This window comes from Chiroxiphia lanceolata, chromosome 10 (genome assembly GCF_009829145.1).
Source record: "Chiroxiphia lanceolata isolate bChiLan1 chromosome 10, bChiLan1.pri, whole genome shotgun sequence".
NCBI lineage: Eukaryota > Metazoa > Chordata > Aves > Passeriformes > Pipridae > Chiroxiphia > Chiroxiphia lanceolata.
In genome coordinates, this window is record NC_045646.1 from 21080191 (window position 1) to 21152098 (window position 71908).

At 47.8% G+C, this 71908-nt stretch overlaps 1 protein-coding gene across 1 annotated transcript; it reads right to left on the minus strand.

Annotated features, from left to right (window-relative positions):
* Nucleotides 1–5298: 5298 nt before the first annotated feature.
* RYK (receptor like tyrosine kinase) lies at nt 5299–53785 on the minus strand. The gene is made up of 15 exons (XM_032698046.1): nt 53512–53785; nt 37413–37534; nt 35779–35878; nt 35335–35469; nt 33428–33484; nt 32644–32788; nt 29178–29278; nt 27750–27875; nt 26856–26942; nt 15586–15655; nt 13826–13958; nt 12462–12571; nt 10316–10475; nt 6742–6878; nt 5299–5773 (listed from the first exon to the last, which is right to left on the minus strand). The coding sequence occupies exons 1-15, from the start codon at nt 53783–53785 to the stop codon at nt 5662–5664; spliced, it is 1869 nt and encodes a 622-aa protein (XP_032553937.1). The 3' UTR covers nt 5299–5661.
* Between the last annotated feature and the right edge of the window lie 18123 nt (nt 53786–71908).

The window sequence follows — 71908 nt, forward strand, 5'->3', positions numbered from 1 at the left end:
GCATCTCGGGCACACTCAGAGGAGATTCCTGCTTGCTTTCATCCAAGCTTTACAGCAGAAACACACTCAACTTCCAGCCTTCTCCAAGTCTATTCCAGATGCTGAAGCATCACAAACATACTGGAGCCACCTCTCCTAACCTCCACCCTTAGAGCAATTGGCTTTTGTAGGGCGAGCAAGCCTGGGACCTGCACAGACCTGGGTCTTAAATACCATTGAAATAGTGAAAATGCTTGTTTTGAGGGTGTTGGACAGCTCCAAGAGCTGAGGGCTCTGCTCCAAGTCTCTTCCATATCAGGACAGAGGTCCCAGGTGTCTTCAATGTCATCTCCAGGGTGACATGAGCAGAACCACACAGATCCTTCTCTTACCAACTGATCTCAGCAAGGTGACTTCACCTCCCCAGACCAAGTTCTCAGCTGGGGGATCACTTGCAGCCAGGGGGTTTTGTTGCTTGCTCCGTGGTTTGGCTCCACACGGATACAAGGTAAGGAAAGGGTTCTTGGATCCTGGAGGGTTTCTCCCAGAGAGAATCCAGCTCGTCAGGTCCAAAGCTATGGGACTGGAACACAACAGAAGGGGCTGAGCTAAAACTTCCTAAGTAAAAAGAAAAGCTGGAATAAACTAAACTAAGTCATCTTCTTTGAGAAACCAAGGTGGAAGCTGAGAGTATGGATGAGCCTGAGCTGCAGAAGGGGCTGGGGGACAGGAGGGATGGAGAGGAGGAGATGGGGTTGGTGCCTCCAGCCTCTCCCACTCTAGGAAAGCACAGAAGCCGGCAGATGGAGCAGAAACACACTTGGGGGAGTTATTTTGTTTAACTCTGCCTAGTTCTTGGGTTTCTTAGTGGAAAAACCTTCTCATTGGAAGCTTTTGCAAAGCCACCACGTCTGGCTACAGGACATCAAGTTAAGTCGTGTGAGAACATGCCAAGGTCTGCTGAGTCCTAAGCCAACACACAGCCCCAATCAGGTCAATAAATGACCCAAAACCCCCACCAAATCTTACAGTCAAACCTTGCCTCCTGCTACAGAGCTGCTGCACAGCAGCACAAGCCTCTTCTCAGCAGCACTTAGATGTTGCTCCAAGGCTCAAGGTCAGGACACACCCAGGAATTCCCTACAGGAATGAGATGAGCCACCAGAAAAAAAACATGTTTCCCCCACCCCCAAAATCCTCCCTCCCTGCAATACCATTGCCATCTGAAGTCTGCAAGGTGCACCCCAGAGCAATGACATGTTCTCCTCACCCGGGAGAGAGCAGCAATTACCAGGAGCATCACCGTGTGGGGCACATGGATGGCTGCAGGAATGTCCTTATCTGGTTGGAAGGACCCGGATGTGCCAGGGTGTGAGCTCCTCACTCCCCCAGCGGCAGCTCCGCAGATTCCAGCTGCCAGGCTGGCTCATCACCGGGCACTCGATGGCCCTGGTGGAGCCATTTGGATCCCCCACACCAGCTCTCAGAGCTGATTTTATTTTAAACAGGTTTCTTTAATTTCTTCCAGTGGCTTCTCATTAAAATTCCTGTGCCGAGACCAAAGGCAATGGCTGGACTCACCTGGCATCCTGGGATAACAATCTGCCAGCACCAACAGGAGTTCACCTGACAGACAGGGATTTCTTGAACACTCAAAATCTGTGGGTCAGAGATCATCTGCACTACAAGCCACGTGTTGTGCTGAAAAAATACACCTGGTGTGAGGTACAAACACACCAAGGGCTGTTTCCCAAGGGCTGTGTGAACACCCTTCGTGTGCCAGGTGAGGGCTTTAACACTGGCACTTGGATTGGTGTGTGGAGTGTGTATCTGATGTTTTCCAAGGGAAATACTTGGGAGCTGGCACTGTGGAGTTTTGGGACTGGCCTACAGAAGGTGGACAAATCCCCCTGGCCCAAGTGCACAGATCTACCTGTAAGGAACGTACTCCCCCAACACGAGCTTGGTGCACACTCCTACCACTCCTGTCACAAGGACTACTTCTCCTCATTTTTTTTAATCTTCCTTTTCTTCAAAATGATTGATATCCATCAGCTACCACAAAAATGTTACTCCTCAATGCCCTCACAGGAATTCCACTGTTTTGGCAGTACTTCCACTCATTTCTGAAAAGCACCCACTGACCTTGCCATGCAGGTAGTTTAGAGCACACCACACACGTGTCTTTCCAGGCAAAATAACTGAAAGACTTCTCAGATCCCAGTGCAAAGGTTGTTGAACCCTCTGGGGTGGGGTGATGATTCCCAGTACCAAATAAAATAACTCAAGAAAACAAGGTCACCTCCAGAGGAAACGAACGGAACCATCTTCATTCACACCTTCTTCTGCCATGTCAGCCTCGCCCTTCGCTGAAAATCTGGAGACAGTTACAGTGGGAAACAAAGGACAACCTGAGCCTGAGGCTGGCCAAGACAAGCACTTTGATCCTCCAAGGTGTGTCCCTTGAGTTCCACAGAAATATCCTGGAGCAGCTGTCCTCCGAGTGCTGCTTTCCAGCTGCCCTGCATATCCCTGATTTAGCACCTCCACAGCTCTCAACCCATCACGGATGAACCACTGTTGGCTCTCAGTTTTCTCTTCTCTCCATGATCTGATCCTACTCTTCACTTCAGAGCCCTTCTCCATCTGAAGTCCTCCCAACAACTCTGACCTCTGCCCTCAAAGGGAATCCCATCCCACCCTACCCTTCAGGGGTCTTCCCAGCTAAGCCACCCAACTGAACACTCAACACCTCTTGCTTTTTACCTCTTCTTTGCCTAGTTTTTACCTCTGGCATCACCCTCCAGAGAAAAAAATCCTGCAAACCACAGTCTTCCCCATTTCTTCTTTCCTGTAACCACAGCTTTCTGTTCTTTCATCTCCTTGGACTCACCTACCAGCCATGCTCCATCCAGCTCTCCCCAGGGTCACACTGAGACTTTTCTGTGTGCTTCAAGACTAGAAGTTACTGATGATGTTCTCCTTCCAGGAAGTCTGCCTTGCCTATCTTCTACACCCAAGCGACCTGCTCCTCAAGAGCTCCCCTAGAAGGCCGTAGAGCTAAGATACAACACACGCAGCACTGCAGACAAACACCAGCAGGAAAGCTATTTGCAATCTCAGGTACAATAAATTCCTGCAAGGAATCTACTCAGGGTAGCTCTCCTATCAGAATGCCTACCACAGAATCACGGAATCATTAAATGTTGGAAGAGACCTCCAAGATCATCAAGTCCGACCTGTGAACAAACACCACTAAAAGAGAGCACTAAAGGCCACGTTTACTTGTTTATCCACCACTTCTGGGGATGGTGACTCCCCACTGCCCTGGGCAGCCTAAGCCCTGCAGGTGAAGCCAGTTTGAAGGACGGTAAAATTTCCAAAATGAATAGTTGTATCTGTACCTCAACCCACACTAAAGCACCTGCCAGTCTCTGCTGAGGGGAGTAGATGAGGAGCAGCCTAGGGAAGGGAAAGCTGATGCAGTTTCCCATTCCCACAGCTCCTGCTGACTGAGCGGAGCAGGTTCGTTGCAGCACATCCCTAAACCTCCTCCAGGCCACAGTGGTCAGGTGTCACTTCTGACACCTGTGGGATGTGAGTAGATCTTGCCAGATACACACCTTGGATGCACGTGACTCCACCCCACAGAGCACATACAATGGGTGTATCATTTTCACCCCGGGCTGTTTTCCAATCCCAGAGCAGCAGATCCCACCTGGATGTCAGTAACTCTCAGAGCAGCAGATCCCACCTGGATGTCAGTAACTCTCCCACTGGCAGCTTCAACAACCACGTCACTGTCAACAAAGTCCTGCCACTGGGCAGTTCCCCAGCTCAGAAAGGGAAGAGACCACAGGCACCCACCCAGGCAAAGCCCTGCTGCTTCCTCACATGACTCTAGACTAAACAAAACCAGTTTTAGATCAGTCAGGCAAGCACAGCCCAACACAACATGCCCGAACCTGAGCCAGCAGGAAAATTTCCTTTCAGGATAAAGCAAGACTTGGTTCACTGGCCACAGGTAACCGACCCTGAAGTGCAGACGGGAAAGCTGCGGCATCTGGAGGGACAAAGAGCACTCAAAGCTCTGCCCCATGTGACACTAATGAGGGAGGATTCATTTTCTTCAGCAAGGTTCAGAACTCTGGAAAGAAGAAAAGCTGCACATCTGCGTGACACGGCCAAATCCAGCTGCTCCCACTGGCACACCAGCCTCCTGGAACGCTCCGATGGCTCCGGAGCCTGTCAGGGCAGTGCTCCCACCGCTGCAGTTGCACAAACCACTTGAGGCTGTGGATGCTCAACTCTGCACATGGGGAGAGACAAAAGGCAATTCTCCATGTCCCACGGTGTGCTGAAGCACAACCTGCCCTGTGGTGCCACCAGGCAGAGGATGGAACCTACAGCTCACCTGGAGAGCTGGGAGCTGTTCTGCAACTAACTCTGTTATGTGCAGGATATGAAAGCTACTGAGGCTGAACATAGCACATATTTTCCTGAAAAACCATGTTCAGTCGTCTTAAGCAGTGTTCAACTGCAAACAAGCTGGGGTGGAACCCTTCCTTGGGTTAAGGAAGGCAGCAGGACAATACCTGAAGTCCCAGGGACCAGTTCCACAGGGAGGGAGGCAGGTAATCCACCTTCCCTTCCTGCCAACTCCAGCCCAACCACTGCCAACCTGCACGTTCCACACACAGGACGAGGTGAGGGACCAAGCTTTCACGTTAGGTGTAATAGAAAAACGTTCTTTACTCTGCAACTTGTCTTTACAAATATATATTTATATATTTAAGCCCATTTCAGGCCATAAAAGCCCATAAAAAAAACAACCAGTACCTTTTTGAATGAGAGAAACTGTGAGGCAGAAGTCTGAGGGGACAGACTCCCACCCAAGGGCTGCTCTGGCGCTTCTCTGAAGGCCCTTAGTTAGCACATAAAACCACCTCCAAAATCCTCTGATCTGAAAAGGAGGGCACCATTCTTACCCCCCCTTCACCACTCTCTGTATGAGGTAAACTGGAATCACTTTTACATCATCGCTTTAAAAAGGAGATGTTGTATCCTGAAGACCAGCTTTTCCAAGGAACATTTGTGAATGGGTTAAAAAGGGTTCAGATGCTGCGTGTGGATCCAACCACAATGTGCTGTTGTCTCAAAATAGAAGAAGTTGATACTAAAAAGCTATTCCAGATACATACAAGTACAAACACTAGAGCTGGTCAGAAAGATTCAGTTTCAACGTTTGGTTTTTTTTTTTAAAAAAACAGGGAAAATTTTCTGCAGTGTGGCTTTTCATTTCCCCTCTCCTCACTTTTCTACCAGTCCCATAAACTTTCCGAAAAAAAAAATCATGTGTCTGCTGTCAGAGTGCAAAGTCCATCCAAATCTCGTGTTTCAGTTCACTATCACTACACTTAACAAATCCTGATGGCAAACCAAAAGGTCTCGATTTAACTTAGCAAAAGTGATACCTAGAAAATATTCAACACCAAGAGGTCTTACAAAAAAAAAAAACTTGAGACTACTAAGGCAATCTAAGGCACAGTGTTTTGGAAGAAGTGCTTTCTCCCTTTGGTGTTGCTTTATACACATCATGTGTGCGAGTCCGAGGGATGCATGGAGCTGCAGATGGATGCCATGCCTTGTCCCAAGCAGGGAATCCCATCTTCTGCTGCAGTTTCAGACGTAGGCTCCCAATGCTGCGTGAAATTCAGTTAGACATTGCACCAGCTGCTGAAACTTGGGTCTTTCTTCGGGATCTAGGGCCCAACAGCAGGCCATCACTGCAAACCTGCAAGACAGAGGCACATGGAGACAGGAGGAGAACGTCAGCCAGGTGACCACAGCCCCAGCCAGAAGGGGAAAAACAGCCTTTGCCACTGGGAAACCTGCTGATCAAGCAGAGAGAGACCAGGAACACTGGATCTTATAGTACATGATGCTGAACAGCTCGTTCAGAGGACAGACACCTGGAATGATCAGCATATGGGCTGGGACTAGAGGTGCTGGCTTGATTTGGGATATGAGCCTTTGGCAATCTAGGAGGGAGCAATACATGGTCATTAGAAATTGCTCAACTGCTTAAAAGCATGGAATTATGGAACGGTTTGGGTTGGAAGGGACATTAAATCTCATCCAGTTCCACGCCCTGCCATGGGCAGAGACACCTTCCACTAGCCCAGGTTGCTCCAAGCCCCGTCCAACCTGCCCTTGGACACTTCCAGGGATCCAGGGGCAGCCACAGCTGCTCTGGGCAACCTGTGCCAGGGCCTCTCCACCCTCACAGGGAAGGATTTCTTCCCAATATCCCATCTATCCCTGCCCTCTGGCAGTGGGAAGCCATTCCCCTTGTCCTGTCTCTCCAGGCTGTTTTCCAAAGTCCCTCTCCAGCTCTCCTGGAGCCACTTTAGGCACTGGAAGGGGCTCTCAGGTCTCCCTGGATCCTTCTCTCCTCCAGGTGAAGACCCCCAGCTTTCCCAGCCTGGCTCGAGAGCAGAGAGGCTCCAGCCCTCGGAGCATCTCCATGGCCTCCTCTGGACTCACTGCAGCCTTCTGGTTCACTTCCATGGCCTGCTTCTGTCGGAGGCCCCAGAGCTGGAAGCAGCAGCGCACACAAGGAGCACCCACCCCAAGGTTTGTCTGACAGGCAGAACAAAAGGGCAGGGGAAGAAGGCAAACCCGGCTCTTTCTCTGACAAGCCTGGCTTAAGGTGGTGATCAGAAAGCAGGCCCTTCATGCTCTCCCCCAGCCCGCACTCACAGCTCGTCGGGGCAGTTGATGGGCTGCGCGATGCGATAGCCGTCCTTGAGGTACGCGCCCATCTCGAAGGGGTCGATGTCCACGTACGGCGTCTGGCCCAGGGTCATCAGCTCCCACAGCGTCACTCCGAAGGCCCACTGCGGAGGAACAGTGCAGGGGTTAACAAACCAGGCTGAACCCTGGCAGCTCCTCCAGGCACTGCACAGAATCAGTCAGAAATAAGAGCAGGCACAGAAAGAAAGCTTTACGTAAATTCCATATATAACCACGTGGCAACACGTTGTCTTGAACGGGGCTAATTAAGAATCCTAGAACTGGTGTTAAGTTGCCCAGAGAAGCTGTGGCTGGCCCTTCCCTGGAAGAGTTCAAGGCCAGGTTGAACAGGGTTTGGAGCAACGTGGGCTAGTGGAAGGTGTCCCTGCCTATGGGTGGTGGAAGTGGATGAGCTTTAAGGACCCTTCCAGCCCAAACCATTCCATGATTCTATGAAGTTGAACTAAAGTCAAAATCTTAGTTCACTAAGATATCAGTGCTAAAAATCATGTGTTTACTGCATTTTTTAACATGACACTTCAGAACATTTAAATCTAAAGGATACTGAACACTGAATCGCTGTTTAACATAAAATTGGTATTTTTTTCTACATTTTAGTTCTTCAAAATGCCTCGAAAATCATCAAAAAAGGTCTGTGAAATTCAAGGGGTCAGAAGGGCAGACTGAATGAGACCATCGTTCTTTTGAATCCAAGTCATCTGTATATTTGGAGGGTATGCTCACAATTAGGACCCAGGAGAAAAAAATAAGGATTCCATCCCAGTAAACCTGACAGCTGGATCAGCATTCAACACATCCAGCTGACACTCTTTGCCAGGAGGAGCTTAAAAGGATGAAAAGTCCATCAATCAATCCACACACAAGCAGAGTACAAGGAAAATGATTTATGAGCTGGTATCCAGAGACCCAGGAGACCAGAGATGGAGCTGATACTGCACACTGGTGACTCACTGCTCAGGTTACACGTGCTGCAAGCATCATGATTTATTAAAAAAGGGCGGAATTCTGCAAGGCTCACAAGATTCTTGTTTTAATCAAGAGAAATCCCACCACTCCCCTTGATCAAAGCCTTAAGGAAGGGATGTTTTCGGATGGGAAGGTCTGGGAATGGCAGAGGCACAGACACAGCTCTGAAAAGCCACCAAAGGAAATAAAATCCCTTTTTTAAAGTTAAGGAATGAGGGACAAGTGGTGGCCATGGACGTGAGATGAAGGGTGAGTCAAGCAAAACCACTCTGAGAATGTCCCTCCTGTAATTCCGTAAGGAACTGCCTAAAAATGGCACAAAGAGATGCAAGAGCTCCGTGTCCAAGAGTGGGAAAACCACAAAATCACAATTCAGCAGGAATAGTGGCTTGTTTTCCTACGCTCTGGCTGCCTGATAGAGCTGCTGGCTGGGGAGGAACACATTACTGGGAAGGTTTCAAGCCAGCAAAACCATTTGGAAGAAAGTCATCCAAAAAGCAAGGCTGGAACATCTCGGCAGACACCACCCACACTGTTTGTACCACATGTCATCACCCATTACCTCTTAAATGCAGGGGGATCACTGGATTTGTTCCTTGCAAGCAGACAAAAACATATGACATCAGACTTCTGTGAAGAGCATCCAGGTAGATGCGAAGCTGATATTTAGGGCAGATGGTATTTTCTAAACACACACAAAAACTGCCCGTTTTTGAACTCTACAACTCTCAGCTGGCCACATCTCTGCAGTTAAAACTGTGTATTAGAAGGGGAGTGGCATTTATCCCTACGTAAGGGAAAAAGGAGTTGTGTTAAAAAGGGGAGAAACAGATGCTGAATTGCACTGTTTATGATACTGAGGTTCCTTCATCCGAATAGAATTCCACATCTCACTGCCACCGTTACATAAGCTTTCATTTCCAAGTCCAGCCTTCAAAAACAGGGCTTTTGTGTTCCAGAGTTAAAATAATAATAATAAAAAAGTAAATCAACATTTGCTCCAGCCCATTTAGCACTCTAAAAACATGCTCTTACAGGCAAGCTCTGATTTCCTCTTCTGTCTTCAAGTTTGGTACAACACAAACCCCGTACGCATTTTCCAATGAATACAGAAGTACTTGTGGAGCAGAGCTGGCACCTTCCCTTCCTTCCTCGTTTTTCTTGTTGTTTATGTGCTTTGAGCACTAACACAGAGACCACGAGGGGAAAAAAAACAACCAGAACTTCTCAGATGTTTTCCAAACCAGACCAGAGCGCTGCACCAGACAGGATGCACCCAAGGGTGCTGAGGGAGCAGGCTGAGCTCAGTGCAGTGCTGCTCCTACCATCTTTGAAAGGTCACCTCAACCAGGGTAGGTTCTTGACAAGTGGAATAAAGACACCCTCGGGAAGAGATGGGAGCCAGGGAACTACAGGCCAGACAGTCTAACATCAGCTCCTGTGTATGTTTGGAGCACGTTATCCTGAAGTCACTTCTATGCATATGAACCATAAAGGAGTGTGGGAAGAGTCAGCACGGATTTATGAGGGCTGTGGATTTATTTTAAGCTGTGCCTGACTAGTTCTCTGCTGAGCAGACAGTGTGTCAGTGGACACAGGGTGAGCCAAGGATGTCCACTTTGACTTCCAGAGGGTGGTGGGGCACTGACCAGGCTCCCCAGGGCAGTGGGCACGGCCCCAAGGCTGCCAGAACTCAAGGATGGTTTGGACAACGCTCTGAAGGACAGGGTGGGATTGCTGGGGTGTCCTGTGCGGGGCCAGGAGCTGGACTGGATGATCCTTGTGAATTTAGCTGTCTTTCCTGCCCACACTTCCAAGGGAACAGGATGCAATGGGCAATTTTTCTGTGCACAAGGGCCTGACTGCTCTCAGAACCATCTGCCACAAGCAGCAGATGCAGGAAGCAGGAGCAGACACTGCTCTAAACAAGCCACAGTTATCTATTTGGTGCCATGGATCCACTGCCATGGAGCCACAGCTCAGGGGTCCCCAGCATAACAAAGATGTGGAGTTGCTGGAGCGAGTCCAGAGGAAGCCACAGAGATGCTCTGAGGGCTGGAGCCCCTCTGCTCTCAAGCCAGACTGGGAGAGCTGGGGGGGTTCACCTGGAGGAGAGAAGGATCCAGAGAGACCTGAGAGCCCCTTCCAGTGCCTAAAGGGGCTCCAGGAGAGCTGGAGAGGGACTCTGGACAAGGGCCTGCAGGGACAGGACAAGGGGAAATGGCTTCCCACTGCCAGAGGGCAGGGATAGATGGGATATTGGGAAGAAATCCTTCCCTGTGAGGGTGTTGAGGCCCTGGTACAGGTTGCCCAGAGCAGCTGTGGCTGCCCCTGGATCCCTGGAAGTGTCCAAGGCCAGGTTGGATGGGGCTTGGAGCAACCTGGGCTAGTGGAAGGTGTCTCTGCCCATGGCAGGGGGTGGAACTGGATGAACTTTAACGTCCCCTCCAACCCAAACCATCCTGTGATTCTGTGATTCTCCAACGGCTGAAAAAAAAGGGAAAAATGTCAATAAACTACATTTACAAAATGGAAGAGGAGGGAAAAAACTCACCACATCACTAGCACTGGAAAATTCATTGTTCACCAGGCTTTCCAGAGCCATCCACCGAACTGGTCTGTTCTCATTATCCCCCAGGCAATGGTAATCCATGGGAAACAGGTCCCGGGACAGCGCATTGTCCGTGATCTTCACCTGAAGTGCATCGTCAATGCTAATTCAGAGAGAACAGGAGCACTCAGCAAACCTGCAGTCACAGCTTTACAGCACATATTTCTGCTCAGCCTTAAGTTTCAGACTCAGGATTTAACTGGGGAATGCTAACCCACATTTCAAGGCAGTCATTCTCCTGCACCAGGACACGCTTATTCCGTGATTAGTAAATATTATCACAGAACCTATTTGTTCTGTGCCAACAGATAAGCACCAGAGAAATCAGCAGGGTTGATTAAATAAAATCAAACATTTACTAGTGAAAAAAAATACACTTAAAGCCAACAAGTAACTCCCCTAAACTATTCCTGCTCCCTTGGAGATCCCTTACCAGAGCAACTAAACACCTTTCAGCACTTCTGTGGTAATAATGGGGCAAAGATTAAAGCAAAGAAAGATCCTGTAATATCTTCTAGCAACCAATATTTTTTGTGGCCTAAAAGTGTGTCTCCAATCAAGCAATTTGGTAAGATATTATTTATTCCACTCAACAAGAGAGATTGATGCTTGTCAGAAATAGGACACCAAGGGAAACTTACTTTTAATCAAGAAAAGATGACTCAAAATAACACAGAGAAATTGCCCCCTCTGGGATGTAATTCAGGCTGTCTGAATTTACAGAAGTGTGTAATACAGTTCAGTGTTCTCATAAACAGCTGATCTCAGAATATGGGAAAGATGTTGGCTTCAATATCTCATGAGAAAAATACAGAAGTAACATTGGGTTGAGGGAGACAGTAACAAATCGGTGTTTGTTGTCTGCTCATCTTGTCAATTATTTACTTTAATGAGAAAAAATAAACAAAAATGCTCAATTTGTGTGTTTCCCCCTTCACAGTCTCTGATACCTTCTTATTTATCCCATTTCTATGCATTTTCAGGCCAGTTCATTATCCTAAAAATTTACAGCCCAGGGAATTTCCATATCTAATTATTGTTAAGAGTTCAGAGAAATTCCTAGAAGACTTATCTATAAACAAATTTAATCTAAAGGGCAATTTCACAGTGATTAGAGAGCTCCGACTTGTGCAATCCTCCTGTCCACTGGAATTGGACCTGGCTGTGCCATGGACACATGAGACCAAAAGTATTTAGTCCCTTAAACTTGCCAACAGCACTGCAACCCTGGCTCCCTTCCCAAAGTTAGGACATGGATCTGACACACTTGGTACCAACTTCTCCCAGCCTTTCACCACACAGGAGCAGACCTGGGGATTGAAGGGGGGGCAGGGGGAACAAAGCCCTTCCAGGGATCCCAGCCACTGGCATCTCCTTCTCTTTCCAACCCTAAAGCTCCAGGGGATTCCCTGATGTTTGTGACCTTTGCTCCCCGTGGTAGCACTTCTTCCTCAACGTGTTCACCGGTAAGGAAAAGCAATAGGAATTAGGAACAGAATCTCCCAAGAAGTCCATCCCACTGAGCATCCTCAGGGAGCACAAGAGCAGGTAGAGGGTGAGCAGAGATCATGTGAGGGATTTGGTTCATAGAAAGCCACCAAGCACCTCCATCTCTACATTTTGAGGGTGTATTCCAGCCAGAAGATGGTCTCAAACCCTACTCTGGTATTTCTACCATTCCAAAGCTCATTCATATTCATCCATCACTTGCGAACTAAAAAAATCTGCCAATGACCAAAGCCATGAGGCCATTACCTAAGGGGAAAAAAACCCAAGAAAAACAACTTCGTACCAAAATCCATCACTGATAAATTGTCAGAGATATTCCAAGTTCTTATTAAAGCTGAAGGGAAGCTTTAATTCTTTTCAAGACTTTAAAAAAAAAAGAAGTGATAGACAAACCCAGCAGAAGTATTTATAGTGGGGATGTTCTGCTTCCTTTAAAACCTGGTCCACCCTGGGTTTGGGAGGAAAACAGCTTCACTGACAAAACCAGTCACCTAAAACTCAGGAAGAAGCTCAGCACTATACCTGGGAACTCCATCAGGGTGACTGGAAGAGCTCCAGCCCCAGAGGTGACAGTACTTACACACAGTTTCTAGCAGCCAGGTCTTTGTGGATGACCTCCCGTCTGGCCAAGTAGCTCATGCCACAGGCAATCTGGATGGCCATATGGACGAGGTCCTGCTGGGAGATGGCCTGCAAAGAGCCCACAACAGCAATCACTGCCAGCCCAGTGCCTGCAGGGTCACTGAGTGTGCTGCAGTGCCCCTCCCCTCCTCTTCAGTGCCTGATGCCTTCTAGTCTCTACAGACCCGAGGGACACTCAGGAAAACCCCTTATTCTAAGTTTTCCCTCCTTTTTTTGACATTCCAAGGGCAAATGTTTCCAAGTTGCACCTGCTTTTCCTTTGATTAGAGGTGAACACAGGTAAAAGTGGTCGATTTTACCCTTCTTACCACACTTTTTTCACTTCATCTCCCTGAAAACCAGCTCATTTCCAGGCAGGAGTACAAACAGTCCCAGTCCTTGTTGCTCTCTACTGCTGAAAACCAGTAGCCAATGCTGTTGCTCCAGCTCCCTTTGCAACTTCACAGTCCTACCTAAATTAAAATCTTACACATATTTATAGCTTGCCTTCCCTCTTCCACTTCTATAGTGTTTCAGGAACCTGAGGATGTGGGGAACACACTGAAGTTGCAAGACCAGGGTTAAAATAAACCAAATATTACACTAAAATGATAATAAAGTGGCTAGTTTGAAATTTGGTATGTAACAGGAAGAAATTCTCACCTTGGGATTTCATTTTGTGCCTGATTTAGTCTAAAGAATCCAAACCAAGGTGAAGTTGAAAACAAGGTAATTCTAACAAGAGGGATAGTTTTACTGTATATACACATCCAGCACTAAAAGATAATTCAAATTATTAAAAACAAGCATATTTTCTTTCAGGAAATATATGCCACAGGTCCCATGGAAACACAGCAAAGTTATTAATGCTAAAGAGCACCCACAGCAATTTAAAAAAAAAAATAAAAATCAGAGATTGCTTCCCTTATCTAAAGTTCAATAAATCCAGTTATTTGACTAACAAAGAACTACAGTAATTAAAGGGACTGTTAATTACACCAAAACTAAAATCAGGAAATCTGAAATTCCTCCAGACAGGATTTCCCCTAATTTAAATCTCCACAATCAGACACTGTTTTCTCTATTTTTTAGGATAATTTGAAGATGCACTGATATACCACTGATATACTGATATACTAGTCAGCCTCATGCTGATAAACACAGCCAGGAACGTTTTCCTAGTATGGATCAAGCCCAACACTTGCTGGGGAACCTCCTCTGCAGGTCACACCAATGCCACAACTATTCCTTTGAAGGCACAAAGACAGGTGACAGAGCAAATCCAGGGTTAATGGGCACGAATTCCCAGATTCCTGGGTGTACCTGAGGGTTGTTGGCCTCCACCAACTTGCACTGTCGCAGGAAGAGTTTAAGGTTCCCCCAGTTCATGTATGGCAGCAGCACCATTGGTTTCTCTCCCTCTTCTATACAGACATGGGTGATAGGCAGCAGATTCCTGCAAGACAGAGAAATTCCTCATTTTACGGAACTGAAATCTGGTAAAAAAATATTTCTGATCCCTAAATACAGTAACTGAAATTAATTCAATGTTGAAGAACAGTATTTAATCTTGTATTATGAACTCTTGAGCACAACATGTCCAAATAATTGAAGCCCTAGACATTACTCTTCTTAATAAATGCAATATTTGAATACTTTCCCATTAGGAAGAACCCTCCAAATTTTTTCCATTTGGTCCAAGAGGGCTGAAATAAATTGCTGTGAATGCAGGTTATCATTTGGACTCTGAAGTGATATATCCTCAGCTAGGAAGTGTATCATTCTAAAGGCAACTATTGACACAGAATATACAGTTCCCTTAGAGTATTTTAACAACAAAAAAAGTCAAAATATCATGTTTGATCCACTGCAAAGTGACAGAACAGAAAAATGTAGTTTTGAATCAGCTAAGCATCAAATTGTATTCTAACTACACAGTTTTAGAACCAGGGAATCATTTAAGTTGGAAAAGACCTTTAACCCAGTTCTGCCAAGGCCACCACTAAACCACTTTAAATGTCCCTTCCAACCCTCTTATGGCCCAGGTAACCCCCATGCTGTGGTGTTTCTAAACATCCTCCTGTAGTGTCATTCTATAAATATAAATAGATCAATATATAAATATATATAATAATATATAAATATCAATATATACATTCATAGGAACTTGAACCAAACTGGACACAGTTTCAAATTTCCATCAATCACTTTTTTAAATACCTGTATTTCCTACTTAAAACTTGTTAGTAAAAGTCTCCAAAGAGATACGATGATTTTTAAAAGGGAATTTTGAAGTTTCTTGCTCTTACCTGAAGGCATCTGACAGTCAGGTGTCACACCCATGAGCTCTACAGACCCGTGAAGGTCCCAGCTTTATGGGCAGTGTAGAGAAGAAAAGCTTTTTGGACTTTTTAAAAATAGTTTGACTTACAAAAGGGAGGACAACAACTCACTCTGAATGATGAGAGAGGGGGGCTGGGTCATTTTGGTTCAATTTTAAGCATGATTCCCCAAGAACCTGCTACTGCTTTTAATACAATCCTGTATTTTAGGCAAGGCTGGGAGAGCTGGGGGTGTTCAGACTGGAGAGGAGAAGGATCCAGGGAGACCTGAGAGCCCCTTCCAGTGCCTAAAGGGGCTCCAAGAGAGCTGGAGAGGGACTTTGGACAAGGGCCTGCAGGGACAGGAATAGGATGAGAGGGAATGGCTTCCCACTGCCAGAGGGCAGGATTTGATGGGATATTGGGAAGAAATTCTTCCCCGTGAGGGTGCTGAGGCCCTGGCACAGGTTGCCCAGAGAAGCTGTGGCTGCCCCTGGATCCCTAGAAGTGTCCAAGGCCAGGTTGGATGGGGCTTGGAGCAACCTGGGCTAGTGGAAGGTGTCCCTGCCCATGGCAGGGAGTGGCACTGGATGGGCTTTAAGGTCTCTTCCAATCCAAACCAGTCTGGGATTCCACGATCCTATAAAAGTCTCACTGAATTCTAAACAAACAGTTCCCTTTCCCCCCTCAGGGAGCTTTAGCTTTAGCACAGGGATTTCCAGCTCCCAGGGACAGTTCTGTCACACCCCTTGCCTGCCTTACCTGTGGTGAAGTCCTCGGAGTTTGCAGCTCTCAGTCAGCATCATTGTCACCTGCACCTCCGAGGCCTGATCTAGGGGGAAAAGGGAACCACAGACACAGCCTTGGAATCAAACCAACACATCCATTACAATTCAGTCCACGTTTTCAAGTCACTTGAGGTCACTGGAGCACAAACAGAACTTGTTTGCCTCCCTTTTTAAAATGGAATTTAAAAAGCCCCATGTGAGTAAGCCAAGTTCTGAGGGTTATTTCTGCTTGAACGAGTGGGGTGACGCCGAGAAGGGAAACAAGCCACACTCCAGGTGCTGACAGGCTGTATTTTTGCCACTTCCTGACAGCTTCTGCGCAGGCACAGCTGCCTGCACTGGGCACTGTGGGGCACATCCTGCCCAGGCGCCAGGGCTGGTGGAAGCAGGGTCCGTGCCACGTGTTTCCCAAACGTGGATGTGCTCTGAGGACGCTGCTTTGCTGCTCAGTTACCAGTACAGGTGTCTGCAGTTCACAGCCACACTGCTGGAGACCATTGATTTCTAGGTTTACTTATTTCCTTGCTCTCTGCTCGGCCCACTTGACTCTTGGTAACCTTAGAGCTTTCGTGTTTCCTTCTCCACCTTTAAAACTAAATAAATAAACAAATCAAATCCCTGCTGCCAGCTAAAATTCAGGCATCTGTGGTAACTCCAGCGACCCATGGCAATGGGCAGAACACCCCCATCCAGTGGGCAGAAGCACAAGTGGTGCCTGCAACCCCTTCCCCACCAATATTTGTGTATTTGGGGCTTTTCCCTCTCTCAGGTGGCAAGAACCTACAGGGAAGCTTAAGGTGACGTAAATAAGAGCTCTTCCAATCCCACCCTCCTCATTCCTGGGTGCATTTTTCATCCCTCCCTCGTGCTGGGACTAGTCCTGGTGTGCCTTGGCAGGAAGCTGGCACAGGAGAGCCCAGCTCAGCCCCATCAGCTTTCCCTGCTGCTTTAAGGGGGGGATTTACATACTGTACATGATTCAAGCCAAGATTTTACTGCCCTGGGAGGAAGAAGAGGCAAGAACTCATCTGCTCTTTTCCCTTCTCCATGGTCTGAGCCTGCTCCCTGTGCAGCCCTGACACCCCTTCCTAACTGAGCCTGAACCCTGCAAGGGAAAACGTGACTTGGGCTGAGTTTTGAGTGATGTGGGAGCTCTAGAAAAGCCCAGAAAGAGGTGCCATTAAATTAGTGACAATTATGGCTGCAGTATATTATGGGATGCATCAACCAGTGCATTTGGACTCCTCACAACAAAAAAGACATTGAGGGACTGGAGCGTGTGCAGGGAAGGGAACAGAGCTGGGAAGGGGCTGGAGCAGCAGGAGGGGCTGAGGGAGCTGGGGGGGCTCAGCCTGGAGAAAAGGAGGCTCAGGGGGGACCTTCTGGCTCTGCAACCCCCTGACAGGAGGGAGGAGCTGGGGGGGAGGTTGGGCTCTGCTCCCAGGGAACAAGGGACAGGAGGAGAGGGAACAGCCTCAGGCTGTGCCAGGGGAGGGTCAGATAGGATACTGGGGAATATTTCTTGATGGAAAGGGCTGTCCAGCTCTGGCACAGACACCCAGGGCAGTGGTGGAGTCCCCATCCCTGGAGGGATTTAAAAGCCATGTGGATGTGGCACCTGGGGACATGGGATAGTGGTGGCCTTGGCAGTGCTGGGGGAGCAGTTGGACTCGATGGTCTTAGAGGGCTTTTCCAAACTAAACCACTCCACGATTCCCTTGTATTTGATAACAATTCCATATGGGGGGGATGGTATGTACAAGCTCTTGCAGTGCAGGAGACATTTAAGCCACCGCCAGCTGAAGCCTCTGGTTTGCACTCCAACACAGAGGTATGACAGGTTTGCTGTGTGATTAATTTGAGAAGCAGGAGAGAGACTGCAAAGGGCTTGGAAACAAGTCAGAAAAACCGAGATAGTGCATTAAATGATACAGGCCTGAATGCTGAATCAGCCAACTGTTCTAAAGGGCAAGCAGCATTAAAAATGGAGAGGTAAAAGCAGATTGTGAGAGGTCAGAGGAGCAGGTTACCAGCACAGAGCTCCAGGTGTAAATGCATTAATTACAGGACTGAAAGACCTCAACCTCTTCAACCCAGCACATGACAAGGGAGGAAAGCGATTCCTGGGTGTGAGTTTAAGCTGATTAACCCACTCATGCACTCTCTGGCCCTGTGCTTGCTGAACTGGTTTGCTTTTAATTATAAGAGCCACCAAGTAATAATTTGAAGCTTTAAATCAGAGATTATTTAAGAGTGGATTTAACATCTACAGAACGAGTTGAGCTGCTTTGCACAATGAACCTACTCATCTCTTCGCGGTAACTCTGTCAGGGATGACACTCTCCTGTCACTGCCTTTCCCTTTCCAGCACTCAGGGAGGTTTCCAGTAGGTCACTGTGATGTTCTGGTGCTTTCTTTCCACCTTATAGTGGTTGAGCACCCAAAGGGACAATTGACTCCCAGTCAAGTATATACGGAAATCGAAATCTTATCTCGTGAAACAGTCTCAGCATCTGTATTGTGTTTGCTTATCAATATTATTTCCTTGTTTTCTGCATGGAAAAAAGACTTACCCAACACCAACAAATTCAACAGACCCAGAATAAACAATAGCAGTACAAGGCTGAGACCAATGCCAATTAAGTACCACCACACAATTCAGCTGTTGTTGGTTTGTACTCAATATAATTCAAAACAGAATGTAAATCACCTCTTTGAGTGATTCTAGTCAAAAGGGGGAAAAATACCACCCAAATACTACTGCAACAGTCCCCATAGCAGTCAGACTTCCTTTTAAGGCCACTGTCATCAGTTACACAAGAAAAAGTTCATTTAACTTTTCATTTAACTCTGCCTCATTTAATAGGCTATAACCACAGCTGAGCATCCAACACTCAGGTCTTCACAGATCAGGGTGAAGGTGATTTTGGTAGTCATACATTTTGTTGTGAGGACCTGGTGAATCTGACCATCATGTATGAAAATCCTTCAGATCAATCCAGGAAACCCACAGCATTTCTGGCTGATATGAGAAATAGGAGTCCCAGAGCAATTCCAGCTTGGTGAGATGTTTTTACGAGGCCATTCTGGGATGAATCTTCCAGATTTCATCCTCCTGCCTGGGCCAAAGTATCACCCTGTACTGAAACCAGGCATCAGATCTCTGAGCAATCCATGTAAGCACACACACACACACACGTGGGCACTGTCTGTGCCCTCACACAGGTGAGAGCTGGGGAAGGATCCTGTCAAACCCACGGAATGCCCACGGGCTCCGGCGGCTCCTTTGTCTGCACCGGATCCATGAAGTCATTTGATATGAGCACAGCCACACACGCAGCTGGAGAGGGGGAACAGGGGGAGAGCCTCCCACAGAGCCAGGAACCTCTGAAGTTAGAACAGCTACTTGAAGACACAACTGAGGTCAGAGGCTCCCATGCATTAAAAATTTGGGCACCAGGAAACAGCCCTGAATTTAAGCTGAACCCTCCAGGACAAGGCAACAAGGGCTTGCTGCACAACTTCCTCAAAGCCCTGAAAAGAGCTGAAGTCTGACAGATTACCATTATTTGTGATTAAGAATGTGTCAGAGCTCAACAATCCATGCAGTTGCAGCTGGATGATGATGAGGTGCAGCCTGGTTTTCACAAGGTGATCACACATCAGTAGCTGAGTAAATGAAGAGCAGAGACTTCAGGTGAGTTAACAGGAAGATTTAACACCCAGTGGCAATTATAGATGTTCAATTAGGACCAAAAAGGTCCAACTTTCAGAAGGTGCTTAAAACCAAGACTATTTGAGATAGATATAAACACATTCCAGAGAGGAAGATGCTCTCAAAGCCCTGGTTTCACCCTTTCTGGGCCTGGTTTTACCTTTTGCCAAGGCCCAGAGCAAGAACAAGGCAGGATTTCAAGCAGCTTTCATAGAGCTGCAGGTTTATCTCATGATATCACAGTATTTGTATGCAGCCAGGCACAATGGGACTCTTGGCACTGCTATTTTTGGAGAAGAGGCTAATCTCTCTGTGCTGGGATGTGCTGGGGCCCTGCCTGGCTCACGGGGAGAAAGAACCTACTTGATTTTTACCAACTTCTCGACATCCAGCTGCAAAACTCCATTTTTAAATCTCTGTTCATCACCATTCATCAGTGACATGAATCATGAGGTGAAAAGATCTCGGGCAAGTTTTGTGATGACACTAAGACTGAGGGAATTTGCTTGCTCTGAGACCAGGAACTCATCAGCTGCAGGGCATTACATGGGAGAACAGACACCCCCTTCCTACAACCCCCTTTCAGGCAGCATCACCACTTAAAGACTTCAGATTGGAGCACAGTCACTGAAATCTGTTTCTTCAGACAGAAGGCAAAGCAGAATCTTAAAATCCACGACACCAAAACTGAACTAAGTCAACCCAGAGCCCTTTCACAGCCTGCTAAAGGCAGGAACAGCAGATTCCCTCAGCACTCCTATCAGCAGCAGCTCTGCAAACACAACAGCCAGGAACTCCAAGGCTTCTAACAAACACATCTCCCAACAGCAAGATTTAAAAAGATGTTTTACCTGCAGCTTTTCCCACCTTTGGACCATTTGTAACTGCTTGTTCCCATGGGAACTTCCTTCTGTCTCATACTGAAAGCTCATACTCTCCCTCATCACAGCACTTGTACAGCCCATTTTCCACACAACTGCCTGTTCTCACGAGCTTCTATAACCCTTATTCTCTTCCAGCCTTAGGGGCTTTGCCCAATATCCTGTGACAAAGCCCAGGAGCTTTGGTTCTTGAAGGGTGACAGGCACAGAGGTCACAGAGTGTGTCCAGAGTGCAGGACTAGAACAGCTCCAGGTGGTAAATGCTCCCTGTATCAACACATCCTTCTTAATTACTGATGCTTCTGCACAGCAATTAATTAGGTAAAACTGCTCCCAGGCAGAATTGAGCCCCAGTTCAAAGGGAACACGTGCCTGGGTACTGCTTTAACCCTTCTACTAGAGTCTTTGGACGAAGTTCAACCCTCCAAGACTATCCCGTGCTCACATCTGTTGCACAGGACATTTTTAGTGCTGCTACCAGGTATTTTCACAGCTTCACTACAAGGATGTACTGCTAAAGGAATGCAAGCAGTCAGGATCCAACCTGCTTTTGCACAGGCAGAAGGGAAAGGATGTGCAGAAAAATATTTCTGCTTTAAAATTTCCAGAGGCCCCAGGAGTCAGACAGGGACAAGGGACCATGGAAGCCAGTGGCACATCCCTGGCTTCCTGCCTGCCTCTGGAGTGAAAGAAAAAAATTCCCTGCTAAAATAGGGAATGTTGTTCTGTTTTCCCTACATTACAAATGCCCACACAGTTCTAAAAGGGCAGAGAAAAGCAGGATTTGGGGATGGTCTTATTTCCCTGCACAACAGTAACACCAGAATTCGAGGAGCAGCAGCAAAGAGAAACAAGGAAAAGAGTCTTTGCTCAATAATCCATTAAATGAACCCGTAAACAATCCATTGAAATGAAGTCGAAAGTGTAAGTAAATGCAAAGTGAAACTGGGGAAGAGAGACATGACTAATGTCATGGTCCAAAGGGCAGCAGCAAATAAAACTGAAATTCAAGTAGTGATTTTAACTACATGTAAATCAAAGTGTACTGCAGGTGATTTTTTAGCATATGGAATAACAAATCTTTAAATTAATCAGTACAATATTTCAGACATCAACCCTAAGAGCTGCTACTCAGTATTTTTTTTTTATTTTGTATTATTTTAGGTCTCAGGATATTCTTAAAGAACTAGAATTGAATGACATATGTAGTGTATTTTTAGGCTGATATTCAGAAATTTGCTGCTTACTCCCTGTTCTTTAAATTCAGGTATCTTCCCTTTTGAAGACACTGAAGAAGATGAGCACTAGCTCTTTTCTTGATTTTTTGTTTTGTTTTGTTTTACATAAACTATATTCTACAGAAACAGGATCCTACACCCTGATTTTGGGAGGTTAAACACTTTCAACAATTAATTTAAATGCTGTGCATTTAAGGCATGAACCTAAAACTTCGAAATATTTTCACAAAGCTGTGCTTTAAGAATGAACTGCCCAGAACAGCAAATTCAATCCATTTAAAAATGATCCCTTGGGAACAACTGTGGATGCTCCAGGTTGTGGTATTTGTTTAGTATGAACAAGAAACCCTCCAGCTGGGTTAACACAAAGCTGCTTGTACACACTTAAGTCCCCTAAATGGTCCTATTGCTTTCCCTGCTCTGCACAGCCTGAGTTCTCAGGATCTCTATCCCTACACCTCCTCACTGCAGGAGGATGTTCTAAAGGGTCACCAGAATCACAGAATCCCAAAGTGGTTTGGTTTGGAAGGGACCTTAAAGCTCATCTTGTTCCACCCCCTGCCATGGGCAGGGACACCTTCCACTAGACCAGGTTGCTCCAACCTGGCCTGAAACACTCCCAGGGATGGGGCATCTCCTCTTAACTAGATTAGCAATGGATAAAAAAAATCTAAAGTATAATGTCAGAGGTAGCCAAGAACGCTGAAAGAGTCCTAAAGCACTTTTCATGACCTCAGATAGCCAACCCCAGAGCTTTGTTAATGTTGGTAAAATGAAGTTTTAAGAGCTGACCTTTGTCACACATTGACTTTGTTTCCAGTGCTTTCTATGGGTGGTTTGTTTTCAAACACTCCTTCCTCGTACATCAGAAAAATGTTAAGTGGTTAGAACATGAAATGGGAGCAGCCAGGTTATCCTGAACAGCACGAGGGGTTGTTTTTACCAAAAGTGTACCTTGGCCAGAAGGTCCTGAGTGAGTCAGGGCTCTGCACAGCTCACCCTCACTGTGTATGTTCCTGGAATAACACAATTCCATTTGTTCTGCTAAGAATTTTCTCCTTCACAGGAAAAGCACCATTAAACAACGTGTTCTTTAAATCCAAGGTGTGTTTTTTTTCCCCCCTCTGACTTCCAGAGACTCCCAAGAAAGGCAGAGGAGATCTGTTAATCACTGGCAAGAGATGCAATGCCAGCTTGGAGAAACGTGCCAACCGAGACGCTTCCCAAAGCTGAGAGGGATTGGAAACCTCCTGCTGGAAAGGGAAACATTCCAGGCTCATAACACAATTCTTCTGTAGAACAAGAAACACAACGAGGGAAGCAAATTCCCTGCTAAAATAGGGAATGTTAAATCTCTCATCTTCTAACAAAGAACTTATTCAGGTTGTGTTGATCCATGGATTCCAAAACCCCAAAAATAGTAGATAACGTATCCGTGTTCTTACTGGCAATATCATCCTTAATCCTCATGGATGTCTATTTAAAGAAAGGAATAAGGCAAATTTTCCACAGAAAAGTCTAAAGATGAAAGTCATTAAAACTTTTACAGTGAGGACTAGCAAATGAACATAGTGAAGCTGTAAACTGTAAAGAGAACAGAACAACTGGGTGGTCAACATGAAGGATCCAGAGGAAGCAGGAACACGTGACACCTTTTCCCCAGATCTTGGGACCTCTGTATTTCCAAAGTTATTAGAGCTTCCAGAAAGCCACCTCTAATTTTGCCAAATTATATCCATTTTCCTTTTAAGCTCTCCTTGGCTCAGAGCCCTGCACATAATGGAAGGCTCAGGTATCCAGACACACTCAGAAGTGTTAAGATGATACAGTATTAAAAAAACATTATAACCTAATGTATTTCATGAACGTGCAGGTAGAAACTTTGTCACTACCAGGGCATGTTACAACTTTCTCCCTGGAGTGAACCAGAGTTAGAGGTGGAAGAAAAAACTCTTCTAAGGGATCTGGAGTGAAACTCAGGGATGAATCCTGTGTCTTTATAAAAGATGTGTCTTTATAAAAGATGTGGTGTTGAGGCTGCAAGAGAAGTGTCTCCAACTTCTCAGTCCTATCAACTTATGAGCTTGGATCCTTTGGGGAAAAGAATCAACCACCGGGAGAGATAAAAGATAGGGAAGAGGCAAACTGGCAAGGCTGCAAACCCTCCCCTCAGAGCAGGAAATACTCACAAATGTACCTACAGCCTGAGGAGCACAAGGGCCACAACAGTCCCCTTCCCTGGGATAGGGAATAAGAAAACTGACAGCACATTCCCTCTGTCCACGTTATGGGAAACAATCCTGCTTGGAAGTTAGGGATGCTGTGAGACACTGGCAGCTGAAGGAGGGACACAGGAAGAGTTTCCAGAATTCATTCACGGGTCTTCCTAACAAGCAGCAATCAGAAACCATTCCTTGAACGGCACAACAACCCTTCCCTGGCACCTTTCCTAGAGAGTAGAGCTCTTTCTCCCAAAAGCCAACAGACCCAAGCTCATGGCCCAGGGAAGCCTCCCAGTCCCATCTGTAGTTCTTGTTGGGTTGAGGTGGTTCAGCCTGGGGAAGAAAATGCTCCAGGGAGACCTTTCTGTGGCCTTTCAATACTAAAAGATGGATTATAAGACAGATAGAGAGAGACTTGTGATCATGGCCTGTAGTGACAGGACAAGGACAACAGCTTTAGCTTGGAAAAGGAAGAAAATTTTATTTATTTATTCTTTACTGCGAGGTCAGACCCTGGCACAGGTTGCCCAGAGAAGCTGTGGCTGCCCCTGGATCCCTGGAAGTGTCCAAGGCCAGGCTGGACAGGACTTGGAGCAACTTGGGCTAGTGGAAGGTGTCCCTGCCCATGGCAAGGTGTGGAATGGGATGATCTTTAAGGTCCCTTCCAACCCAAACTGATCTACAATTCTATGATTTCACTGGCAATTCCAGGTTTAAAGCCATAACAACTCCCTTAATGTCAGAACAGCCAAAACAATGGCTTCAGTTTCTCAAGCTCTGATCCTGGTGAGAAGAAAGATGTTTTTCCTCTCTAGAAGGTTATTTTTCCTCTCAGCACCTCCTGAAAGAACTTCAGCTCACAGTTCACTTTCCAAAGATCTAAAACACCCCACAGCCCCCCTCCATTGCTTTCTGGCATTCGGGGCAGCAAATGGGCTTCATTTGATCCCTCTCAGAGTGAAACAAGACAGTTTTGGAGCAGCTTGTACTTTTGGGAAGGGATAATTTAACTCCACAGACAAAGCCTTTTTTCCTTGTCTCTTTTCCATGACTCTCAGGCTCCTTTCTTGCCTTTAGCAAAGAGATACTTAAGTCACTTTAATAGTTCTCATATCCATCACAATTTTATGGTCCTGCCCTGCTCTGCCTGTGCCAGAACAGCAGCGTGTGTGTGGCCACAGGATGAATGAGATCAAGGAAAAACTCCTGTTACAAGAGAGTAGGGTTTTTTTCCCAAACAGATCAAATTCCTAACTTATTACATGTCCCAGCTGCACACACACACATCACAGCCAGGGTAGGAAAACGAAGCTGCCCAATATCAGCACTGCAACTGAGCTGCTGGTTACAGTTATTTTCCCTGCTGCCCAAACCAGACAAGTGTCACCAAAATCTACTCTGAACTTTTTCCACACAGATCCTTTCCAAAGCTGGGAAATTCTCTGCAGACCTATCCTGTGAATGCCATCACTCTCCTAAAACCATGCTCCAGTTCACCACAGCCAGCAAATCCTTCCCTGCAAAGGGATGGGCAAGAGGAATCAGGATTAACTGTGCTACAGATCCAAGGGAGAAAGAAGTATGGATTTAGGAGTGGATTGGAAGCTGCATTTTGGGATAGCAATTCCATAAGTGGTGATGGGAGGCAGCTAAATTAAGATCTCTTCTGACAAATCTTGTTGTGCCATTTAATCCAATGCTATAAAAAGCAACTCACGTGCCATGGGCCAAACATTTTGGAAACTATATTAAATAAAAGCAAAATGACAGTCAGAAGGGTTTGTCAGGAGGGGGAACAGAAGGCAGCAGAAGAGAAGGCTCCAGGGAGGCCTTAGAGCCCCTTCCAGCCTCTAAAGTGGCTCCAGAAGAGCTGGAGAGGAACTTTGGACAAGGGCTGGAGTGACAGGACAAGGGGAATGGCTTCCCACTGCCAGAGGGCAGGGATAGATGGGATATTGGGAAGGAATTGTTGGCTGGGAGGGTGATGAGGCCCTGGAACAGGTTGTCCAGGGAGACTGTGGCTGCCCCAGCCCTGGAAGTGTCCAAGGCCAGGTTGGAGCAACGTGGGCTAGTGGAAGGTGTCCCTGCCCATGGTAGGGGGTGGAATGAGATGAAATTTAAGGTCCCTTCCAACCCAAACCATTCTGAGATTCCCTGATTCATTCTGTGATTCTATGACATGCCAGAGAAAAGATCATCACAAGATTATGCAAGAAACAGACCAAGAAAATTGCTTTCTTTAAGCAACATACTAAAGATGGCAGAGAATAAATGGGTAACAGAAAGATTCAACAGCAACAAAATTAAGCAGCTTCACCATTTCCCACCTTCTTCTTTAAAATCAGGATCTTTAAAAATTAACAGCAAGGCAAAAAAATGTAAAAAGTTGTGATTCTTACAGAATACTAATTTTTTTTTTCTTAAGAATTAAAGAAGTTGTAAAATGAGAAACCAAAAGACAATAATGCACCCAACTGAAATGACAAAAATAAGTGGTGAAACAACCACTGCACTGGGAATTCAGCTACCAGAAGACTCCTACAATGATGAATGCAGAGGAAGGGATGTATGTAGATACATGTAATGTAGGGATATATGTAATATATACACAGGATATATATAATATGGTTTTCATCTCTACTTACCTTGTTTCTTAAGTCTACCTGTCACCATTTCAATCCCTCCAACAAAATATTTCTTGGACACAGATGCTCTATTTGTATCAGTTCAGTTCTAAATGCTAATTCTCACACTTCACCAGCAAAGCTTAAGGAAGGTAGAGCCCATGCCCTGCCTTGTGCACAATCACACATTTATAGAAGATTTTTAAGATGTATTTTAGGTGGTTTTCAGCAACTTGCAGGGAACAAGGCTGTGGATGGAAAGAGCAATGACATGCTAGGGAAAAAAAACAATCTGACTTTTACTTAGAACAATAATAAGTGAAAGTATTCCAGGGAAAATAACTGAAGGCAGTGGTGGAGGATATATGCATTTTTCTTCCATATAAGATTGCTGAAGGCAATCTCTCTGGCTGAAGGCAGCATCCAAACTGCTTTTGTTTTTTAAGCAGTAATCATCTGCATATTTTGGGGAGGGAGGGTTGTTCTGAGAGCCAGGTTTGGTACCCTCAGCCTGCACCACAACTCAAACACCCACACACAAACCCAGTCCTTTTGCAAACATACCTTTAACAGTCTTGACAAAAACTTGCTTCTCTTTACTGGGGTCTTTCTCTTCTATTAGAATTCCATGGAAAATGCGCCCAAAGGTGCCTGGAAAGAGAACATACAATTAGTATTAAGTGGGTAAAACACAGTGATAACATTAAGAGAGTATCTATTAAGAAAACACTACTTCAGCTCTGGGAAGTTTGATGGCTCAGGGAACACAGACTCAGAGATTAATGGTAAAAAACCCTAAATAAGCTTATTTCCCAAATTTGGTATCAACAAGAATCAATCAACGTTGTGCACGAACAGTTCCAAAGTGAACAATCAGGGGTTGGACTCCAGAATCCTTGTGGGTCCCTTCCAACTCAGGATATTCTATGAAAAGAACCAGGTAATTTCTGAATTTTTGATATCAGGGCTGTAAATGTTGCATCTGCTGATCAGATTTCCAGATCAAAGGTTATCAAGTTGAGACGCTGAGTTCGGACAACTGAAGTTTTTCTGGTCTTTGGGTTGTTTTCACTTTGATTTTTTTTTTTGTTGTTAAGAGCAGGAATTCTCAAAAATTAGTTACCTGGCCACTTACAGTCCCAACTGATTCCCTCACTCCTCAGCCATCCAACCCCTTCCTTTATTTAAGGGACCAGATTGGTAAGACAGACAAGCCCAGTGATTTCCTTTTAGTTGCTCCCCCATTCTAATAAATTCCAGAAACTGCTTTCCCCACACCCCAAGTGAAAACATCACTCATCGTTCCTCTCTTCCACCAAAGTTATAAAGATCAGAAATGTCACCCATGAATAATCTCAGAAAAATCCAGCAATAAAAATCTATGTATATTTATATATCAATATCTGTGTATTTATATATCAGTGGTGCAGGAATAAAGTGTCTGAGTGCTGTAAATACCTTCCTGGAGCACATCTTTGAGGGTTATCCTCTCCCTGGAGATGGCTATGTCCTTCACTTTAGCTTTGGCCTCCATGAGAGTGACACTTTTGAGATCATTCTTCTCTATCCGTAACGTAGGATAACCTGAGGAGCCAGCAGAGCCAAACAATCCAACATAAATACCCTTGGAATGAAAATACAAGCACATGGCTTCACCTCAGCACCACCTACAGGTACAGACCAGCATGGCCCTAAAAACATGATGTATTCGTCTTAAAAAGAGGATTGAGCAATAAAAAACACAAGATGCCATGTGAAGAATCAGCAGCAGGGAAAGAAATCACACAAAGATTCTCTGCAGTGTCACGAGATAACAATAATGTATAATAATAAAGTGCCTCTTTATTAACCCCAAGGAAAGGTGACTAACACCTCCCTGCAGTGCCCTGACAAGGAGGAAATGAAGAGGGAAGACGCCTGACCCCAGCAGGACATAACCAAACTACCAGTGCCCTCTGCTGGCACTTCCATACATCTGGAGACACCAGCAGAGTCAGAAAGGACAGAGAGTACTTTTGCACAAGTTTATGAATCATTAGAGAAATCTTGAGAATTACTCTGGCAATATTTTCTTAAAAATTTAAATGTTACTGAAAACCCAATTAACACAACTGTGCAACGATCAGCTGGGTTGTGTGTTAATTCTGTATTTATTTATTATTATCTGTGTTATATATTTATTATCTGTGGAAGTTTTGCTCCTCAAATTATTGTTTAGTGGAGGGCTATCCCACGCAGCATTGCTCCAGGGAAGGGACTGTTCCCACTGGAGGGAAGTTGGACAGTGCAGAGACACACCAGGAGTGCAGCTCCTTGGCTGTTCAGCCTCACTGGAGTGACCAGGAGCCTTTCCCTTGTGCTGCACGTGGGATCTCTGCCCTCTGTGACCAGTGACAAGACTCCAGGGAACAGCTGGAGCTGTGCCAGGGCAGGGTCCGGTTGGATCTCAGGAAAAGGTTCTTCCCCCAGAGGTTGGTTGGGCGCTGCCCAGGCTCCCCAGGGCAGTGGGCACAGCCCCAAGGCTGCCAGAGCTCCAGGAGGGTTTGGACAACGCTCTCAGGAACAGGGTGAGATTGTTGGGGTGCCTGTGCAGGGCCAGGAGCTGGACTGGATGATCCTTGTGGGTCCCTTCCAGCTCAGGAGATTCCATGATATCAGTTACCAGACCAGTCAACCACAGAGAACACAAACCACTGCCACCCTTCCTTTGCATTCACTGCTCTTTTTAGCTACTTCATACCATTTCAAGCAAAGCTGGAAGCAAAAAGACATGAAAAGAATAACACAACCATCAGAAACACATGGAGATGGGATCACTCTTGAGCCCCAGAGCTCCCTCCTGACTGTGGCATGGCTGGATAAGTCTGTCCTTAGATTAACACTTACTGGTTACTGGCGTGGCGTTGTTGGGGGTGTCAGCTCGCAGGTACTGCGTCGTCTGTGTGGAGGGCTGGGACAGGCCTTGGGAGCTGCTGCTGTCACTGATGCTGGTTTAAAACAAAGATGGACTGTTAAAACATCACTACTTGCCACTGGAACACATTCAAAGTTAACTTAGTGGCGATAAACCAGGAGATTTCTCCAGGCAAGGCTTGGAAAGAGCGGAGTTTTTGAAGTCGCTCACACATTAAATTGTGTTTCAAGGAACTCAAAAATCTCAGCACTTCTGTTCTTGCAGCGTGAACAGCTTCCTCTTGCTTCTTTTGCAGAATTTGCTCTGTTTTCCAGTACTTTCCCCTCACTTTTGAATAATCAAAGTGACAAAACATTTACAGCAAGAACCACCCTGCCATACCAAACCCAACCATTATACTCCAGAGAAGGCCCACAGAAAACTTGCACACATTTCTTTCACGGTACCAATGTCCCACTGAGACTCTTTTACAGCCCAAACTGCTCTACCCTACTTTGTCATTCCCCTCACTAAGGGTTGTCTCTTCCAGGACCACCTACAATGTGGTTTTGAGATGCTTTCTGTGGGCAGAAGGACCAGAGCTGCACGAGTGTTCATGAGACAGGTAAACCACAGCAGAACGTCTTCTGTCTTATCCTTACAGTCAAATTCCTACCAGAGTTGTTGTAGCTGTAATGGCCCAAGAACAGGTGAAGAGGCAAAGGCAGGACCTGTTACCAGCTCAGATGGCAGGGCCAGAGAAAACCTTTTTTGATGTCCCACTCCAAACACACAGAAACATCCTCCCCCTTTTATCCGACTTAAAAGCATCTCCGCTTCTGCTGAATGTGTTGACAACTCAATACTGCTTATTTTAACTGTTCCCACTATTTCACCCACAAGCTGCTTCAACATGACCCATTTCCCTGGAAACAAGTGTCCTGGCATGGTTCTTGCATTAAACGTGGATGCACAACTTTTCCTGCTCTGGTTGGAAACTGCTTTTGTAACCTGATCACCCACCAGCCCTACGGATTCCTTTGGCTGGAGGCAAGTTTGAGAAGGGAATTACTCTTCTAATGCCTGCTGCAAGTTTGAAACCCTCCCTTTTGGGTTGGTTTCACTCTGGGTTTTAGGTTTAACACCCTTTCTGAGCTTTCCCACTCTCATACTCGATCAGCTTTTTGAATGATGCCTTCTTGCTTTAATGACTCCCATTATCCCGCTGTTAAGCCATGCCAGCTTTCCTTGGCACTTTTTCCAGTGCCTTTTCTAGGAGGTTTTGGAGCATTTGCTCTGGACTTCCAATACAATGTTCTTAAATAATCTGTGTGCACCTGTAAACTCAGCTGCCTGCATTGAGCTTCTAGTTAACAACCCTCCTCGGTTTTATTTAGTTCTGGGGTCTGAAATTAAGAGCAACTGTTGCTCCTGGGAGGGTTATTAACTGCAATGACATTATCATCTTCCTTTCAGAACCCCTTTACAGCAATAGTTTGAGGTTGTATTTCAAAGCCAAATCAAAAGTTGTTTCTTCTCTGAGTGAGTTTGCTGAAAACAGAACTCCACAGATGCTGATTTTCAGGCACACGTTGCCTCTGTTACACCTTTGCTCTGGTACCAGCTGACCACAGCTCTTACCCAGGAACATATCCAAGGTTTTGTCAGGTCAGGCACCTTTGGGCTCCAAAATCAAGCCCTCACATGGTGCTCTGAAGAGCTAAACCCCAGGAGTTGCACAAACTTCATAAGAACACAGCATGGTTTGGGTTTGGAAGGGACAATAAAGATCATCTCGTTCCAACTCCCTGCCATGGGCAGGGAAACCTCCCTGAAATTATCAGAATCTATCAGTAGGGCATAAACTGATTTACAGCAAATCATTAACACTTGCAAACCACAGAGGACCAACATGAGGTGGATTTTTAGCCTGTATCTCCACAGAAATCCAGTGCCGTGGAGCGGATGGAAGGACAACTGATCCCGCTGCTGGGCCGGACACACCCTCAAAACCTCCCAGATGACACTGCTCACACACTATAACTGCAATGCTTTCCCTTTCTGAATTGAAGCTGCACATCCTTTAGCACCTTCAGCTGATTAAAACCCCTCAGCAGACAGTCAAGCACAAAGGAATTCAGGGAAGGTGACAAGTCAATCAAGCCTTGAGAAATCCCAACTGCTGAAGGCAGTGACTCCCCAAAGCCCCGTGGGCTGGGGACACCAGGGGAGGGGATGGCAGAGAGAAAAACTGAAAGGAACAGATGAAAGGATGAAGAGGACGATGAAAAGACAAAGCTACTCTCAGAGGTTAAAGGCAGCACAGCAGCAGTCCAAGATATCCTGTAGTTCAAGACACCCTTTCACCAGGGGTGACCACCCACAGGCCCGACTGTTTTCCAAAGGATCCAGTTTCAAACTGCCACGTCCTGAACAGTTGCATCTGATGCAGCCTCAGTCCACCTGCTTTTCCAGCCTTTCTTCCACCTCGGTGTTTAATCCCTACTCCACTGCCCTTGGGTTAACATTACAAGTCCCTTCCACGTGCATGTGCCACAGTTTTTCTGGATTGGAAATGCATTTGGGAGAGTGCAACATTTCCAGCTTTATAACCAAGCAGCTGTAATCCTCAGACTGTACCCTAAGAGCAAAGGGAATACTGGAAAATCCATAAAAATAGAGAAAACTGAAATTCAGTCTCCAGTAGATGTCAGTAAAAAACAAATGTTTCCATAGACTCCTGGATCCCAGAATGGTTTGGGTTGGAAAGGATCTTAAAGCTCATCTCATTCCACCCCCTGCCATGGGCAGGGACACCTTCCACTAGCCCACGTTGTTCCAAGCCCTGTCCAACCTGGCCTTGGACACTTCCAGGGATCCAGGGGCAGCCACAGCTTCTCCGGGCAACCTGTATCAGGGCCTCCCCACCCTCCCAGCCAACAATTCCTTCCCAATATCCCATCTAACCCTGCCCTCTGGCAGTGGGAAGCTAGTCCCTCTTCTCTTGTCCCTCCAGGCCCTTGTTCAAAGTCCCTCTCCAGCTCTCTTAGAGCCTCCTCAGGCACTGGAAGGGGCTAAAAGGTCTTTGCAGACCCTTCTCCTCTCCAGGCTGAACACCCCCAGCTCTCCCAGCCTGCCTTTTCCGTGTGCCCAAGTATCTACCAATTTTTCTGTCAATCCTGACAACCCCTGTAAATCTGATTCTGTCCAAATTTCCCCACTCCACAGAACTACTCCGACAAAAACTGAGCAGCCACAACCCTTCCACCACATAAACAGCAGGGTACCTGCAAAAGCTGCCTTTCTGCAGCACAGCACTTACCACAACCCTACACAGGTAATACCTGCTACAGCTTGACATGGAGAGCAGAAATCCCACGGATCTCGTTTTGAGACCAAACTCCCACAGATCTGAGCAAACACGTCCCAGAAACGCCCTGGGACAGCTGGAATACACACCTGTCATCCAACTCGATCCTTTTCATGCTGTGGAGGTGCAGGACAGCCAGGATTATTGCCACCAGGAATATCACAGCACAGCACACGCCCACACTGATGTAGAACACCCGGGTGGAAGTGGTGGGAGCTGCGTTTACAGGATCAACTGAAACAGGGAGGTGCAAAGTCACCAAACTCTTCTCAAAGAAAAAAAAAAAAAAAACAAACAAAGCCCACAAGAAATTACAATTTGTTAGTTTGTTACAACAACGTGAGCAGAGGGACTGGAGGCAGGGAGGGATCAGGTATCCTGGAGAACAACTGCCCTGGAAGAGACAGCAGGGGGTAAAGAGAACACTGAGCAATGCACTCCACTGCCTTCCAAGAGCACTTGGGCCAAACTGACATTTTGGGCACTCTGGAGGCTGAGCACAGACAGCTGATGGTACTTCCAGGCAGGAGTGAGTAAAAGAAACTATCTCGTCCCATTCACTCAACAGTGACAGGTCAGAACAGCAAACCAGACAGGTCCTAAAGTCCTAAAGAAAACAGATCAGCCATGTAGGGAAACCAGAGCCCCTGAGATGGGACACGGGAGTTGTAAGGAGACTTGAAATAGAGGTTTTTACCCCCTTCGCTAGTTAATACAATTAATTAATAAAATTAATTATCAACACCCCCCCCAAAATACTGGGTACAGTACAGACTACCTGGAGAGTGTTTTAACAGGGAAAGCTGTGGCACCAAAGAGCATCCCAAGTTTTCCAGTTTTCACACCCAAAGCTATACGTTCAGGATTACTTACAGAGAGCCTTGCTGCTGTTTTTATCAGCTGTTGGAGATTTGACTTCTGGTTCAAGCTCTAAAGAGATGAGACAAAACCATTCAGTTTGGTGTACTTCTATCACTGCAGCCCTTCACAGGAAGCCAATTGCCTCCTTTAGGGAAAACCAGACTGAAGGATGAGAGACATGATGACTATTGAAATACTCAGAAATATGCAGCTAAAGGTACAATACATGTGCTGTGGTCCTTTACAAAGGGAACAAATCTTCATTAGGCTTATTGTGAGCCTGGTTTCCAAGGGGAGCAGTGCAAACCCAGGGAATGCAGGCTGTGGAGATGCCTTCAGGTGAACCTCCCTGAGGATTTGCATGGAGGGAATCCAATAATTCTGTGGCTGCAAAGGCACAGTCCCACTTGCACATCCCCTTTCCTGCTTCCAGTTGTGCCCAATCCAGCCCAGCCCCTTCCCATCCCAGTTCAGCCTGATCACCTTGTGAAACAGTAATGCAGGGCAGGGAAAAATCAGAGAGTTCTTCTCCTCCTCTTTTTTTTATTCCCTTTTTAAACTTGAGGAGGAACTATCAGGAATGCCCTGAGCAAAACCAGTAGCAAGTTCCTTTGTATTTCTAACTTAGGTACTAAATTAAAGTCAGAAATCCCTGGGTGATCTACACCAACCAACACACAAAGTCATTGATGGTTTGATGAACCTGCAGAAATGTGATCTTTATAAGAATCATTTCTGCATGATTTAGGAAGTGGATTTGTCTCACAGCCCCAGAAAACTGTGTGGTGCCTATGGAAACCTCTGCCACACATCCATAGTTGCGAATGGGTCAGCAGGGCTGACTTCTCTCACTGAGAATATTTGAAAAAATACCCAGGAAAACATAACATAAAGGTAAAAATGTCAGTGTTATCAGCCAGACCTCCATTTTTACTATAAACAGAGATGCACTTTAATACTACTACTACTACTACTACTTCTACTACTACTTATTATTATTATTATTATTATTATTATTATTATTATTAATTATTATAATTAAGAATGATCTTCCTGTAGCATCAATGCAAGGAACAGGAGTACCCCAACGTTACATGCTACAGAGTCACACCAGCTCTTCCACCCACACCTTCCCCAAGTTCATCCCTGGGCATTTACACTCCAGAAAAGTGACAAAACGTCCCTCTGGAAAGCCAACTGCTGTTCTATCCAAAGGCTCCACGTGATCAGAGTCAGGAGGAGCATGGAAAGAGAGAGATGGCCACCCCCAAAGGCTGGGAACGGGACACCACAACCACTCCTAAGGAGGGCACAGCTCTTGGGATCCTCCTAAACAATTGTCTTCTGATGCCTATCAAAATACTACTAAATACTCTGAAAATTCTAGGAAGCAGCAACAATCCAAGTATAAATTATGCTTGCAGATTCCCAAGTGGAAACACCAAAGAGTCAGTCTGGGATTTCCACAGTCTGGATTACACCCCAAGATCATTTTGTACTCCATGTCTGACAGACTATCACCTCCTTATATTTACTAAACAGCTAATCTTATCATAAGTTATGAACTAAGTAGATTTGCTTGGTAATTCTTAGAACAATTTGAATTCTCAGAGTGTCGCAGTTTTGAAGAAACACCTTTTTTCCTTCCAAGTACAGAGAAAATGCTTTCTGATATATATGTAAAAAATAAAGGTCAATCAATACAGCAGAACTCTTGGGGAAAGTTATTCATTCACCAGCTTCTGCTTTTACCACAAGTCCCCACTGATCTCTGAAAGACAAAAGTTGACCTGCTTTCTTCCAATCCTCTCCAACACTCACTCTGTTATTCCTGTCCTGGATCACACACCATCCCACTCCCTTTTCCTATCACACTTTAACAGTGAGAACTTCTAAAGATTTGAAACTTAATCTCTTACTTTTGTAGCACATTTTCCTTCTTTTGAAATTTAAAATTGTGATGTTTTTTGAGGAATTCATTGTTAAGTTGAGCTGCATTAGTATTGTGACGTCGGAGTCGAGTCTGCCAGTGCAGGAGAGTTCCACACAAAACACTGTGAACACAACAAAAGGGATTGCAGGTAAGTTTGAGCACTTCTCAGACCTTGTGATGGAACAACTTTTCCATGATAAGGGTTTTTATAAATGATGTTTATAAAGCACACTGTCAAATAATTCGATATTAAGAAATGTTATTTTAGCCTTCACGCCTCATCACTTCAGACAACTGTTAGAGCATTAAGGGACATAGATTTTAAATTCATTTATGTCACTTATATTAAATGTTCACAGGTTACTAAAACTGTATTTGGGAGTAAATGACCATTATTCCCCCATTAGCTGGATGGGGGTGGGAATTTTACCTGAGAGGGTGCGAGGAACTTCTCCCTGTAGAGAAATGTTGGCCTGGGGCAGAGCCATGGCCACGGGATCATGGACCTGAAATCCCAGTTTATACTCAACCTGTAACAAGAGTTGGGAGAGAGAAAACACATCAGAAATCTCTGCAGTAGTAAAAAGAAATGCTACATACCTTTTCACAATTCTTCTTGAAAAGAAAAAAAAAAACTACATACATTATTTTCAAAGAGTTCTGGTGATTTTAAGGGACCACATTCCGAGTTTCTTATGTGACATTGAAATATCAGGCATTTGTGATAGTTTAAATTAAGAGAGCCAAAACAGAAATCGTTCTTTAAAATTTGAGGCAGAATTTAGAGTGGTGTATTAAAAAAAAAATCCCCCACAAACCTCACCTGTCAGTACTTTTAAACTTACTTCTTCAAAAGTCAGCCATAGGAATTCAAAAAATTCCCCCTCTTCTAGTCGGTTTTACAAACAAAATTGCTTAGAAACAATTTATTCAACTATAGTCAAGATTTTGTTTCCACTTAAGAACCTGATTCAGCAAACATTCATTCAAAAAAAACCCTACAGGGCCTACTGTAAGTCCTAAGATCCTGTTGGAAATTAATCCCAACCCTTCACAGTCAGTTGAATGAATTTGTTTGACTTTGTTTGGCCCAACAGTTTATTTTTTTCCCTCCTTTCTAAAACATAATATGGTTCATTTCTGTTATCAATTTATTTTCCAGTCAAGATGCCAAGTGTGGAGACACGACCCAATTTCTGAGCTCCTACAAACTGCCCTGCACCCACCCCCCCAAGTCAGAAGGGAAGGTGCAATCACAGGACCGGCTACACAAGCTCAAAAATTCCTCCTGAGAATTCCCAGCCAGGCCCAAGGAAGCTCAGGGCAGGGACAGGGATGCAGGTGGCCCATGGCTGCAGCTCTAACAAGGAAACTCATGTTACTGCTCCTACTGCAGCATTTCCTTCCTAAGGACAGAAGAACGACCATCACTCAATTTAAAAAAGAAAAAAACCCAACAACTCAGAATGAACATCTGGCAGAGACTAAACAGATCATTTAATATATGAAAATATAAATTGTTAAGGAACTGGAAAGAGCACAGGCAATGTTTCTGACAGCTGCTGCTGCACGCTCCAGCCACGGTGATTAAGTGAAATAAAACCCCTTTCCATTTAATCAGGGCTCGGTAATAACATACTAGATGCTGGTTTTATAGGTTCTCCTTGTCTCCAGGCATATGTTTCTAGAAATCTCTCCAACAATTGCTGTACATATCATTTCCAGAGGCTTCAGTTCATGGCTGCCCCTTCTGCGTGTCCAGTGCACCAAGAGAAGAGATTCCACAGCTTGTGTACATACATGGACCTTGCCAGGAGCAAGCAGCACAAAATACTTTAAAATAAGTGCTCAACCTTTCTAAAGTAAGAAAGGAACAGCTTGGATATATATCATCTTAACTTGCTGCCTGCAGTCATATAAATAAGTATTTTGCACCTAGCACATGCTAATTTTTGCAAAGACAAGAGCCATTATGTGATAACAGAACTAATAACACTAATGATAATATTCACTAGGCAGCACAGCTCATGTCTCAAGCACCCAAACCCAGAAGTTACTGCTCACCTTGGATTTAGCATGCCAGGTGAAGTGGAGATTGTTGGTCTCACTGGGAATTAAGAGATTGAAGGACAAGGCGTAGTGATTAATCACATCATTCCTCACGTAGGACAGCTCTGCATCAAGACCTGCAAGGAGAAAGGGAAGAGTGAGACAGGGAAGAACAGGACCAAACACAACTCTCAGGATCACCAGCTCCACTTGCATCTGAATTTTTAGCGAATACTTCCTTAAGTCCCTAAATTCCACGGCAGGTTTGGAGGCCAATGTCGTGCAGCACTGACAGAGCACTTCAAAATCCCACCAAGCACCAGTTTCAGAGAGGTGCCACAGGCTCAGACACAGGCAGAAGCTGGAATGGAAGGAAACAAGACTTTTCATACAATCCTCCAAGAGAGTCATTACAGGCTCTCCCGAACATCCCCCTGTCTGCTCCTGGGAATCAAGGCTCCGGTTTTGCTCTTATTTACAACTGTGTTCACTCAAACCAAACTGCCTTGGATTGTCAGCTGGACAATCACAGGTAATTCCTCCTGGAATAGCTCATTTCTTAAGCCCAAAGCACGTAAGCACTATGGAATTAGTGTCAAGGTACTGAGATCACAGAAACACAGAATGGTTTGGGTTGGAAGGAACCTTAAAGCTCATCCAGTGCCACCCCCTGCCATGGGCAGTGACACCTTCCACTAGCCCAGGTTGCTCCAAGCCCCATCCAACCTGGCCTTGGACACTTCCAGGGATCCAGGGGCAGCCACAGCTTCTCTGGGCAACCTGTGCCAGGGCCTCCCCACCCTCACATGTAAATCTCTCCTCTTTTATAGTTTAAAACCATTCCCCCTTGTCCTATCACTGCCTGCTCGTGTACAAAGTCACTCTCCCTCACGTGCAGTGAAAGGAGACATTTGTTCACCCAGCAACACTAACATTTTATAGCTACCCTACGCTCTCTAAACATTTTAATACACCTGGAGAACTGAAAGACCCACAACACGATTAATTACAGAGGACTAAGGTGCATTTCCCTAAATAAAACACATATTCTCAAATTAAAACTCCTGCAGCTGCCCTTATTTTCTGAGCCACACGTTCCAAGGTCACCCTGAACACAGGGCAGGACCCTGCAGCTTGCCCTGGGTGTCACTAGCAATTAATGGCAGAGTAAGCACTACCTCCCTTGCAGAGATAAAATTAATCCCAGCTCCATATCCTCAGGAAAAACCACACTGGATTTGTAATCAGTACCATTTTGCCTTGTCTCACACAGCTCTTCCTCCTGTGCTCCCAATCAAATGCTATCCAGGCTCAGCAATGTATGGACATGCCAAGAGAACAACTGGACAAATGAGACACAGAATATTCCATATACAGAGGGAAGAGAGTTCAAACCAAACAGCCACAGTACAAATGGGAATGTAAATAATGGATTCTGGGATGACCTCATTGTGGCCTTCCAGTACCTAAAGGGGGTTTATAAAAACCAGGGAGAGAGACTTTTTACACAGGGAGACAGTGATGGGACAAGGGGGAATGGTTTTAATCTAAGAGAGATTTAGATGGGATATTGGGAAGGAATTGTTGGCTGGGAGGGTGGGGAGGCCCTGGCACAGGTTGCCCAGAGAAGCTGTGGCTGCCCCTGGATCCCTGGAAGTGTCCAAGGCCAGGTTGGATGGGGCTTGGAGCAACCTGGGCTAGTGGAAGGTGTCCCTGCCCATGGCAGGGGGTGGCACTGGACGAGCTTTTTTCAACCCAAAACATTCTATGACTCCATTAATTATTTTTAGTATGGCTAGAAAGTCAAGAATATTGAAGGGGCTTTGACTTTGAGAAAATAGCATTTAAGGTATCCTGAAGTATTCAAAGAATCCAGGGAATCACAAAAGTCTGGGTTTTTTAAGAAGGAAAAATAAATCAAAACTAACCACTGAACTGTGTAGACAAACTGCATTTGAAGAAAGGGAGCATCAGCTTGAGAGAAAGAATTCCTCCTGTTTAGTGCAAAAACTGGCAACAGATCAGTGCAAAGGGACATATCCTCTTATTCCAATCTTGATTTAATCCACCTTGTTTCCCCAGGGTACAGAAATGCAGCCAAGATACTCTTCTTCATCCTTGTTGCTGTTAAACACTTTTACTCCCTCCTGGTTCATCGGTGCCCCAAAATTTAAGCAAAACCCCAGAGTATACAATCACAGGTACTGGGGGTGGTGAGGGGGAGAACCCCAGAGGCTGGGGAAGGAGTCCAGAGAATGGAGTAATCCCAGGGAGAAATGCTCTCACCCAAGATATTGAACAGAAAAGGCTGCAGGTGATGCCACAACTGCTGAATGTAAACAGCCTGAGACAGTACACGGAAAAAAGTTCAGTATTTCTTGTCCACTTGGTCCATATCCCCACTCAGTAACAAATGGGAAATGCAAAAGCATATCCACCAAAACAGGGAGGAGGGGGAACCACACACATCCCCCCCTTGAAACAAAATAAAACTTTGAAAAACACATAAAAGCAACAGCAGACTTCCAAAATCCTTGCTCAGATAATTTTTACATGTTTGGACGTGAAATCCACCTCAGGTTTAGCCAACGTGGAAGGAGTGTGGAGAAGAGCTCACAGCTATCAGACACTTGCTATTCCAATCAAGATAGGAAGTTTTATGGGCATAAACCTACTAAACAAAGTATTCAAATCAACCCAAATAAGTACAAGTTATTTAAAACAAAATACGAGGGCAAAAGGATTAGCAGGTGAAACAATGAAACTAGAGCAAGGAAGGTGCTTCTGGAATAAAGAAAACCTCATCTGCTGATAAATGGTCCCCCCAGAAACCACAGGTTCACAAAAACATTGCAGAATTTCAGGGTGATAATCCTTGATTTAATATAAACCTTGTAGAGAAACTGGTCATAGAAATCAAATGGGTTTATGGCAATAGAACTGCCTGTGGTAAAAACCTGCCTTTATAAAAGTAATATAAAAAGCAACCCTAACTGAAGCTGTCAAGCAGAAATATCTTGAGGGGCAGTATCATCTAAAGGGGTCCAAAACCAAATTACCCTACAGAAAACCAATCAAACCTTTAAGCTCCAATGGTGGTACAACACTGAGTAATTTGATTCTGGAGCCCACTAATGTTTTAATGCCTGTGCTGCCATAAAAAGCTCCACACTAAGAGGTGACACTAATAATATGAATTTCAACAGCACCATGTAAGACCCACACGAGAATCAACATCGTGTTTTATGGTTCAAAAAAATTATGCTTTAAGACTGGCATAGAAAAATGATTTCAGAGGTTTTGTACAATTGCTCTTAATTCATAAAAAAGGCAGAAAATGGCCTGGCTCAGTGTCAGGGGGCTACAGAAACTGCCTATGGAAGAATTAACCCAAGGACACAGGGTTACCAGCAAATCCTCTGTGCTTTCGGTGTCTGTGGATCACAAATTTCCTAAAGTTCCTAACAGGAAGGTTGGAGTGGGACTTTGGAGAAGGGTATGCAGTGATAGAACAAGGGGGAATGGCTTCTCACCGCCAGAGGGCAGGGTTAGATGGGATATTGGGAAGAAATTCTTCCCTGGGAGGGTGGGGAGGCCCTGGCACAGGTTGCCCAGAGAAGCTGTGGCTGCCCCTGGATCCTGGGAAGTGTCCAAGGCCAGGTTGGACGGGGCTTGGAGCAACCTGGGCTAGTGGGAAGGTGTCCCTGCCCATGGCAGGGGTGGGACTGGGTGAGATTTAAGGTCCACCCCAAACCCCTCCATGATTCCGTGATTAAACTCACAGGCAGTATCTCCCAATAGCTTCTCACTGGATTTTTTTTCCCTAGGAATTTGGATAAAGGCTTGCTCAAAGCCCGGAAACCAATAGTTACAAACCTGGGAAATACCAAGGTTTCAATACCGAACAATAATTTTTTCCTTTTAAGTTTATCAACAATGAAAACATTTCCTCTCTAGCACATCTTTTCCCATAAGTGAACTAAAGATAAAATTCCACTGCCCATGCACAGCTAAGAACCAGAGTCCTTCCCCAACAACCAAGCTCCTACCTCCCTACCTCCAATCCAGTTCTGCTTCCAGACCACTTTTCATCCCCTTGCTGCCTCCCCACCTCAATCCTGAACTCCTGAAGCACTTTGTCTGTATAATTTATCTCAATCAGGCCAACAAATCACACCAAAAAAATCGCAGCTGAACCTGCCAGTGACAAACAGCCCCTTCCCTGTGCTCTGGGCAGGCACAGGCAGGTGTGTGCTTCCTGACAGAGGAGATGCACCACATCCCAGCCGTAAGGGAAGGCACTGGGAAGGTCCACACAGGTCAGGAATCACACAGGGCACTGCAGAGAACAGCAGTGGGAGCCAGAGCTCACCGATGGGCTGTGGGATCTGAGTCTCACCCTGACAGCTGAAGTTTAACTCAGAATTGCTTTAATTCTGCATTTCGCCTTCTCCCTTCACACTTGCACACTGACACCTGTCTGGCAACGTTCCTCAGTTCAGCCTTCAGCAAGCCAAAGGCAGGGAGAGCAAACAAGTGGGGGAACACTCCTCAGGGAGTTTAACTGCCTGGATTTCCAGGCAAAGCCACCACCCTTTCACCCAGGCAATCCCTAAATCTCATTATGAACTTCCCCATCTTTGTACCTCGGGCACAGCTTTGGAAGAATAAATTAAAGCTGAAGGCAAACAAAAAGGTAAATTTAAGAAGCAGCACAGAGAAAGTCTGTCATTCTTTGCACTGTTTAACATAACAAAAGATCTGAAAAAGCTCAGAAAGGAAGGGGAGAGGCCAAGTTTCATTCCCAGATGGCAAAGACGCTGGGCAGCCCTTGTGTTCATGACAAAATTGAATCATGTCAGTCCAGCAGCCTAACAAAACACTTCTTTTCAAATGTCCTTGTGCAAACGCAGTCTGGCTTCAACTCTCTTTTTTTTTTTTCTTTCTTTTCAAGCACAATATACAAAAGAAACTTGCCTCTATCAGCATGGGAAAATTGGATTTTATTCTTATGAAGTAAATCTGTCCTGCAACATCTACTAGTAATAACGTGTTCTTCTTAAACACAACAGTGTTTAGGAGTCTGTCACCTGGGGTTACACTTAATTACTTAAATCACTCCAAATCATCATAACATAATTCTGGCACATTTTGTCTGAACTGGGAGATTTAAAAAATGAGTGTGCAGTGTAAGAGTTGGATGAGATTGCTGTTAGACTAGGGCTAAAATATTGCAAAAAGCAGCATTTCATTAAGAGCAGTCTGGCAACAAGAGCTGACATAATTATCTGTCGCAGCACAGAAAGGACTGAAATTAGGGCCTGTTTTCCTAATGTTCTGGTCTGTAATTTGAAGGAGTTTCTTCATCAGCAGCTGAGAAATCTCTGCAGTGACATCAAACCACCCCAGCCCTCCCAGAGTGAAGCCACTCCTGGTCCTGACTCACAGCCACTGAAACTAATTAATTGGGAAGAGTCACCCAGTTCAGTGAGCTGTTATATTCACATAAATATTCTATTTGTTCTATTATGTGCTCCAGAGAATCAGGCCTCTGCTCCTGAGCAGCTCCTCTGGGTCAGTCCTCTGGCCAGACCAGAAGTTTCCACTCCAGCATGAACATCCACGTTGAAGGAGTAGGAACCTCAAGCTTCAACACCCCTTCACCACCTCCTACTTCCCAAGTCCTGCCCCATAAACACCGGATTCTCCCACCACTGGACAATTTACCTTCTTGAAGAAAGGTATCTTCTTTTTACTTCCATTTTCCTTTCACTTAAAGTGCACCCTAAATCTGAAACACTGACTTTAAAGCCTAAGTCTTCCCTTTTTTTGCAGCAGGTTCTGCAAATGTCTGCTGAAAAACACAGCCTAAGCACAAGGAAACGTGGCTGAAGAATTAAAAATCAGCTCTTGACTACTGCAACTTCTTTTCTTGGGTGTAGTGAGCACACTTTCCCAGAGCAAGCCTTCTTAGCTTGAATGTGCTTAATTAATTCACTTCAACAATCAGCCTATGCAGAGCTGAAACTACAACTGGGAGTTAAAAAAAAAAATGAGGAAAACAAATGCAAACTGATCCCCATGGATCAATTTAGTTCAGAAAACAATAAACTACTGGGAATGCAGTACTAAGCATCTGAATATAGAGACATACAAAGAACTTTATGCATCCTATTTGTGCATAACAACAAAATGAACTTTGCTTTAATAAAACCACTCACAGATCACAGCCTTCCACTTGCATTTTTACTTAGGTTTTCCACAAAGCTACAGCCTGTCAGTTATAGCTGCTGGTCAGGAATTTGGGCTGAAATACTTGTTTTTAAACACCTTACAGCCAGGAGCCTGTGGAAAAGATGACTGATGAAAAATATCACAGGGGAAAAAAAAATAGTTAAACCTTCAGCAACACAAAGATGATGAACAAACAGCTTTTCACTCCCCTAACACAGGTGCCAGGGACAGTCAAAGGATGTTCAGTGTCAAGTTGAAAAACAAATAATCAGCACAAACCCAGCAACACTGGCAGCTCTGCCAGCTCCAGGACTCCAAAGAGCAGCAACAAGAGGGCACGTGGACTTTGGTTATTTGTTACCTGTGAAGAGTTAACTTTCCCTGAGCTGGAGGTGCAAAACAAGGAGCAAGGCTTTCCTTTTGAGGAAATACTTGTCAGAACTTCAAGGCAACTAATGCATCCTTGAAAAGCAACCAAGACTCCCCAGCAGGAAATCTTCGCAGGAAGCTTCCCAGCATCCAGCAAACAAGAGAAAAACTCTGAGCTGAGAGCCCTCATTAAGTCCCTGTGAATCTTCACAGACAGATCTTCCCCAATTCACCTTATTGATGCTGTTAAATACAATTTGCAAGTTCAACACCACAGGCAAATGGGATTTTTCCCACTGAAAGGCCTTTTGGAAAGTCAAAGAGGACTTCTTCCCTTCCACGGAAGAAGTTCCCTCAGGAGATGTCACTTGCCTAAGTAAAAGCAATATTTAACTTAATCCATTCTAAAAAGAAGACATTTATTGTTCCTAAACCCCATCTGCTTACCCTTTATTTGTATCTGAACAGCAGCAACAACTACATTTCAACCACCTGCCTGCTTGTTCTTCTCTCCTTCATCTACAGAATAAAACCTTCATTTTTCTGATAGGTGGGATATAAAGACCACTGTGGAAATAGGTAAAAGATGACACTCACCTTAATGGGGAAAAAAAAACCCCAAAGCAACACCACCTATCTCACCTCAGAGCAGAACACAAGTGAACTCAGTCCTAAGAACATCTTTCTAAATGAAATTTGCCCATCTCAAGGAAAAAAAAAAACCAAACTAATAAACTCCCACCAAAACCAGGAGCCACTTTGCTATTAAATAGCCAGGATGGTGCACGAGTTACCTGAAGGGCTGATTCCAAAGGAAAGAGGCAGGAGAGATGCACAAAACAGATACTTGAGGGCAGAGGAAAATTAGTGGCAGTGACCTACAGAGGGCAAAGGGAAATGGGACAGGTGGAATAGGAACAGCCCAGGTGCAGGGCTGGGGGAGACTGGAAGGGAACTTTAATATTAAAAAATAAATCTAACTTTAATGAGAAAATAGAACTTTATTCTTAGCACACGGAATAGCTGGTGTATTCATGAAATAAAAATGTACCTCAGCAGTAATGGCAAATCTCATCATTATTGGAACGTGAAGTTTGATGCTCCTTTTGAGATAGAATGAAAGCAAACACTGAGAAGAGAAAACCAAAGTGTTCCATCCTCATGAACTGCAGCTGCCCAAGAGCACAAACCTCAAAACAGAAGAACTTCCCATCAAATGCTCAGTAGTGCCACAAAGCTTTGGAAGGGACCTGCTGTAACTTCCCAGCCAGAACTCCACCACCTAACACGGGTCTGTCAGATTCATTTGGGCTCATGAATAACGTGTGCTTGTGGTATTTTAGTGTCACCTACCCACAGAAGTGGTGCCATTTTATTTTATTTCATTTAGTTACAGTAGTGCTCCCACATGCTGATCTAGTTATCCCTGCAGGCAAGACCTTCAGAACAGTGTCCCTGCCAAGGGCCAGGGCCATTCCAGTAACCAGGACCCAAGGGAGTACAAATAAATTAAAAATGTATTAGAAAAAATACATACACCCTCGGTGCTTCAGACTTCTCAGCCTTGGAACTCATGCTCCCAGTTCTCTGCTGAAGGGATAATCTTACCTCTTCTGACATGCTTTGAACACTTCTATCCCAGTGACATGGATTGTTTAACCCAAAACCAAGCTCCACACAAACCAAACCAGGCCTGTTTGCTCTTGTGGCCACCTCTACACCCACGGAACTTAGCATGCTTTTCTTTTAATAGGAATTACTCTGCAAGGCCTTCAACCAACTTCATTAAGGCCCAAACAGCTTGGAGAGGATCACCATCTTTAGTTTATCAGCCTGCTCAGCTCCACTGGCATTGCTGACGTATCCTGCAGCTTTCCAAGCCTCTGGAGCAGCAGCTCCCATGCCTGTGTTCCTGCTCTGCTCTTTCCCAAGCAGCATGCTGAAATCAATACACTGGTTAATTTAATTACAGCTATTCAACACCCAGTAAGTGGCAGTGAAATTCTAAAGCACCACATTAGTTTCATGCTGCTGCTTCTGCTCCCAGAGCTCTGGAGCAGCCAGTGCAAATATGTGAGTTATCCGCTTGGAAGAAGGACAAAGGTGGCGATGGAAGAGGAATAATGCATTTGAAGCCTCTGCCACGGCGCCCTTTGTGCCCCCACGAGGCATTTGCACAGAGTGTTAGCATTCATTCCTACATGGGAGCTCCTGGTGCTGCTGCCATTCCAGGGGGAAAAAAAAGGGGGGAAAAAAAAAAATCAATTCATCAGGTACAATTCGTTAAATTCACTTCACCCTGTACTCGGCTCTCCCAGCTGAGAGCTCAGTGCCACTCAAACACTGCACACCAAGGCACAGAGCAGTAACTCCAACTGAACACCCTCCCACTGGGAGGAAAGTGGGAGCCTCCCTGATATTGCAGTCTGGATAGTGTCAGGTAGGAATTAGTCATCAGGCCATTTCGCTGGAGCTCAGCACAACTGTGAATCAACACATTTGGAATCTGTCTCATTAATTCAGCTCTTCCAGTATCCAAACACAGCTCTGAATAGCAGAAGGGGAGGAGAAAAACACAAGGCTTCCCCAGATGCTTCATCCTTGAAAGCACCCAGAGGGTACAGCACAGCTGCCTCCACAGCTCCCACTCTCAGGAAAATGCCACCCCGGAATTTTTCATGCCTATGAACGTGATCCCTATCTCCTGTATTTCCCTCTGCCCAGGTGGTGTTTAGGAGCAGTTTTGGTCCCTGCCTTCCTCCCAGTATCCTGAGCCCTTCTTGCTGGCTTTTCTCATGCATGCAGGGAGCTGTGCCTCCATTTCCTCTCCCTTGTTCCATACTGGAGGGAGAAAGAGAGCAGTATTCCAAGAGGCCAAACAATCAACAGTGATAAATAGGATGCTGCCAAACCCAACACAGGTGTAAAGTCACAGCAGTGAGGAATGCAGTTTTGGGAATTCCCCCCCCCCCCAAAAACCAGTCCCAGAGGTCAGGTTTCTTCCAAGTCCCTGACACACAAATGTTCCAAGAGCCACAAACATTTATCACTAGGCAGCCCTTGGCCTCTGGGGAGCTGAAATGGCTGTTCCCTCCCAGGGCTGAGCGCAGACAGAGCTGCCCCTGCAATCCCTCCCAAACACCAGCCTGGAGAAGGAAATCGCCTCCTCCAGGCAGGATTCACATGGAGCCCCCGGCAGCTTAAATCCCAACACATCAGCTGGTGTGCTAAAGCAGGATTCAGAAATCAACCCCCCATCTCAGCAATGCTGAGCAGATTGGGACACAAGGACTGAAGTTTAATTCCTGAACTTCCCTCCTAATGGCATCACACAGAATATGATTTCAGAGCAATCCTAACCCAGGCCAGGGGCTGCCTCCACTGGAGTCACCCCCAATGGCCTTCCACAGGCCATTTCAAGCTTCCAGAAGTGTATTCCTCTGCAGGCCTGCAAGCATTACAAATACTGCAGTAAGTACAGATGACTGCACATATCTATAAAGAAACAGCTCTCCACAAGTTATTTGAACTTTGCAAACTAAAAGGGAGGTAAAAGAATGGAAAGGGGCTGAGGAACCCCAAATGCAGCTTGTCCTTGTAAGCCTCAGTACAGACATGAGCTGTGGTGCTCTGTAAATCAGACAGACAGGCACCCAGGAGCACGGAGAGAGGCTCCAGAGTGAGCACAGGCTGCTCGACTCCACAGGGAACTTGTCCTGACCTGCTGCTGCTGCTGCACCCCTGCTCCAGAGCAGGCTGGATCACATCACCCAAAACACCAGCTACTGCACACCCATCACAGACTGTCATCAGGACAAAGGGCTTTACTGGGAGAGGTAAAAGACCCATCACCCTAAAAACAGCACTTCAGTTCACTGGGATGGATCAGAATACTTTCAGCAGGTCAGTTTTGTTTCAGTGCACAGTGACTGTCAGGATTAGAAGTTTTATACCCTTCCCATGCAGGTGGGCACCTACATAAATCTCCATTTTAAGTCCCTTTTGAATGGTACCACAGAGCATTACCAGGCAGGCTTTTGTACTCCTGCAAAGACAGGCGTGTGGACCACACAACACTTATTTTTCCATACAGCATGCAAAAACCTTCTGTTCTTCAGAGTCAAGCACTCAAAAGCTAGAAAATGAAGATTTAAGAACACACACAGAGCAGACACAGATTCTGAGCTGTAGGTCACGTACCACACAGACACTTGCTTCCACACCGTGGGGGTACCCAAATACCTGCTCCTTGGGGGACACCTCCTTCACCCTCCTGCAACCACAGAGGCTCTTTGCTGTATTTTTTCCAGTTCCTGTGAGTTACCCATGGCCCATGGAAAATGATCTTGGGTGCTGCTACCAACAGCTGCACTCAGAGCACAGCCTGGCTCGCCGGTGCTCCAGGTTGTGATGATGCCCAAGATTGGGAGGATTTTAACAAGGCCCTGAAGCTTTTCAAGAATCAAAAGAAATACCTACTTTCTGCTCCCTTTTATAACAACCAGGCAACGAGGGAACAATAGGATTTCCAGTCACTATAGCCTCAGTGCAAGTACCATAAAGCACTTTTGATGTGAACTCCTGAGGCCAACTCCCCAAAACAGTGCCATCGAGAAAGCTCTTTCACAGTACAAGACGAAGACACCTTTCATTAAGATCATCTGTTGCAATAAGATGATGTTTAGACTCATCTAAACAACATGTTTGTATATTTCTAATATACATGCTGTATATATACACAACATGTTTGTATATTTCTAATATATATGTTGTATATACACACAACATGTTTGTATATTTCTAATATACAAAATTGCATGTGGCCTATAATTTCCCACATTACAGGGCTCTGCTCAGTCACACCTGGAGCACTGGGCTCCCCAACACAAGAGTCATGGAGTTACTGGAGCAGATCCAGGGAAGGGTGCAAAGAGTATTAAAGGGACTGGAGCACCTCTCCTATGAGGAGAGGCTGAGAAAGCTGGAGCTGTTCAGCCTGGAGAACAGCTGGCTCAGGGGGAATCTCAGCCACATAAGTAAGTGTCTGAAGGTATGTGCAAAGAGGATGGAGACAGGCTCTGCCCAGTGACAGGACCAGAGGCAATGGGCACAAACTGAAACACAGGAGGGTCTGTGTGAACATCAGGAAAAACTGATATACTGAGGGTGACCAAGCACTGGCACAGCTTGCCCACAGAGGTGGTGGAGTCTCCAAACTCAGAGATGCCCAAAAGCTTCTGGATGTGGTGCTGGACAACCAGCTCTGGATGGCCCTGCTTGGGCAGGGAGTGGGACCAGATGACCTCCAGAGGTCCCTGCCAACCTCAACCACCCTGTGAGTCAGCAGCACAATTTAAAACACAACCAACCCACTGCTGTAATAGATTTTGCATCAGTTTTGCATCTTACACCCAGACAACTCATTTTGGTAAGCTGCACAGCAGCTTCTAATGAAATTCTAGAACACGAAAGTCACATCAGTGTCAAATTAATCTAACTCTGCAATTAAGCAAGTGCAAATATAAAACCAACAGCAGACAGCATTCAGTGATTACTCAGAAGAAACTAGGCCAGAGAATAGTAAATTTGGAAACTCAATGCAAACACTGTAGGACTTCTGACCCCTGCAATTCTAATTTAGCCCCCCGGTACATATCCATTATGATAACCCTTAGTTACATGATAACGTGGTATTTTCCTCTCCTGGGACTAAAGTCTCAGTTAACACTCAGACCAGACCTGGCTCCAAAAAGACCCAGAGCCATATGAGAAGGAGGGCTAGCCACAAGACCAAGTTCACAGCTGAAAGCCATGCAGTCTCCAAAAAAAAAAAAACCAACCTGCAAGGGCAGAAAGGATTGTCCTCTGCTGCTTAAGCACCTTGTTCCTGCCATGAATGCTGCAAAAGAACTGCCTGCAGTGCCAGGAGAGCTGTTTAAGCCAAGTTTGCACAGGCAGCTATTGATTCTGGTCCTTGTAATCAGAGGGTAGAACCTATGGTCTCCTGTGAGGCTGAGCTGCAGAACTGCTGGGAACTCACAGTGAAGGTCTAAGAGACACACCAGGAATGCTCCAAGTGCCAAATAACACTGTGTGCAACAGACTAGACCCAATCCTCAATTATGAAAGCTAGCTATCTAACAGTAATGGATATTTTCTACCTTAATCTCTGAACCTGAGCTCCACTGCCTTCAAAGCAGGGATACATGGGCCTTTACATCCCAGGATCCTGTGAAAAGCAGAACAATGGAGCATTTCAACACGAGGCAAATCACATTCTGATTTCATGGGAAAATTGGAATGGGAGTCACTAAATCAAGTAGAGACTTTCTACTGAATAACTCATCACTAACTTCACACCATCGGCTCTGTGTATTCAGCATCCCAGGGCAATCACCAGAAAAGGGGACAGGATCAGGTGGTGTTATCACATCTGCAGTTAGTCACTCCAGAAGAGTAACAATATTTCAGCTCCATGAACCAGCTCCAAAAAACTACAGATCACAGTGCCAAGAGAGTTCACTGACACCCCTAAAAACGTTGTGGTGCTCTGGGTGTCTCTCCCCAGCAAGCAGCGCTTCTCCTCCTCCTCACCAACTCTCCCTGACCCTGTACCCCATCCCTGCTCTCACCCAGACACCTCTGGCTCCTGCTGCCATGCTGGAGTTGTGTCAATCAAGTCCCCTCAACTAACTCCCCTCTCCTTCTACCTTTATCCCATCTATCGCTGAATCCTGCACGGTGTGAGTGGAATCTGACACATTCAACTGTGTGGAAACCACAGATTCTTTTTCTCAAAGGCTTATAGTCTGGGTGGCTGGGAACATTTTCCATGGGAAGGGCAAGAGATATTTCTGCTGGAGACACCATCTGCCTGCCATATAGCAAGTCCTGCCTTCAGACCCTGAGAACTCCGCAGCGTTTCAAAACAAAAATCCACCTCACACAATAAGACAAGCCAGTTTCCTCCAGCTTTCTTCTATGTAAAGTTCTGAAGATTTCAAAACAATTCCTCCTAAGGCAGACATCCCACAGCCCAATGGTGGAAATCTGGCATTAAGCACACAGGAAAGGAGCAGGCAGTTTTCACCATAAATCACAGTATCTGTCCTGCCTCCACGCCACAAAGAACAGCAGCCACAAATAATCTGCAGCAAGTCCCTGAAGATGTACAGGGATGATATTAAGAAGCATGAACACACCACAGGCTGTAGTAACTGCAGTAACTCCGTGTAACAGTTGGGTTTATGAGCACTTCAGAAAGTCCTGAGAGTTTCTGTTCAGCCACAGCAAGACAGTAGCAGAGACAGAGTTTGTTTAGAGACAAAAGCCGAAAGAATCCAGTTTCTATTAACAGCTTCACTGAACTTAACACTTCGCTTCACATCTTCCTGTCCCCGTGACTGACTATCCCAACATCTGCTGAACCACGGCTTTTCCCGGGGAAGTTCCAGAAGCTGAACCCCCTCCCTGCTCTTTGCAAGTTCACACATCACTACAGGCCCTTACACCATGAACTTGATTGTAGTAAGTCCCAGTCACATACTACAAAATGGAACATATCAAATGGCTGGGTTTGCTTTCTGAAGTGTGAGGAACTGGAACAAAACTGTCTGTTCCTCTGGATTTTCTTCTGCCAGAGGAATATATAAAGGTACTGCTGATTTGACTGCCTGTTCTAGATGCCTCACTAAACTACACCTCACCTACAACAGCAAGTGTAAAGGATACCCCTAAATTTAAATCTGCTCATGCCAACAACACAATTGAGTTCCTGGAAGTTTAGTTTGCAAGAGACTTCTAGTGATCTGAACCCCACTAACTGAAAGAAGTGCCAGTTTATCTCCACATTAGACTCCAATTTAACCAACTCTGGGGTCACAGAAGCAAAACAGATCATTTGTGTCAGATACTTAAAATGACATAAACCAGCCACAGACAGCTGAGTAATAAGCGCCTTCAGCCACATTAACAACAGACACCCATAAGGGAGGTTGTAGGATGAAATTTCACTTAAAAAGTCATAACAGCAGATATTCCCTGCTCAGCTGCTACTTCAAGATGCATAATTACTGTAGTGGGCCAAGGAAGCCTGTGCAAATCCAGCCAACACAGATTTCAGGCAGTGGGCTCGGGATAGCTCAAACCTTACCAGTCACTACTTCCAAGATTAACTACCTATTCAGAATCCCAGCTAACCAGAAAGCCTGACATTTTCACCCTCTATCTGTAAAGGAGTATGTGGCAGCAAAAAGCACGTGTCCTGTAAAAATGACGACAGCAGGATGCTGATCACCATGAGGGAAAAGTGTTTACAGCGCTCTTTAGTCCCCAGATCCCCTGACTTGGGTCAGCTACATGCTCACAGGGTGCAAATTAACTGGAGATATTTTTATTTTGTCCATTTGACGCAAATAAAGTCTTGTACTGCCAGTTTTCCAGCCTGCAGAGAAACAGGGCACTTGGGAAAAACAAATCACTGGGGACACCAACAGATTTGTTTTGAGACTCCAGCCACCAACTCTAAACAAGAGCCTAAGCAAGTCAAAGCCTACAGAAAACAAATCTTTGTTTAAGTCAGACTCTCCAAGCACAGAACTCCTGCAAAAGCCTTCCACAGCGGGCCAGATGGGGGACTTCAGGAACTGCCTCCAAGTCCTTGCGCAGCAATTGTCAGCCTGCCTAGAAATTAAGATTCCTTTCACACACGCACCCAATTATTGCCAGGTCTCCTCTCTGCCCTCTGCATGTCACTGGCCTGGCTAATTAAATCCCGAGACTGAGCTCACCTCTCCCAGGGTTTACCCTGCTCCCACGGGACACCACCCGGGTCACACCAACCGAGGGAGCCCCTCACCCTCATGGTGAAGCCCCGAACCAGCAGAGAGATTCGTTCCCGAGTCCACCATTCTCCCCACAGCCCCCTGCTCCCCCAGTCCTACAAAACCCACGCAGACCCCTGGAATCACTCATTCCCGCCACAGTCCCACAGCTCCCCATCCTCTCCTGAGCCACCTTCCGATCCTGCTGACCCCCACCATTGCCTCCTGGACCCCCACAGCCACCCCCCGATCCTGCTGACCTCCACCATCTCCACCCCAGTCCCACAGCCCCCTATCCTCTCCTAAGCCCAGGTCCTTCATCCCCGCTCACAGCCAGTCCTACAGTACCCACGCAGATCCCTGGATTCACCCATCCGCACCACAGCCCGTGGTTCCCCATCCTCTCCTGAGCCCCAGGTCCTTCATCCCCGCTCACAGCCCTCTCCATCCTCCCCTGCACCCCCAGACCTGTCTCCCTCCCACCAGCCCCAGAGACACCCCTACTGCCTCCTGGACCCCACAGTCACCCTCCCCTCCTCCTGCTGATCCCCACCATCCCCACAGCCTCCCATCCCCTTCCAGCCCCCATCCAAACTTCCACCCCAACCCCACAGAAGCCCTTCAGCCCCGACTGAGCGCCCGGACCCTCTCCACCACCCAAGCCCCGCGGAGCCCCCGGCCGCACTCACCGATCAGCTGCCGCACCTCCTCCTCGCTCAGGTAGATGCTGAGGCTGGGCCCGGGGCCACCGGGGGGCCAGTCCGGGGCGTGCGGGCCGGGCTGGCCCTGGACGGGCAGCAGCAGCAGGAGCAGCAGCGGCGGCGGCGGCAGCAGCAGGCGGAGGAGATGGCGGCGCGGGCCCCGCAACCGCCGGCACCGCCACGGCCCCGCGCCCGCCTCCCCCGCCGCCTCACGGGGCCGGCCCCGCCGCCCCCCGCCGGGCTCCCGGCGCCGCGGCCCCATCGCTCGGCGGGGACGGAGGGAGGGAGGGAAGGAGGGAAGGAAGGAGGGAAGGAGGGAGGGAGGGAGGGAGGGCCGGGGGGACGCGGGCGGGACCCCCCGCCCCGCCGGACCCTCGCACGGCGCGGCCGCCGCCAGGCCCCGCCCCGCGCACGCGCCGCTCCCGCCGCCGCCGCGGGCGCCCCCTCAGCGCGGGGGGGGATCCCCCTCACGGCTCTTCCCGCCCCTTCCCGCATCCAGCCCGCGGCCGGGAGGAAGAGGAGGAGGAAGGACGTCCTGCGGCTCCTGCCACTCACAGAATCACTGAGATTGGAATGAACCTCTGAGGTCATCGAGTCCAACCTGCGCCCGATCCCCACCTTGTCCCCCAGCCCAGAGCACTCAGTGCCACGTCCAGTCCTTCCTGGGATACCTCCAGGGACGGGGACTCCACCACCTCCCTGGGCAGCCCCTGCCAAGGACTGACAGCCCTTTCCAGGAAGAAATTCCTCCTGATGTCCAACCTGACCCTCCCCTGGCACAGCCTGAGGCCGTTCCCTCTCCTCCTGTCCCTTGTTCCCAGGGAGCAGAGCCCGACCCCCCCGGCTTCCCCCTCCTGTCAGGGAGTTGCAGAGCCAGAAGGTCCCCCCCGAGCCTCCTTTTCTCCAGGCTGAGCCCCCCCAGCTCCTTCAGCCCCTCCTGCTGCTCCAGCCCCTTCCCAGCTCCATTCCCTTCCCTGCACGCACTCCAGCCCCTCAGTGTCCTTCCTGAACTGAGGGGCCCAGAACTGGACACAGCCCTGGAGGGGCCTCAGCGGTGCCAGCACAGGGGGACAATCCCTGCCCTGGGCCTGTGCCCACTCTGGCTGTGACACAGCCCAGGTGCCCTTGGCCTCCTGCCCACCTGGGCACACCTGGGCTCATGTCCAGCCGCCATCATCAGCACTCCCAAGTCCTTTTCCAGGTCCGTCACGATCTCTGACCCCATCCCGATGGAAGGCTGGCAGGAGTGGGCGCTGCACCCCAGGCTGCCACCGAATCACCTCACCCTTGCCCTGAGCCCCCTATGCATCCCCACGTCCCCCCTTGGCTGTCATTGCTCCATCCTGAACCCTTCCAGCCCAACAGCCTGTCCTGGCCATCCATCCATGATGGACCAAGGCGGGTCATGGACACATGGCTGGAAATGCTCTGTCGAAACATCCCAGAAAAGATAATCCTGGAATAACTGATTGTGGTGGGTCAATCCTGGTGGGACACCTGGTGCCCACCAAAGCCCATCACTGCCCTCCCCAGCCAGACAGGGGAGAGAAAATGTAGTGAAGGGCTTATGAGTCGAGCTAAGGACGGGGAGATCATTCAGCTATACTGTCCTGGGCCAAACAGACCCAATTTGGGGAAATTTATGAAATCTATTACCAATGAGATCAATAGATAATGAGAAGTCCACTTTGGAGCCAGCTGGCATTGTTTGCATTGAACACAGGGGAAGCTTCTGGCAGCTTCTCAAAGAAGTCACCCCTGTAGCCCCCCTGCTACCCAGAACCCAACACACTGCTCAGAAGCTTTCCCAACTGGAAGTACTGCTGGAATACCAGCATTTTAGTTGAAGAAAATGTCCTTTTTAGGTCATATTTTTAAAAGTAAAAAATAAGGGTATTTTAAATACACTTTTTATAAGTATATAAAACATGCCAATGTTGTATTTAACATTTTGATCTGCTTTTTTAACTCACAGTGCTGTCAAAGCTAAGAAGCAGCAGCAGCAGCGTTTCATTTCATTGTAACAGAGAGCCTTTGGCCCACAGAGGATGGTGATTTCAACCCCAGCCAAGCCATTGCTGCCTGTAATGATCCTGAAGTAAAATCCAAACTGTAAACACGTCTCCTGTTCTGTTACAGTACGGAATGCCAGCAGCAGGGCTGCTTGACAGCTGATATATTTTAAAAGAATGCAATAATAATCAAGCCCAATGATGAAAACAACATTAAATTCCAGCGTGAGACTGATTCTCCTATACAAACATTCCTGACCTTTTCCCACAATCCTCTGCTGCGCAGAATTTCAAAAGTAAGGATTTCTGTGGCAGTTTGGCGCAAACCCCCTTTTCAAGATATCCACCTTTCCCCTGAAACACAAAACCTCTGTTCTGATCAGCTAGGGAAGTGGATTTTGTTTTTCTGAGCTGGCTATTGACCTAAACACGCCTCATTCCTCCCTCCTCCAGGCTGAGGAGCTGCCTCCATCATCACCTTCCTACCTGCTGTCGCACCTGGCCGCTCTCCAGCTCCTCTGGAGAGCAGTGACAGCTTTGCTGTCGGCAAATCCATCGCTGGGAGCTGCCTACTTGATTGAGGTTTTCAGCAGAAGTGTCACCATATTCATTTATGACCATTAATAGCTTTGAATTACGTGCTTCCTCCTGACCTGCCGGCAGGAATTCCGTCCTTCCGTGGGACACCGTGACAGCAGGACACTGCAGGATAATTGGGCCACAGAGGGGTTTAATCAGTGAGTCTTTCAGCTCATAATCCTAAGAGTGGAGAAAGTGTGTAGGAAGTTCTGCACTTCTAATCACTGTGGTGAAAGAGAAATCGCTCACACACCTCCCCACAATAACCACCACTTCCTTAACAGCGTGAGGTGTAAAAAAAAAAAACCACCAAACTGAAATGGAGAGGGAAGTTATGTGCAAGTGTGGGGTTGGGTGGATGTGGCCCAGCCTGCACAGCACTGGTTGCTGAGAGAGAGCTTTCCACACCCCAGCTCCTCCACGGGCCGCTTCCTCAGCCCCCAAACTCGGCATCTGTGTTTGTTTGCCCTGCAGACACAGTCTAATGCTCAGACTCTGGCTGGCTCCTGGTGCACCTCACTTAGGGACTCGTGGACAGACAGGCAACGTTGGTGTCTGATGTGGTCAAAACCAAGACTGAGGCCCATTAGACAAAGACCAATGAAAATGTTGATGCCCTTTTCTGGTGAGTTGACAGGCAGCTCACATGGGGAGACACAGCCAGCATGGATCCATCACTTGGAGACATCCCTGCTTCACTCCTAATGAGTGCAATGGGGAAACAGCAAGGAGTTGCTCTTGCTCTCTGGAGGTAGGATGAGCCCAGCGAGGCCCAAAACATGGTGTAGGCACCGGGCAGGAGACAAACAGCTCTTTTTTTCCATGGGTTTGTTGAAAACATGGCAGAAGAGACAGGGAAATGCAGACACTCCTCAGCTGTGACAGCTTTTAATGGTGGCAGGGCCCACAGGAATTTCCACGGGGGGGGTTCCATTTTCCACTGCACCCCATTTTCCCCAAAGCCATTTCTGTCTTCATGAGGAACAAGGGAGCAGTATCCATGCAGGCACTGTGGTTAACACGACTTTAACCTTAACCTTGGCCATCCCTGCCTTGGGCACAGGAACACGATATTCAGCACAAATGTGACGTTCAGCAGAAGGACCCGTGCGGGATTATTTTCCTGCGATTCCTTTTCAGCGAGTATGTAACTCTGCCTCCTGGAAGCCACTAGCTGATTTTAACAAAAGGTCACCAAAACCACATAAACCAAAGGCAAATAAACACATTCTTGGGCCACGGCTGCCAGCCTGACACGGGGCTAAAGGCCTGGCTGGGGTGGCTGCTCCCTCATGCCCGTGAGGCTGATTGCTTGCTGAGCCCTGAAGTTGTAATTAAAATGCAGTCTGAGAGGATAATTGGGGGGATTAGAAGCCAAATGAAGGTTTCATGGATGTCAAGAAACATCTCATTGGAAAAAGGTGAAAAATGCAACTCATGGGCCAGCTCAAACGCTGAAGATCTTCTGTTGATTTTTTTTGGCTGCACGGACTATTTTTGGCAGGATCGAGTTCACCGTCTTTCAAAACCGTTCTGGGGAAGATTATATTGCAAGAGGATACACAAAGTCTCTCCGTGGCAAGCTGCTAGCAATAGCTGTGAACTCACAGCGCTCATATGGAAAAGTTTTGCTTGGATAGGCACTGGGATGCATCACTGCGTGTGCTCCCAGCCTGATTGTATCAGCACTTACCACCGCCGGGTCCCAGGAGGGATGGAAGAGCTGGGATTCATTTCTGGATGAAAAACAAACCTGTAAAAGCAAATAGCTGACAATTAATGGCACTGGTGGGAATTTGATACATGAGGACCTCATGGAAGACACACGATATAGGAATGTTTACCCGGGTGCTGGGAGGCAGGAGACAGGGCTTTGGGAATGACTGCTCCGTGTCCAGGCTCGCTCTCACACGCTGCTGAGATTCAGGGGGGCTTTTCCCACCTTCTTTTTAGGATTGTAAATGACTGTGCAGCATTCCCTGGAGAGGAAAGCCGGCCCCTTCACGCAGACACAGGAATGAAGTCCTTCAGCCTCTTCCAATCAGTCTTCCAACATTTTTGCCTTCAAACAGCTTCTCTCCTTTACGAGTACCAGGTGATCTCAGTGCTTGGATGGCTTCCAACACAACTGCACCTTGGTTCCATGGCCCAGGAGCCTTCAGCTCCTTGCTTGCACAAGGACCTCTGACCACAAGGCTTCTCCACAGAAATGCTCCAGAGCTTTGGCTTTACCTGTGGACAGGAGTTAGAAATGGCCAAAGGGGATTTTGGATTCAGGAGACCTAGGAAAATACATCACAGCTGAGCCTGTGAAAACACCTGAGCTATTTAGTATCGATTTACTCCTTTATTATTTAGTATCATTTAGTATTCCCTCTTATTTGGTATTTGTTTACCCCTTTCCATGGGCAATGATGTGTCCCCACACCTCTGAGCAGGGATAAACCCCTCCATTTGCTCTGTTTTGCCTCCTGCCGTTTCCTGAAGGGTTTCCCACTGCTGTCTTTCATGGAGCAAGGTGCCCCAGGATTTCCAGTTCTCCTCTTTCATCTGGGTGGAACAGACTGGGGGGGCTCGCTGCTTGTTTTCTCCTACATCTCTAAATTTGCCATCCCTTTTCCCACAGCCCAAGGAGAAGAATGACTCATAGAAAGATGGCTTCCCTCAGATCAGCAACAACCCGTGGAGTCTTCCAGGGGAGGGAAGAGCTGAAACTTCAAACTTTAAAATGTACAGACCTTCCCACAAACTCTTTTTATCCTGTCTCGTCACCCATAAATAGGAGGCACTGGGAAGTCTGGTGTCCTCCTGTTTCTGGAATAGCACTGAGGCAAAGATAAAAACCTTCAGACTTCCAACCTGCTTCTCTTTGCATCAGACTTCTATTTTTCCTTTATTTAGTTCCTAATTGTGCACACAGGTCCACAAAGCTGCCCTGGGGAAGGAAGGGCCGGCTGCTCCATCACTGCAGAGTTGGCTGGGATATTCGGAGAGGAAAAGTCACTCACACAGCAGCAGAGGGAAATACTGTGTACAAGTTCCAGGAAATGCAGCATTTAATGGAAAAAACATCCTGGGAACATGAAGCTGGCGGGAGCTGCTGTGCCATTAAGCACAGGAGGCTGGAGGAGAGCAGAGCCTCGGAATACGGTTTCAGCGTGTGGTTGGGAAGGCACATGCCATTCCCGTGTTCCCTTATAAGGGGAGTGTGCATGCCACAATATTGCTAAATACAAACTAAATTGTGTTTGGGGGCTGGCTGTCCCACCTCTTCCCTCCCCAGGACACCCAAGGGATGCTGGCTGGCGTGTGTGTCATCGGAAGCATTTTCCTTGCCAGTGGATGCCAGGATTTGGGGCCATGGATTGCACAACAAGGCTTGTGATGCTGTTACATTTTGTTCTGCACTCGATCAGAGCTTGATGCTCGGGTGAGAATTGGTATCAGGACAGAAAATTACAAACAAAACCTTTTTCGATGACAAAATTGAGTGAAAACTGGAAAGATAACAATTGGAGGGAGCAGAGAGGGCAAGCAGACACCTCAGCCTGCCCCTGGCTCTCCTGCTTGGTCTTTTATTGGCTTTTCAGTGCGAATGATGCTTCAAAATTTGTCTCCAGGGGATTTCTTACATCTCTGCTGGAACAACAGACCTTGCATTGTAGTTCAGCATTCCAGTGACTCCAAACACAGCACCCATCTTCAGGGAGCTCAGTCAGCGCTGTCCCCTTTTCCCTTGGGAAGCCAATGGAGCAGCAGCTCTAAACTGATGTGGTTGTGTTTTACAGGTCACTTATGTAAGTGTTTCCCTGTGCTCTGGCAGTTGGAGCTGGTTTCTGGTTTTACCAGGGTTTTTTTGGAGCCCACACACAATATGGGAATGGAGATAATTAGTTGTAGGAGTCACTGTATCCCATCCTTTTTTCACCAAAGCACACTTGGAGCGTTTGCCCAGGAAGTGGAAAATATTTGTGACTTTCTTTCTGAGAAAGTATTAAAATCCCCATTTTCACTGAGATAAATGATTACCAGAAATCCCTCACCCTCTACAGAAGAGGTGTGGAACCCCTGGATCCATCAAAGCCGGAAGCAGGAAAGAGCAGGACTCTCCCACTCCTCTCAGGGATTGTTCTGGGATGCAGTAAGCCTGAACTTCTTCAGGCTGCAGAGATCTAACACTTGTCTCCCATTTTCTGTCCAAACGGCATTACAACTCCTGGAATGTCACCAGCACCAGCCAGCAACGGGGCTGGGAAGGAGCAAATCCAGATACCTGTCTCTTCCCAGCACTGGGCAATGCTGTTACACCCTGAGCTCACCTGGACACTTTTATTGGGGATAAATATATTTTACTTCTAAAATAAACCAGATTCCTGTGGCTGATATATTCTCATATAGATAAAAATAGATGGATTTTAATCATGCTTACATTGCAGATCCCACAAGCCAACTATTTTAATAGATTCAGAGTCCTTTTCTCTGGGCTTGGAATGGGCTCAACACCAATAAACCAAAAGACTTAGCAGGATGTTTTGCCTCATTAAAATACTTTGTGCTTTTGACTCGATTCTGTTCTGTCAGGGCTGCTGTGTTTTCATAGACCCTCATCTTGAAATTGAGGTTAGGGTCAGGAAAAAGGCTGTGGAGAGGCAACCTGGCTTCCTCCCATCCAACCATTCCTGGATCCTTTCATAGGCCCAGCCGGACTATTTGTTCTCCAGCAGCTCCCACCACATGAAGCTGTGTATACCCGAAATCCAATGAAAACTCCTTCTTTCAAAAAATCCTAAACATTTTTAAATGCTTTCCATAAACTATCCAGTATTCCCACATGAATTTCAGTGCTGGGAAACCCTTCAAAGCCCCAGAGCCAGCGAGGAGGGATCCTGTCAGCAGGAACTTGTATGGGCCAGATCTCACCCTGGCTTGGGCAACAGCTGTAGGATCCTCACACACTTTCACCAGCTGATTAAAACTCTGTCATTGTTGTGCCGAAAATCCTGGGGAATTTTCTTGCTTTGTGATCACTGTGCTCAGCCATTTCTCTTTCGTGAGCAAAATAAGCTGCATTTCCTTGGCTTTTCCCTGTAAAGCGGAAACCTGACCTTGAACTGCTTCCACGGGTCTTATTTCAGCATTTTCTTGAGCTGTGGGTGACAGGGCTGGACACTGACGGGTCACAGCAATTAATTCCATCTCTTGTTTCCTACTGGAGGCATCTCCACGTGGGGCAGGGTGAGGGTTAGGTCAGGTGGAAAGGAGCTTTGTGCTGCTTAACATCTCTTGAACAGCACAAACAGCAAAAGGCAGCTCTTGGAATACCATCCACGGGCGTTTTTATGGGGTGAAAGCCATATGGAGAGTTTACAGCCATGCAGTTCAGATTCAAAACCACTTTTAGTTTGGTGATATTAGCTCTCGCTTGTGCTCATAATCCCTCCTGGAGAGGGCAACAGATTCTCTATCCCTCACTTATAAACTTTGTCCCACACCTGCAATGGGGTTATCTTTAAAGACTTGTTACTGTGTGCACAATGAAGCCAGCCAGGGAGAAATGCTCCTTAAGGAATCATGGGGAAAAGCCCTTGGCTGGAAAACATCACAGCCATGCTCCAACATCAGTGACTAAATGCAATTTTAAAGATGGAATCATAGGGTTATTAAGGCTGGAAAAGCTCTCTAAGGCCATCGAGTTGAACGTTCCTCCCAGCACAGCCAACCCACCACTATCCCATGTCCCCAGGTGCCACATCCACATGGCTTTTAAATCCCTCCAGGGATGGGGACTCCACCACTGCCTTGAACAGCTGTGCCAAGGCTGGACAGCCCTTTTGGGATAGGAATTTTCCCTATATCCAACCTGAGCCTCCCCTGGCACAGCCTGAGGCCATTCCCTCTCCTCCTGTCCCTTGTTCCCTGGGAGCAGAGCCCGACCCCCCCCCCCGGCTCCCCCCTCCTGTCAGGGACTTGCAGAGCCAGAAGGTCCCCCCTGAGCCTCCTTTTCTCCAGGCTGAGCCCCCCCAGCTCCCTCAGCCGCTCCCGCTGCTCCAGCCCCTTCCCAGCTCCGTTCTTTTCCCTGGACACGCTCCAGCTCCCGGGAAGTGCAGGGCCCGTTCCCGGCCCGGCCGCCAGGTGTCGCTGTGCGCGCGGGAGAGGGGCGGCGGAGGCGCCTCATCCTGGGAAAGGGAAGGATCGGGATCACCTGGCAGAGCCTAAAGGGGCTCCAGGAGAGCTGGAGAGGGGCTTTGGACAAGAGCCTGCAGGGACAGGACAAGGGAGAATGGCTTCCCGCTGACAGGGGACAGGGTTAGATGGGATATTGGGAAGAAATTCTTCCCTGTGAGGGTGAGGAGACCCTGGCACAGGTTGCCCAGAGATGCTGTGGCAGCCGCTGGATCCCTGGAAGTGTCCAAGGCCAGGTTGGACGGGGCGTGGAGCAACCTGGGCTAGTGGGAGGTGTCCCTGCCCATGGCAGGGAATTGGAACAAGATGATCTTTCAGGTCCCTTCCAAGCCAAACCATCCTGTAACTCTGATTCTCTGATTTCATCTCTTGGGAAATTGCTCCCATGGGCACCCAGCCCCAGAGCAGCTCTTGCATGTGGTCAGCCAGCCCTGGCACTCATGGCATGGAGCAGAGACCGTGGCACCATCATTCCACATCTTGTAGTTAACACTGGGAATCCCACAAGAGAATAAACATTGCTGCAGATCCAGATTCCTCCCAGGAGATATGAGAGGCAGAGGTGCCAGATCATTGCAGGGGTTTAATCCGGCTGGGATTTGGATGCCTGTGGCTGCCCGGAGAACCTCAGTTGGTACCACAGGGATACATGAGCCAGGCTTGCATCACCCAGGCCAGAGTGGGAGCTCCAAGCTCCCAATGCCATGTCCTGCCTCTGCACAAGGAAGGGATGCTTTTCCAGGGTGTCACAGACATGAAGCACACAAATTGCCTCACAATCTGCGTGCTGAAACCTGCTCATAAAGAACTGCCCACGGAGCGACTTTAAATACCCAGCACACCGATATCAACAAATCCCTCCAGGATCAGAGGATCCAGGATCCCTGCCTGCAGGTGTGCATCTCACCCTCGCTCAGGGAGCTCTGTTCTCATGCTGGAGCCAGCCCTGGCCTGTCCTCGCTCAGCCCCTCCAAGGATTTCATCCAATAAACTACAAGTTTATATCCCACACTGCTGTTTGCCAGCTCCACACTGGGTCCTGCTCGCAGGATACAGCCGTGCTGCCATCCTGCCAGCAGCTCATCTGGAGCAGGCTGCAGCCAACAGAGATGTTTTGCTTCCAGCCCTTCTCAAGCGGTCCTGGAGCCCAGGACCCCAACAGGGATGTTTTCTTTCAGCCCCTGTCAAGCAGTCCTGGAGCCCGGGACCAGCTTTTCCCAACGTTCCCAAGCAGCATGCAGAGCTGTGGAGCCCCAGCTGGTGCCAGGAGTCATGGTTTAAATAACACACAATAAATATTGGAACAGCCTGAGCTACAGAGAACTCCTCAGACACCAGTTTCTAAGGATGATCTAATACATTTCTTGGACTCACTCGTCCTCCTCATTACTCTTCTGCATTTTTTCCCCTCCTATTTTTCTTCCCTCCCAATGAAATGTTTTGATTTTCTTCTTTTATTTTTTTTTTTTTGCTGCTTGGGTCTCAGAAATATGCAGCCATGGCAGCAGGCTGGAGGAGCGAATTCCCCTGGTCCGCCTGCGTGTCCTTGGGGTCTGGTGGGGAGCGAGGGGCTGAATTCCAGCCATTCCCTCTCCCCGGGAGCAGTGTTTAGTAAACACACCCCAGCACACACATGCTAACCCTGCCCGGCTCTACCAACTCGGGAAGGGCTTTTCTGCGGGCTTAGCACGTCTCCCCTCATCCCCCGGACCGAGCGGCACCTCTCCCCGGCACCCTTCTGGGCTGGCATTTTTTGGGAGCAGCACCGGGGAGGAATGCAAGCCCCTGGCGTCGGGACAGGAACTGACATTCCGGGCCCTGAGCTGAAGAATGTGGACATAGTGTCCGCTCCAAACTCCAGCGCTGGAGTTCATTCACCCTGGAGGAGGGGGACGCCGGGATCCGAGCGGGACTCGGCCCTCCGGTGGCAAGGCTGCGGAAACCAAGGGGCTGCTGTGCTCCCCCATCACATCCAAGGATCTCCCCACGTAAGGCCATGGCATCTGGGGACTCGCTTGTCCTTGTTTTGGTGGCTCCGTGGCCTCTGCCCCTCAATCTGCAGCGACGTCAGCATGTTCTTGGAAAAGCTGGGAGAACACGAGGCTGCTGCTGGGTGAGGAGTTGGATTCAGGGCAGCGGGCAGCTCTAAATCCGGGGAAGGCAAACCCATCCTTGGAGTGCAGCAGGGAAGTGGGACCAGCAGTTAGGGACCCAGCACCCAGTTAGGGACCCACTTTGGTGAGTGTCACAGACCCAGAAAAGGCAGTGCAGGCTGAAGGAATTGAGCAAAGCTGACCTGCTTCAGTGTCTGTAACGTGGCAAGAACCAGGATTGAGTGTGAATTTGAGCCCCAGGCCCATCACTGGTTTTCAGCTCATCCTTCCAAGGCAAACACGGGTGCTCTAATTCCCCCTGCCCCTCCGACACACCCAGCCAGGGCTATTTATACACTTTATAATGTTACACACCTCTTGGATTACCACAGGGCATCCAGGCTGTTTGAAGCAGGGGCTCAGGAACCAGAATAGTTTTGCATTAATACAGTTCTCACCAGTCCCTAGGTTTGAAATTGGATACGGTGGAGTTACTCTCCATTTACTCCGACTGGATTGTATGGGGCTTTGTCGATTAAAATAGCAAAACTTCAGCAATAACAGTGATCCAACACAGTTTGGGCAGAAAGATCCCCACTGATTCACCACCCTGTTACGTCAGCATTTCAACACCGGGAAATGCTGCTCATTCCACAGGTTTTGGAGGATGGTAAAACCCCCAGATACCAGGGAAGCTGAGAAAGTTGGGGAGTTTTGAAAGCATTTGTGGAATCTTTGCACAGTGTCCGAACGCAAGAGGAGACTTTTCCCCAACCCCTGGGAAACTGTGCTTCAAGAGCAAGATAAAATAAAATAAAGTATCCCAAAATCCACCTTGGTTCTGCTCCTGGGGAGGGGATGAGTGCGGTGGGACCCTCCTGCCCTGCTGTGCCGGGAACGGGGCTCAGCAGCAAAGCCGTGGTGAGGGACCGCGGGCTGACCCGGCAGCATTCCCGGGCGGCTCAGCGGCGCAGGCTCCCACACCTCCCTACCTGCCCCAGCGTCTGGAAAGGCTCCAGGGGTTGCACAAAAGCAAAGCAGAACCTGCAGGAAGAGGCAGCGCCTGCCTCGGCACGTCGGGGCCAGCCAGCGCTTTCCAGTCGTGCTCTGAAAGTCAAGGCCGGGGAGCATCCAGGGTGACCCAGCAGAGTCTTGTCTGCAGGAGGGAATCACAGGATTCCAGAGTGGTCTGGGTTGGAAGGGACTTTAAAGCTCACCTCATTCCAACCCCCTGCCATGGGCAGAGACACCTTCCACCTGACCACCATCAGGTTTCTTCAAGACCCATCTAGTACGGCCTTGGACACTTCCAGGTTGCCACAGCTTCTCTGGGCAACCTGTGTCAGGGCCTCACCACTTCACAGGGAGGAATTGCTTCCCAATAACCCATCTAACCCTGGTGCCCCTTTAGGCACTGGAAGGCTACACAGTAAGGTGACTCTGAAACCCTGTCTTCTCCAGGCTGCTTTATGGTGGTAGAGCTCACCCTGGCATGCTCCTGCTTTGTCATCCCAGGATTTTGTTCCCTGGTCCACGAGCAAGATGTGACAGCTGGGGAGATGCAGTTGTGCTTTGGTTGTGCAACACTCAGCTGTGTGTGTGTGTGGAGGCAGCAAGTGGGATCCACAGCAGAACAGGAACCTGTGTGCTCAGGATTCCATCCTCAAGTATTTGTGCCGTGGATCCCTAGTTCTACCCCCAAGGATCCCCAGTGCTGAAGCCAGGACAGGTTATGGAGCTGGAGATGCTCCTGCTTTGGAGTTGTTTTCAGTGCTCTCCCACCTGCCACCAACCTCCTAGGGCACTGGGAGTGGAGATGGACCATGGACTGGAGGTGGCCTTTGGATCACAGCAGTGGGGATGGTGTTTGGTGGAGTATGAAGAGCATGTGGTTTGGAAAGGTTGGGACTGGTTCTCCTACCTGGAAGCAGTAGGAAGGTGGTGTGATGTGGTGTCTGTCTTGCTTTCTCCAAGCTTTCTCCAAGCTCAGCCTCCCAGGCCAGCCCGTGGTGCCACAATCCCGAGGGAACCATCCATTCCCCCTCCCTCCCGTTCCTCTGCCCACAAAGCCACCAGCTGCCTCCTGAGCTCGGCTGCAGCCACGGCACACCTGCCCCTCTTTTCCATGGGTTCTCCCTTCTGGACCTTGCAAAGCCAGAGTGGACTCTCCTGCGTTGTCTGCCCAGCTTCCCTCACACTCTCCTGGGTGCAGCTCCCTGGCAGGGCAGGGAGTCACTGTGGGCTCGGAGCTCTCCTGGCAGCGCTGCCAGCAAATGCCTGGCATAGAAGAGGAGGACAGCGGGGATTAGGCCCTGCAAGCAGCCATAAACAAGAAAGCAGAGTGCAAAAAAATTCCTGGGATTTGCAATCCAATCATCCTGACTTGCCGGTGAGCCCTGCACTGGGGTGCTGAGTGGTTCTTATCCGTGGGCATTCCCGAACCAGGAGGGCTCCACACACTGCTCAGCCTTGGAGCCAGCTGAATGTGGGGAAGAAAAGCAACACTGCTGGTTGAGCAGCCATAAAGCCAAGGAAGGTGGGGAGAAAAATGGATGGAAATGGAGCAAGGATCAAAATATTCGGGCTTTTGGGCAGGAACAAGATGGGTTTGGGCTGCAGGGATGGAGCCTCCGGGGTGCTGGAGACACATTTAACTCTGCAGGGACACAGCCCAAAATATCCACAATGGGATAACGTCTCCATGGTGGCTCTATTCCGGGATGGAGCCGCTCCTGGTCTGGGCATGGGGCAGCAGCTCAGGAATAGCCCTGGCTGTCCAGGGCAGCCCTGATGTGCTCGGAGACAACCATAGGCATCTTCCCTGCCTATGTCCATCCAACATTCCTCAGGGAGGGCCCGAGAAAGGGACCTGCCTGCCAGTTTTCCGCCTGATTTCATTTTCTTAGAATTTCCTCCTTTGGTTCCATTTATTTTCCTTTTTTTTTCCCCCCTCTAATTTCACTTTTTTTTTTTTTTTTTTTGGACAGCTGGAAAAAATAATATGTTTGGGTTGCCTTGGAAACACACTCCCAAACTTTTGGTGGATCCAAGACATGCCTGGAGTTCCAGGACGGCCAGTCAGGGTGGTGGGGGCTTGCCCTCCCTTCCCAAAAGTGGCAGGAGCTGCTCTCCAGTGGCTCTGGACACACGTGGCCCTGACCTACCCTCTGTCCCGACCCCTGTTTACTCGGCAAATACAACATTGCTTACGAATTCCTGGGACATGCCATGGGATCTCGAGGCTGGATAGTGTTACTTCATGCTGGACTCTATGCAAGGGGGGAAAAAAATAAAAGGATCGCACTTTAAGGCTGTAAAATGCGGGTGGGAATATTTTCCAGCCTGTGTCATTTTCCATCGAGGCCAAGATTCACATTCTGCCTCTTGCTGTTTGTGTTTTTCTCCCTGAAACTTGGAATTTTTTATTCTCCACCTTTCTCGAATGAAGAATTAGGAAATTCAAGGAAAGTGATTCTCTCCCTCCCCCTCCCACCCAGAGAAAAATTTCAAGGAAACCTTGAACACATAAAATTTCAAGCCTCAGGAGTTAAAACTTTCCCTTGGCCTGAAGCCAATTGTTTTCCCCAAATTTCAGTAATTCTGCGATTTTCCTAAGCATGAGGAAGTGGGAAAGAGGGAAATGGATCCTTCTCTTCCATTAACCAGCACATATTCTTGTTTATTCGGGAGAGTTTTAGCTCCAAAGAGGAGAGGAAAGGAAAATCACAATGGAAAGTTTCCCCTGCAGTGGGCAAAAAGGCCAAACATCCAAGTTTTCCTGGAAGGAAGAAGACAGGTTTTTTTAATTAAAGAACAACAACAACCAAAAAAAAAAAAAAAAAAAAAAGGAAAAATAAAAAAATAAAAGAACCCAAGACACTTCTGTATGGGAAAAATGGGAAAATACTTGAAAATGAAGTTTCCCTTGAAATGTCCTGAGCAGTGTTAGTGTGCACTGACTTAGTGGTGAGAGACAGAGACCTGAGGAATGAAGTTGGGTGGGTTGTAAAGGCTTTCCCTGCCCGGAGCGATGGCTCTGGCCATCTCCAGCCCCTGTGGCTGGATGTCATTTCCCTGTCCAGCTGAGGAAGTGCCGAGAGCCTCATGTCCTTTCCAAGCCCCTTTGCTTCCAAATGAGCTTCTAACTACCACAGTTTTTCTCCATCCAGATTATTAATCCCTGGCTCCCTCCAGGTACTTGGCCAGAGCATGTTGCAGCACCCTGTGGTAGGATGTGGCTCATTGCCCTGGGGATTTGCCCTTTGCTCCGTGCCAGATCCAGCCCTGTGTGCCAGGACCTGCCACAAACCTCTCAAATTTTCCTGCTGCAGCAAAATGCAGCTGGCAACTAAAAAAAACAAAACAAAACACAAAAAACCTCTGCTCTAGTGGTATGCTCAATTCCTTCCCTTCCCTTCCCTTCCCTTCCTTCTTATCCTGGTGCCTTCCCAGCACTGACAGACCCCCCTGCAGAAGCCCAGCACTGTTTTTTCCATGGAGAAACAGCACAAGGATGAATTCATCAGCTGCTCATTGACCATCCTCCACATCCCAGCTGGCACTGACCTCCTCTTCCTCACCTATGGACTCACCATGTCTCCTTGGCTGCTGGAGCATCTGAAGCATCCCAAAAATTTTGCTGAGATGACACAACCTGGGGCTGAAAGTGGAGCTGCCCCCTCAGGCATCTCCTCCTGCAGCAGGCAGGGATGCAGCTGAATGTGGGGATCATTCCCAAAAAAATAATCACCCCCACACAGCAGCAAACCCTCCCAGTTGAGAGCCCCGATCCATTCCAAGCCACCAGCTCTGACCTCCTGGAGACCTGCAGGCACTGAACCCTGGGCTGGAGAGGGGCTTTCAGCCGCATCCTTGCTCTGCCTGGGCCCTGCCCACCATGTGCCAGCCCAAGGGCCCTGGCACCTGTCTGGGGAAGGCTTTCAGGGCGAGGGTGAGGGGGCAGGAAAGGGGAGGAAGGAGTCCTAGCCCTGCCAGGAGACACGTGGAGCGAACCAGGGAACACCAGCTGCCTGCCAGGGCTGGATGGTCCGGTTGTTCTCATGCCTCCCTCAGCTCCCAGCTGCCTTCATTGTCCCTGGACACACACCTTCCAAGCCCTGGGGATGCAAAGTGAGGAGCACAGGCAGCCCCTGCCCCAGCTGCCTGTGTGAGCTGCACCCCCAGTGCCTCAAACACCCCCAGCATCCCCTGCATCTCCAGCATCCTCAGTACCTTGTACATCCCCAGCCACCTCGAGCATCCCCAGCACCTCAAGGATCTCCAGCATCCTTGAGCGTCCCCAACCTCCTCAAGCACCTCCAGCCTCTTGGAGCATCCCCAGAACCTCCAGCACCCCCAGCTCCTCGAGCACCACCAGCATGTCAAGCATTTCCAGCAGCAGTGCCTCCAGCATCCTCAGCCTCCTCCAGGATCCCTGTCCCCCTTGAGCATCTCCAGCACCTCCTCCAGCATCCCCCACCTCCTTGAGCATCCCCAGCACCCCCAGCACTTTCAGCATCGCCACCCTCCCCCAGCATCCCTGGCCCCACCTTGAGAATCCCCAGTGCCTCAAGAATCCACAGCCACCTCCAACATCCCCAGTGCCTCCCTCCTGCAGCATCCCTGGCCACCTTGAGCATCCCCAGCTCCTTGAACCATCCCCAGCTTCTCAGCCAGGGGAGGCTACAGGCCGGATCCTGCCCACCACTGCCAGCTCAGGGCTGCTCCACCACTGGGCTCAGCCCCAGATTCCCCTGTTTCCAGCCACAGGGAGCAGAGAGAGCAGCAGCAGGAGCACAGCCGGGGAGAGGGTGTGAGCAGAGACAGCCAGAGCTCATCCGCCTGGGCTTTCAAGGTCACAGAGGTGGTGGGAAGGAAAGAAAAGAGACTGAGGAAAAAAAAAAGTTGACTCAGAAACCGCAGGGAATTTTTTGCCTTTTTAGAATACTGGGAAGAGAAAAAATAGCCACAGTTATTCAAAGCATCCAGGATAATAACAGCCTGTTTACTGTTTGCATGCAAAGATGGCAGGCAGGGAGCACAGTGCAGGGAAGAGGAATGAGGAATTCGCCGCGCTCGCACCACGGGTCCGACCGCTTGTGCTGAGCCCAGCAAAGCCTGGGCAGTGATCCTGGCTGGGAGGGCAGGAGCTGGGCAGCCCTGGGCCACAACACCTGGATGGTCCTCACCCCCTCTTCATGAAGGGCCTCAGGAGGAGCTGGGGCTGGGGAGGATGGGGGTGGAGCTCCCAAGCTGGACGATGCCCCGTGGCTGGGTGGATGGAACATCCAGGAGGGTGTCCCAGCCACCTCCTAAATAACAAAACAATCCCCATCCCTTGGTCCCATCCCTGCCACACAGGCAGCTTGGATGCTTGGCAGGCATCTCCAGCCACCCCTTCTTAGGGACGTGGGAAGCCAGGAGGACAGGGATGCAAGGATTGAGGACACAGGGTTGCAGAGATCAAGGACACATGGATGCAGGGTCATGGGAGTGCAAAGATCAAGACACACTGATGCTCTGCAGGGAGGGGACACCCTGGAGTGGCTCGTTCTGCAACAAGATGCAAAGACCAGTTCAGGGAATTCAGGAAGGGAGCATTGACCCCCTGGCAGAAGAAAGCCTGGCGGGGGGGAACCTCCCAGAAAGCTCTGGGCACAGAGAGGAGCTGGAGACCTCGGGGACCCCCTGGAATGGAGTGGAATGAGGGAGGGAGGGGGAAGAGAAGAGTTCAGCAGGCCCAGCAGGGACAGCTTCATTCCTGCCAGTCCAACGAGCAAGTCAGGACTTGAGGCAAGAGAAAGCACCCGGTTTGCCCGACTGGTTTGCTGGGAAGCAGCTGCAGGGCTGGCCCACAGCCTTGCCAGACTTCTCCCACGAGGATCGGGACTATTTGGAAGGGGAGTGAAATTCCTTTTCTCCCAAATCCTGGTGGGGATTTTTCAGTTTTAAGAGAGTTTTCCATAGGAATGAGGGTGTGACAAGCTTGTCTTTCCCCATCCAGCTCTAGCATTTGGCAAGTGGGAAAGGAGAGAGGATGCACGAGGAGGGGATGATGAGGAACCAGGGCCAACGAAGGAGCCACCAAGATCCAAGGGTGCTCCAAGGACCAAGCTCCAACTTTCTCCAAAGAGAAATGAGGAAATGCAGGAACCAAAGCTGCAGAGATGGTGCTGTGGTGTGGTGCTGGGGGACAAGGTTCCTGGCTGGGAATGGGGCTTGGTGGACGGCCGAGGAGCCCCAAGGAGATCCTTGGCCTTTTTCTGTCCCACTGTGACCATGGAGGGACCAGACCCTGAACAGCACCTGGAGCAGCCAAGCCATCTCCCTGCTGCTGCCCCAGGACAGGGCGTCTCTCCCAGGGCCACCAAGGTGACGGTGGTGGCACTCGGAGCAGAGCCCGCTGGCCCTTTTCCATCTCTCCAGGGCTGTGGATGTGCAGCCCAGAGGAGGAGTCGCATCCAGGTGCCAGCCCAGCCAGCAACTCCTCAGGCAACTCCAGCACCGCCTCTCAGGGCA

Bases quoted from the DNA above. Each gene is read 5' to 3' on its own strand.
- RYK (XM_032698046.1), bottom strand. From the start codon at position 53,785: ATGGGGCCGCGGCGCCGGGAGCCCGGCGGGGGGCGGCGGGGCCGGCCC. The intron at 26,943-27,749 runs GTATTTACAGCA...TTCTCTTTCCAG, and splicing joins CAAAGATGTGCTCCAGGAAG to GCACCTTTGGGCGCATTTTC. The intron at 13,959-15,585 runs GTAAGGCAGGCA...TCTGTCTTGCAG, and splicing joins CTCCGAGGACTTCACCACAG to GAATCTGCTGCCTATCACCC.